This window comes from Bombyx mori, chromosome 23 (assembly GCF_030269925.1).
Source record: "Bombyx mori chromosome 23, ASM3026992v2".
Lineage (NCBI taxonomy): Eukaryota > Metazoa > Arthropoda > Insecta > Lepidoptera > Bombycidae > Bombyx > Bombyx mori.
In genome coordinates, this window is record NC_085129.1 from 5,751,673 (window position 1) to 5,823,761 (window position 72,089).

The window sequence follows — 72,089 nt, forward strand, 5'->3', positions numbered from 1 at the left end:
GGTGTTTTTGTACTTAAGAATACAGTAGCCGCTTCAACCTGCACTTAAAGTGTATTATGACAGAAATAAGCGGTCTTAAAATAAGTTTTTGTAGCTTGCGAATTGAGTTTCTGCTAATAGACTATTATCTCTGCAGTACTTTAACGGTCTGCTAAGTTAATTATTCTTTACATGCATCTTAGATGATGCCTGGTCAATGTCGTCATCGACATCCCTTAGTAAAATATGTCTACTTCTGTACATATGCCTCCACCGATGTTAACCTCAATTGGATTTGCGCTGTCACATCCGGACTTTTGCAAACTTCTATAGGGCATTGGCCCAACTGTGAGAGGCGCATTAACATCTTTTCTAAGAGCCTCTTCAAAGTTTTTAGGCGTAGATCTTACGAATTTCCTGGAGTCACATGACTATTGAAGGCCACGCATTGTTGGTCATACAACAACAATATGGTGTATATTTTGCAACTCATCTTGAGATGGTAAGTTCTTTGAATTGCAATTGCTTTATAATATCAACTGCGGGCAAGTAAAGCGTCCTTTTTTCATGAAGATGAAGTTCTTCTCCCCATCGAGTTTTGATGGACCAATTTCTGTATATAAATGCAGCCTTTGAGATGACACTACTTAAGGATTTACTGCTCTACCTATTCCGTCCACCGGATACATAATTAAGTTGAAGGTACTCCACAGATCCGGCAATTGAAGTGGAGTTTACATTTACCAAGTATGTATATACTTTTAGAGGTCCACATGATCAAACAGAGATCTGAGGAATCACTGCGCAGGATCAACCTCCAGCAATACGTGATTCCATATGTTTTATTTATTTAATGAAACCGTCTAATACAGAAAGTCGATTTTCGGATTGAATGCATAATTAGTTTCTAGTAAGAAATTGAACTAATTCACGGTACCAAAGAAAGACTCGGTCCGAACTTACAACCTTGTGGCGCACTTGTTAATCTAATTTGTAAATGCCATCTGTCGGGCAAGCGCTCGCTTCGAGTACGAATTCAATTACAAAGGTTTTGTACAAAACGTTTTCGGATAATGTTTCTTCGTTACAAACAGCTTGAAGCATGCATAAATAAAATAAAAATTTGATTAAGATGTATCCTCTGCGGGATGGTGTCTTGGACTTCATATTGTACTTAAGATCAAAACGATCGTCACTTTAAGCATTGCGCATTGAAATCTGCTACTAAAATGACAAGGATTTTTTTATTGCCCTTGTAGGCAGACGAGAATACGGTCCATCTGATGGTGAGTGGCTACCGTCGGCCATGAACTTCAGCAATGCCAGGGTCAGAGCCAAGCCGCTGCCTACCGTTAATGTTTTAATAAATGACTTATTATATAAGAAAATAATGAATTTATGTTTATTGTTTGAAACGAACTATTAAATAAATCCATTCATCGGATTTATTTATGATAATTATATTTAATAATACCACGAGTGACTGAAACTCAGGTACAATTACCATGAAACTGCGATTGGAATTTCGTTATTCAGAGACCACCTTAAAACCAACATTGAAAAATCAATTTTTCTCCGTCAAGACACTGTAATTGCGAGAGGCCCATCTCCCCGACACAAATTGCAGCCAATTGCACCTGGCAGCGCGGGCGCATCCCGAGCTATTTACATTGCACGCTATTAAAGAAATAAAAACAAAGCTATCGCCGCACATTGCATTGAGTTATTTGAAATAACCCATTGAGTTATTTGAAATTACATGAGAACTTTAAGTTGTAGGAAAATTGTTGCCGTTTATAGCATGGTACATACATCAACACATATTGTTTCGATTCTATAATTACAGCACTGTTCTATTATAATATTTAATAGATATTGGAAAATGAAATGTATAAATTGGCTTTTTTTTACCTTAAAGCTATCATATGTTTGGTTCACATTATCAGCGGTATGGTAAGCTGTATTCTGATTTTTTTGCTTAAGGGAGATGACAGTATTTATGTTGTCTTTTCCAGAAGTTTCATTATCCTTAATACCGGATTCGCTATGATTAAGGCTACGTTAGAAGTTTTTAATAATCTCTATTTATATCTGAAGCTGCCACTCTGAATTTAATATTAGCGGTGTAGTCAAATCAATCCCTTATTAACGTTAACTGTTTGCATGTCTAAATAAAATAAAAAAGCATTTTTCCTGAATGATGAATTAGAATATGTTTACTTGTCATTCCTCATAATAATATGACAAATACAGGTAAATAATTAGTATGACAACTTTCTAGTTAAACAAATGTATTTATTGGGGTATGGGAATTATGGACGGGTAGCAACACCCTGCCTATTTCTGCCACGAAGCAATCACGCAGTCCGGTTCGGAGTAATGACTTAAAAGAAAGGCACCGTGAATAAAACAAAAACAAAACAATCAAAAGCAAAACCAATCTAAAATTCTTATAAAAGCTGTAAATATAACTACCAGTATCTTTTTTGTAAGCCAAAAAACTATTTTCGAGGGGTTTCTCAGATTTATTTTTAAAATTTAGGGTAAGAAGTACTATGAAAACAATGGATTCTACATTGATTCCTTTCCCCTACAACATTGTTCTCATCAAGTATGTCTGTCCGTTGTGGAATTAATAATTTGACATTATGTTTCACGGTACAAAGGGCTTTATAACTCCAACACAATTATAGTAATCAACGCAATTTTGTTGACGGCCAGTTTGTTTGAATGCCAGCCAGTAATTAACCTCAGATGCGGTTTAATTTAATTACGATTCATGTACACATTTTATCGGTAGCAAGTGAAATAAGAAAAAGTTAATTAATATAATTTGTTTTGCAATCTTCAGTTCATCACATTACTACATATATAAGTGAAGGAGCTTAAGTTGGAAATCGGATCCTGGTACTAGACCAGAAAACCGCTAGGAAGAAGAAGAAGAAGACTATTTACTATATCGTATTTGGTATGGTACAATTTCTATTTTTTGGGAATAGAAATAAACAGGCACTAGCAGATTGGTTACTTAAGAAATTATATTTAAGAGTAATTAGTTTTGGAAAATATATTTCATGAATTTCAATTACGTCTTGCTTGTGATTTTCGTTACACCCGAATCTTACATTATTTTCAAGATCTGGAATCAGAACATGACATAGCTTTTTCAATTTTTTTTATTGCCCTTGTAGGCAGACGAGCATACCCAGGCCCACCTGATGGTGAGTGGTTACCGTCGCCCATGGACTTCAGCAATGCCAGGGGCAGAGCCAAGCCGCTGCCTACCGTTTAATACTCTCCACAAGCCTCGTTTGAAGAAGGACATGTCATAGCGCTCGGGAAACACCGTGGAAGGGGAGCTCATTCCATAGCCGGATGATACGTGGCAAAAAAGACCTCTGGAAACGCACTGTGGATGACCGCAGTGGCTCCAGCTAGTATGGATGAAATCTACTCCGGTGGCGGGCGGTGCGATGGTAAAAATGACTAAAAAACAGCGTCATGGCTTAAATTATTACAATACGCCCATAACAATGACTTAAACGAAATTAAGAATAATACTTATTTAAATTATTCTTAACAATAGCATACGCCTATGTATATGCAAAAAAATATGGAAATTGTAGCTACAAACTAATTGGAAACTTCATAATATCTCGCTATCCTAACTAGCTTTATGGTTTCATAAGGTCGTAGCGCCTCGTTTGGTCCCATCAATTTGCGGTCAGAAAACATTATTTGTTGACCACAAGCCCACAGCTTGTCTTGTTACCGGGGACAATTTGTCCGAGATTGCTTTTAACTCGCCCATTTCGAGGGTTTGTGTCTTTTTTTTGGAACCAGCTACTGTTATTACGTGAAGACCCTGATTGAAACATTGGATTAGCAATTTAAAATTCGTAAAACGTATTAAGACGTTGGTTTATTTTCATTACGGACCACCCGTTTTTAATAGCTTTGCCAGCGAAAAAAAATGTTGTTTCGAAAATGTCTCGAAATCTGGAGACTTCAGATCTCAGAGATAAAGTAGCTTTGATTAAATTGTAGTCCTTTATTATGTGTGTATTTGTATCTCCCCTGAATTTTTTAAAATCGTTATAATATACGATTTATAGCTTAGGATGCATCGACCATTACGAATCTAGAATGCTTAGAATTATTTATAATTTTACAAATATTCTTTTTCTATAAACTACCATAGTTAAATGTACTACCATAGTTGTTAACCAGAGTGTATTAAAAAACCGTTAAACATTTATTTAATGTTGTGATTAAATCTAGATTACAAATGTTTTACCAGCTGGCCATATTTATAGATTTGTAGATATTAGATTTGTAGACGTTTAATAATAAATTTTAACACCAAATTACATTCTAACTGTAATGGAGATTTAAAAATAAAATAACAACTTTACAACTCTTCTCTTCATAAAATACGGCTCTAGCTAAACTTCAAAGAGCCCAATTAATATGAATCAATATAGTACATGTTCGGCACACTGGCTGAACATTCAAAGGATTCATACGATATTACTCGTTCAGCTGGACTCGTTCTCGTCACGCTGTCACTAGAGAAACATGTCGATATTCGTAAACAACATCATCAAAGGAAGAACGCAAAGAATTTGTAACTCGGATTATATTGTGGCTAGATGGAACCTGTGATGTTTTATTATAAAAATAGAATGCATGCGTGAGCTAGCTTGATTTTCGATCACGAGTTACAAATTTTGTGAAGTCGTCTGTCCATAATATCAAGTGACAAATTGTCCGTAGTGAGTGTTATTTAAAAGAAATAATCATATCAGCATAGACTATTTACGTTTACATTTTTTGAGGTGCAATTATTTTTGAAGTCTTCGTATTTGTGTGCATACAATCAATCAAGTGCTCTTGATTGATGCTTTAATGATTAGGCAGTGCATTCAAAAATCAGTTGTCAGGTTCGTCTAGTTAAAAGACTACATAATTCTAATTAAGTGTTAAAATAGACACCACTATTACCTACGATTACTAACCTTCTCCGAATTTTCTCTTTCTCCTTCCTTTTCTCCGAACATTTGTAATTGTAGTCGGGGCGTCAGGAGCTATTGACTATAGATGTTCCTCTATTGACTATATTCTATTAACTATGACTCCGTGATTTTCCTTCTTGCCATGTTGGGTCGGGGCTCAGAATCAGTTTGTGCATAATACTATAGAGCTCTAATTATGGCCTGGCTTAACAGATCTCTACGCAGGCTTTGTGGTTCAAAATACGTAGAAATATGGTTGATCACCTCTTTGAGGCTAAGCCTCTCTTTTGCTCCCGGCTTAACCTATTCTACAAGATGGTGAAACGGGTGTTTGTGAGCAGACTATTTCTTCACTGCACCTTCTGTGCGGTGATCGTCTCGTAAAAGAGGGGCATTACCTTCCAGGACGCTTCACTCCTGACCTTGGTTCGTATGATGGCCGGTAAGAACAGGTCTGGCTGCACCATCGCAACTAGATCACATGTTCGGCCCATGCTACGTATTATTCTAAGATATGCTGCATCTTTATAGCCCATAAAATTTTAGCCTTCCTATTGGATTATCTTTTGATGCGAGCTTGTATCTCGCTTATTATTATTTTTTTTTTTCAAATATGACGTTGTAGCAATTAAACTATGAGAGTTTCGTTTGTTGCAAATAATATAACACTTTTAGCAAAAAGGCGAATTTTTTTTTTTAGAAGACTAAGAACGCCTTACAACTTGTGTTCTATTATTTGATAGAAGTTATCGGTTACACCAGTAGACTCCGTTTGACCATTCCAGTTTTACAAACTCCAAGAACGTTCGAGGAACCGGTGCGTTCTCATCTGAAATATTGCGAGTGGAATCGTTTCGACGTTCACTCAGAGTCTTATTTATAACGTGTGAACGCTTTTGATAGAACGCATTAAAAATAGCTCAGCCTTCCGACCAAGAGGATCACTGACAAATGAACGAATCGATTTATCTGTCACTTGTAATTAATTTTTGGAAACGTTTCTGGGCAACGTATGGCTTTGTAGGAGTGAGACTGCGGCTTAATAAATTAAGGAACTGAAAGGAATTTTATTTTAGTATTTCAAAGAAAACTATGACGGGTCCTTGTCTTTGGTAAATGACTTGGTTCTCAAAGAATGAGAATTATAATTCCTGAAGTCTTGATAATGACCGAATACTGTGAGATGTTAATTTCAAATTTTTTAATTGTTTTTAGCGGGTGCTGCTTGGTGTCGTCACCACCTTGGTTTGGGGATGGCGACGACCTTGCTATAGACGAGCTCACAGCCCACCTGGTGTTAAGTGGTTACTGGAGCCCATAGACATCTATGACGAAAATGCGCCACCCACTTTGAGATATAAGTTCTGAGGTCTCAGTATAGTTATAACGGCTGCCCCACCCTTCAAACCAAAACGTATTACTGCTTCACGGCAGAAATAGACAGGGTGGTGGTACCTACCCGTACTCACAAGAGGTCCTACTAACAGTAATTGTTCGATAGCGGCTTAAAATGATCTGAGCTTTGCTCAGATTATCTTCTCGTTTGCTTCTTTAATAACATAAATAAAAAAATAAAACTTACGAACTAATTTGGACATAGCTGCAAGATTGTGATCAAAATATAAAGCAAACATTGAATTGACAAAATCAATACGCCTTTTTAAATATTCAGTTCGCGTTTGAAGCAGTAATTAATCAATCAATTGGTTAAAAGGCATTGTTCTATCGTTTTTGTTCGACGCACAAAAGGCGTAAAGCTAACATTATTGCTTCAGGAAACTATGATGAACTCTGACCTCGGATCCGTTCCCTTTGTGTGCAGCCACCAACGGAAGAACCACGTAATGTTGATTTGTAAATGTCGTTAGACGTGTTTATGTTTGATTTCTTTTTGAGTGTCCACAAAATATTAGTTCTGACGTGCAAATCCACAATGACTGACATACGCGCTTTTGACGTCACATTCACATATGAGAGATGTTTACGCGCATAGCGGGGGCTCGTACGAGAAATGCGTGAGATTTAATAGAATTCCCAACTACTAATATGATAGATTAAAACAGTTTCCGATCTGTGAACAGTTTTCGTGGTAATAGACTAGTTTGATGACCACGACAATTGTAAAGAAAGTGGACAAGCTTGACCATAGTAAGTTTTTTATTTATTGTTTTATTGCTTAGATGGGAGTAAGAGCTCACGGCCCACCTGGTGTTAAGTGGTTGCCGAAGCCCATAGATTGTAGATGACAATGTAAATACGGCCACGTAACTTGAGATATGATTTCTAAGGTCGCAGCTTTTACAGTACAACGGCTGTCCTGCAAACTGAAAAGCACTACTGCTTCACAGCAGAAATAGGCAGGGTGGTGGTACCTCTTCAAGCGTACTCACGAGATATCGTACCACCAGTAATTATGCAAATTAAAAAGGGGATTGCCCACTCTCCATAGTGTGCTAGGCCCAAGATGGACATCAAATATTACTATAAAAATGTACTGATTCAAATTCTTAAATGTATTGGATATCTAAAAAATATATTGAAATTGACGCCACTATTATAAAAAATATAATAAAAATAAAAACTCGTTTTGAGGTTAATTTTCTATATAAATAAGTGTCGGATTGTGAGATACTTCAAGAACTTTTCTTTTCTTAATGTTTAAGATGTTCCTAATGTATTTTTATCCAATAGGGTATAAAAACACACTTAATTCTTTAAATATCTATATTTTCTTCATCTTCATACACAATTAGTATCATCTAAAAATAGCAAAGGAGAGCATATACACGGTTTTAAATCTCGGTCAGGGTAAAACCACAATTCACACAATGTTTTTTAGTCGTAGTATGAAAGGTTATTGATAAAAGTAAAATAAATCGAAGAAAAATCAAAACACATCCATTTTGTACGCAAGAACAACACCACAAGCAGCAAGCGAAGTGTCAGTCAGTCAGATTAAATTCAGTGTTGTCAGTATAAAGAAAATAATTACATGAAATTCATATATCGATAATTTTTTTAAATAACCGATAATTGATTTATATCTTAATCTTTTTTTTACGAGTACACATTATTTTTGATGTTTTTGTTTTAGTTGTACATATTTAAATAACAATACTAGTAAAGTTTTTTTTATTGCTTAGATGGGTGGGCGAGCTCACAGCCACCCTGGTGTTGCTAAGTGGTTACTCGAGCCCACATACATCTACAACGTAAATGCGCCACCCACCTTGAGATATAAGTTCTAAGGTCTCAAGTATAGTTACAAGTTAAAGTCCAATGGGTATGTCTTCGATGTTATTTTATGTGCATAAAATCCATTCAAACCGTTTGATTAATGATAATACTTAAAATGATTTATTTATATGTTTTATTTATATACTCAAAATATTTACTTCATACGTAAAAGGATTTGAAGCTGGCAATATTTTTCCCGCAAAAATAAAAATCCTTGTTTTTTCAATAGAGTTACTTTTTTTAAACTACTTATTGTAAACTATAGTGGCGCTTATTTGCAAGAAAGTAAATGCATATTTATTTATGACAAAATTAATGCACTAAGTATTTTTTCTATAATCTATTGTCCGCTTTGGGCCTAAAATGGGCCATCCCCTTTACGGATTTGAGTTATTCCATCACCGCGGAAGTCAATCGTGAACGTTTGTTAAGTACGTATTTAATTAGAAAAATTGGTGCCTGACTTCGGGATCCGAACGCCTTTGCATCGCGGGATACTTTTCAAATCTTGGTTTAAAAAGGGCATCTTCAAGTTTATTTTATTTAAGAACATAGTATAAATTATGTCCACTATTAAAACAGAATAGAGTTTCATTTCAAACAGCATGTGAATGAAACCAGCTTCATTACATTTTGTTTTTAAATAATTAAACTTAACCATTCCTTTGGTTTGTTGCTAAATTTTACTTTATTACAACATTTATGCTCATCGTCCGGATTACATGCCTATTAATAACAGCATTCCCTGTTCAACTTTTGAATTGACTCACTCAAGAAAGTTAACCTTTTCTAAATAATCTTATAATACTATTATCGACCAGAAGTGAGGTAGTTAAAAAAAAGAAATAAATAACACAGAACTGGCCTAATTATATTTCACTGAATTAACAAAACTTCTAACAAAATGATTTCAATTTACTATTAACGAAAACTGTTAAAATTACACAAGTCTCAAACATGTTTCAACAAGAACCGCACACACGAACGCCACGCACAAAAAAGAGAGGCAAAGGCGCAGCAAGGGATCGTTTTTATAGTTTTAGCGCTGGCTCTCGGTCGGGGGTTGCCTGGACTCTGTAACAATACCTAATTCGGTCACGCATGATGTCGCTGTTCCAACAAGCACTGTAATTACCTATTCCTAGGATACGTTACCGTAATTACAGTGGTTACACAGTATTAAGCGCTTTTTAAATAACTATATTTCAATGGGTGCGAAGTAGATATGCAAATGGCGACTGGTTACCAACGATCAGTGTAACACATGTTTAACGGTTGTCTTCACGGTGCGTTTGCCACGTTTTATTTTGTATCGTGAATTTTTATTGCCGTAAATAAGCAATTGTGTAATGACAGGTCATTTTTGGTAATACAGACCATGAGAATTTAGATCATCTCGCATGCCAGTCATCGTTGGAGGTGAATTGTTTGGAAAAAAACTTTAATGTTCCGCGAAGCGCTTTAATGAGTTCAATGCTTAAGGCTACTTTGAATATTTCGTGGAATTCTATTCTGATGATGGTGTTGAATTTCGCTAGTATTTTCAAATTCAACTTCTGGGTCATGATGATGACATTCTTTTCACACTTTCACAAGTTCTTCACAAAAAACAGAACACTTATTCGCATGACCAATCCATGGTAAAGTAAATTCTATAGTATTACCGTGAACATATGATGGCTAGGTAAATTAAACATCATATTTACTCTCACTTTAACATAATTTATATTGATTAAGCCCGCTGTCAGAATTGTAATTACTTCAGTTCACTTCACTTCATGATCTCTAATTAGCGACTATTTACGTTAGGCAACATAAATATGTAACAGCACATTTCCAAAGTCACAGAAGATGCCTTTTTGAAAAGAAGATTTAAAAAAGTCCTCGGTAACAAACACTTTGCTGTTCTCTTAGCATTGATTGTCTCTTACGAGTGACGGTTAACATTCTCCGTAAATGCAATTGCCTTATTTGTAAGTTTTTTTATTATTATTTATAGACAAATCTGTGAGGGTTTTTAGTGAATATTCTCAACCTGTGGATGATTGACAGTGTGATTGATCTTTCTCGTCAACTTTACAGACCACAATAAGGTTTTTATAGACTATTCAAATGTCTCCGAGCTTTGTGTCGTATGCATTTTACATTTCAAATTGTGCTTTATATATTCTTTCTTGTGACATTATTACTGATTAGCAGATCAGTTTGAGTAGTAGCACTGTCCTATCTCCTGTTGCAGCGAAGTAATCACGGGCTCCAGGCGAAGACGGAAGAGTTTTTATGTCATTGCTATTGAATCCAAACAATACATATACAACAATACAAATAGCCACTGAACATCACACAAGCCTTGAGATCCACAAACCTCACTTTCAAAAAGTTTGTTTGATACGATTGGCAAGACGCATCTATCACTGATTTGTTGTGAAATCTCAGCGCTGTATTTCACGCGAAATAGCGTCTGACAATTGATAGCTTCGTCCAGTTTGTACGCGAATATTATAACGGCTTTGATAAATCAGAATTATAGTAGACCCGTTTTCCGCTTTCTCTTGCACGACGTCCTGATCGCTTCGGTTTGGCCACAAGTCAAGCGGGTAGTAAATATTTGAATTTGGTAAATTAAAATATTTTTGAATTAATTTTAACGTTCCATATTAAATGAAAGGCTTAATGTTTTCTTCTGTTATAACGGTTGTTGAAAGATACATACGAAGGATTACGCGAGCGTATATGTATAACTAGAACCCGAATCCTAATGACTAATGATTCAGATCAATGATTACAAAACCACTACAAATTAATACAACTTACAAATGTTGATTAAAATATCGTATTGTAGTTTCGTCGAGTCGTAGACGTGATTAAAACGTTTTTTACGGTTTGATCGTTTTTTTTGAGGACGAAAACTTTAGTGTTCGAAATACCAGAAACAATATAATGAAAATAATAAACTCGAAATTATAATATAGAATTAAATTTACTCATACAATAATATTGAAATATAAATAAATATTTGAATTAAATCTTAATAATTTGAATCTTGTAATAATAGTATTAAATATGTTTTTTTATTTATACTTTGTTTCAGTTTCAAGAATTGCTTATAATCTTTTTTAGTAACTTAAAAATCTAACACATAAATTATCAAACATATATTATATATCATTACAATATTTTCCTTCCGAGTGCCTGCTGCAAAAAAATTTATCAGCAGTCCCTCGATCTTGCTCGATAGATTTATAGAAGATCTTATGATTTTGAAGAAAAAATTTAGTATTGTATCGCATGTTTCAGGGCTTTATTCCGAGGTCGTGAGCTGCACTTAATTGGACCCCGGCCGGGTGACACGGTAAAGAGATGCCAAGACGCATCGTCCGGCCGTATGGATTGTATAAAATTTGAACTCAAAACCAGAGGCTGTTCCGCACACCTAGCGTTCTCCGATTTAAAAATCTCCATAAAGTATAAACTTTGACCGTTTGTATTCACTTTAGCATACAATAATTATATTCCTTAACATACCGCTGCTTATACAGTCCATTCACACAGGAAACACATCAGGAACAACAACAAAAATACAATATTCTCATGCAAGGTGTACATATAAGTCAAAAAGTCAAAATAGTCAACAGATAGTACTCGGTGAAAGAAGAAACGTGAGCCGTTGACACATTTGAAGATAATGTGCGCATGCCCCTGTCACGGTGCAGCGCAATTCATAAGAGACCAGCGGGAAAGCGGGAAAATATTTTTTTTTTTCAACTTAATTTTTTTTCATTCTAAAAACGAATTCATAAATGAATTTGTATCAAGCAAGCCGTGGAGTGAAATAAAGTATGTACATATCAAGGGGTGAAAGGTTATTTGGTTCAAGTGACATTTCGTTTTATACGCGACATTTATCTTCGTGATTAAAGGTGCGTTTTATTTGTTACTAGCGACCCGCCCTCGCTTCGCTTCGGAAACATTAAAACACACATGAAACCAAAAATAAAATATAAAAAAAATAAATAAAAAAGTAGCCTATGTTCATCAGGGACAATGTCGGCTTCTAATGGAAGAAGAATTTTTCAAATCGGTCCAGTAGTTTCGGAGCCTATTCGAAACAACCAAACAAACAAATCTTTCCTCTTTATAATATTATATTTGTTATTAGCATCAACAGTTTGATGTTTTTGATTGAACTTCAATTAAGCTTACTCCATTGAAATAGTTGAAGAAGTTTTTAAAAAAAATTGGCTTAAACCAAGCCTTTCTCCCTTCGAATCCAATCCATATGATTCGGTAAAAGTGGTAGAGCACTTTTTAAATTATTTACTTTATAAAAAAAATTATTACGTGACTAAATGTATTGTTAAATATGTTTGATTGATTTTACTGGGTATTAATTATCTGATTTTATGACCTAAAAATAATAATAATAAAAATGAAAACATTTAATAGTTTTTATGGATTTTATAATGGAGTTTTCACGTAATTAAAAAAAATATTCAAACTCTATGAAATCAAAATCGTTATTCAGAGTTACATTAAAATACATGAAAAAATACTGTAGAATGTCATGTGCAAGAATGCTTACGTTATCTAAAAAAAAAAATATGTAAGTAAGTTCATCAATACAAGACTATTTTCATAAGTTTAATAATTTGATAAACTGCTTGCTCAGCACGCGTTTTTATTGAGGAAATATCTATATTTTTATTGAAACTGGTAATACAGCTCAAATAAAAATATTTGTTATCACCTCCTAAGCCACTCCTTTTATGTGTTACAATGTCTAGTCCTCGGCTCTTTTATCTACTTCTTGTTTTTATTCAATCGTCTTTAACAAATGGACGATCCATTACCATTGCCAATTCTATTATTTTCAGTTTACAGCTGGTAGGACCTCATGTGAGTCCGCACGGGTAGGTACCACCACCACCCCGCCTATATCTGCCGTGAAGCAGTAATACTTTTAGTTTGAAGGGTGGGGCAGCCGTTGTAACTATACTGAAACCTTAGAACTTATATCTCAAGGCGGGTGGCGCATTTACGTTGTAGATGTCTATGGGCTCCAGTAATCACTTAACACCAGGTGGGCTGTGAGCTCGTCCACCCATCTAAGAAAAAAAAAGATATGTGGTGTCGTGGGACACCGGATAGGAACGAAGTTCCTTATTATAAAAATTTTAAGTTATATTCGAGGTATAAAGAAAATAATTATTCGGATTATAAATAATATATATGTCGTCGAGGCGCCAGGGATGGCTAAGCGGTAGTTTCCGTCATCACTCGTATTTGCTTATATATTATATATTAGTTTATAAAAAGTCAATAAAACCTTTTGAATAATAATTATTGAAACTCAACACACACAACTTTCACAATGACAGGGTAAACCGACAGTTTCGTTCCACATACCGACAGACCGACTGACTGACTGCCAGAGACTCACTGACTGAGACGGACGGACCGTCTGATTCGGACTGAATGACTGTCTGACACGGAAAGCCACGACTCTGTCCACGTACCGCCATTTTATACTGTGGCGTTACGGAGTCTACCCTTCATTTTGTGATATTTATCAAAACAACATTTCATCATTTAAAATAATAGTCAAAACAACGTCTTAATATTACTAAAAGTCGTTTTTTTTTTTTTTTTTTTTTTTTTTTTCCACCTATGCTGATAGCCTTGAGAGGCTATTTCAGCTTCACCCTAACGTGTGTAGGTGAGCTCACGGGGCTCAAACCGGAGAGTTGCTAACACTGACCCTAGCAAGAGCAGTGCTTCGCAGAATCTACCACCGGATCGGAAACGCGACCCACTGAGAAGATCCGGCGAGAAACTCAGTGGGCTGTGTCTAGGGGTTAATTCGCTCGTCGAGCCCTTCGTCGCAAGCGACGGGTTCGACGAGGACGGTGACCGGTGCTTGTGGTGCCTAAAAGCACCGTTAATGGATCGGGAGGATCCGTAATGACGTGCTTTGGGCGACGTCGACTGTTTACCATTCGGTCTACAGGATCGGGTATGTAGTTTCCAGCCGCCACGACAAGAGGGTTCTCATGTCGTGCCGACTTCTCGAAATGGCGCAATGATGCCGACTGAAGATACTTACTGACAGAGACGAGCTCCAGGTCATCGTGGAGATCCACGTTCCTCAGGAACCATGGTGCTCCGACGGCTATCCTGCAGAATCGGGATTGAATAACCTGAAGGGGCTTCAAGTTAGTGCGGGCTGCGTGAGCGAACACTACGCTTGCATACGTCATGACGGGGCGTATGCAAGTTTTGTAGAGAGTTACCTTATTACGGAGGGACAGTTTGCTTCGCTTGCAAAGCATAGGGTAGAGACGTCCTAATATGAAGGCGGCACGGTCGCGTACCGTTTTAATATGGGGACGGAATGTCATCCCTCTGTCGAGGGTGACGCCTAGGTATTTGACCTGCGAGGCCCACGGTATGGGCTGGCCAAAGAGAGTGACGGGGTAAAAGTCGTTAACCACGACATATACCTAGTCAGGTCATAAATTCTGTCACATGTTTAATGTAAAATAATTGAAACAAGTTTATTCATTATGTAACCATTCATATACCAAAATGAACTTAACAAAACATAGATTCTTATGACACTAAAGTTTATTCAAAATGACCTCCGTGATTTTGAAAACAGGCCTTCAATCTGCGCGGCCAGTCGTCTATCGCAGCACGAACGAGGTCCATGTCAATATCGGCGGCTGCCTTAATCAAGGATGTCTTGAGTGACTCCAAATTGGGATGAGGCTTTGAGCACGCCTTTTCCTCCAAGTGTTGCCATATCTTGTAATCTAACGGATTCAAATCTGGACTGGAGGAGGCCCAGTCTTTGTGCCGGATGAAGTCGATTTCACGCGCCGCCAGCCAGTCTTGTGTGCTCTTCGCTCTATGAGCTGGCGCCGAATCTTGTTGGAATACCCAGTGCCTGTTATTGAACATGGTATGAGAAACAGGTTCCACAAGGTTCGTCAGGACTGTATTTTGATACACAACTGCATTCGTTTTTACATCTTTCTCACAAAAATGTACCTCTGTTAAGCCCCAATAAGAAACTCCCAACCATACCATGAGCGAGGATGGAAAATGACCTCGTTGGACACGCGGAATACGGTTGCTCGCTTCTTCACTACTGTGTGCGTACACCTTATCATTTTGTTTGTTGTAGCTCTCTTCTATGGTAAAAATTTTTTCATCCGAAAAAAGAATTTCCCGATATTTTTTTCCCGCGTACCGCTTCAACAAAGCGCGGCATCTCTTCAGTCTCAATTCCATTAGACGAGCATTCAAACGATGTCCTGTTTTTCTTCGATATGCCCAAAGCCCTAAGTTTTCATTTAACACCCTTTTCACCGTGGTTCTGCTTAACCCCATCTGAAGGGCCAACAGTTTCTGCTTACGTTTGGGATTTCTTTGAATTCGCGCCTTCACAGCTTTTATCACTGCTGGAGTCCTAACAGACCGAGGGCGACCACTTCTTGACCTGTCATCTACATTAGTCTTCATTGTATCGTTTGATGGTACGATGAACGAATCTTTTGGTTATATTCAAATTTTTCAGTATGTTAAAAATTTGAATTGGCGCGTAACCGCAACGATGCAACGCAATAACTGCAACACGGTCTTCTTTAAGCGTCCACTCCATATTTAAAAATGAGTAAAATTCTAAAAGTATACATTTTTATTTTCATGAACAATTCGAAATTCGAATTCAATAAACTTTTTTGGGGCCAGCATTCTAAAAGAAAAGTTTTTACTGTGTGACAATACTTATGACCTGACTAGTTATATACATTTTTTATTATGATTTTTTTATTGATAAAAATAAAAATAAATCTATACAAAGTTATCAACGTTATTTTATTCACAATTATTTAACGGCCGTCTGGTGTAGTGGTAAGTGACATGGTCACTACACAAGGGGGTTGCGGGTTCGAACCCAGCCAAGGGAAGATATTTGTATGATAAATATAAATGTCTTTTCCAGGGTTATGGATGTATATTAAATATATGTATGTGTATAATAAAAATCTTACATTTATTTCCGTTATCTGGTACCTGTAACACAAGTTCTTTACGAACTTATCACGGGACCAGTTAACGTGGCGTGATTGTTAGTAAATATTTATTTATTTATTACTTATTTATTAATGATTTATAAAAAATATATAATAATAACATACAAACAAACAGCTATTCATACGAATAATAACCGTCATTACGTAGATTATACATTAGACACTGTATAGCCATCATACTAAAACTATACATAAATAATAAAAATCTTACGTTACGGACGTTTTTTCCCGGTTACCCCTCCGCATCGTCCCATAAGGAGCTTTGTTCCAAAAATAAATAAATAAAAGTTATTTTTATACCGATTTTCCTAATAGTGTTTTCGTAGTAGTAATAAACATCAGCTTATCACTTGTACTGTAGCCTCATGAATACAGAGCGGGCGGCGAGCGCAACATAACGAGTGCGCATTTACATTTCATCTGCTACAAATGATTCGGTGCATTGCACAGGTTGTATGAGGCACCATTTACACTTGGCCACAGTTTGTAAGGTTTGACGTCTGCTACTGGTCTTTATTGCTACTAAACACTCAGATTTCACTCGTACAATAAGTTTGTGTTGCTATTTGTATGTAAATGTTTTCTTGTGTTAATTTTGTTCTGGTATGAAGTGAAATTTATTGAAGATGAAAATACGTAGTTTTTAAACGTAACGAAAATATAAGTAAGAAAGTCTTTGATCAGATATGTTTAGCTGAATATTTTCTATATGAACATCAAGGTAGGTACGATGGCATTTTGTGTATCTCTTTCAGTTCTCAGAAGATTGAATTTGCTTCGAACTGGAAGAGATTACTGATTGCCAGTTTAAATTAAGTGTTATTATAAATTACGTCATAAGTGATATTAATATGCTGAAACTAAAATGGAAATGGGCAGCATATTAACAGGTATTGGAAGGCTAAATAGGTGGGCCAATAACCCATTGAGTATTTTAATTATACATTTTCGAAATTACTTTTAATTCTGTGATAAAATACTGACTAGACGATGACCGAGCTTTGCTCGGAACTTTTTTCTTTAGATAAGTTTATTTTTTAGAAATTATGTTTAAATACGAATTACATATTGATACAATGATGAAATATTCCAAGATCGTTTAGGCCTTTTTAAGTGAACACGTGAGCTAAAAAGACAAATAATATAAATAAACAGTTCATTTTCTTGGTCTAACCTTAAACCAAAAACTCATTGGCTTCGGATGGCTTAACAACGCCATCTACTGAAATAGCTTTAGTGTTATTGTGTCTTTAAAGCAGTTAGTTGCTCTCAATTATGAAAAATAGTATTATTATTCGCCAATAGATGTCGGGAAGAGTCATAAAGTTGATTATTGAAAACACGAATAAAACAACATTTTCTCAAAATAAATCGTAGCTAGATCGATTTATCGCCTCCGAAATTCCCTGTATACTAAATTTTATAAAAATCGTTGAAACCGTTTCCGAGATTCAGATTAAATATTTATTTACAAGAATTGCTCGTTTAAAGGTATAAGATATAGTAAAAAAGGTAAAATTTTCTTTCTTAATTGTCCCCGGGCTTGAATAAAACGCGAGATATCGGATGAGAATTATTGGTAGTGTTTGTAAAAACAAGCCAGCTTATATTACTCCTGCTTACTTCTACCGCAAAGCTATCACGCAGTGTGTTTAGAAGCTAGAATAACTGTTATTTCAGTTCAATTAAAAATATTACACGCCTTATAACTACAAATCTATAAACACTAGTAACCGTTTAAAATGTCTCAACAAGTACCTACAGCAAAAATCCAGATCAAAATAGTGGTTATTTTAAAAGTCAACTAGTCTTTGAAACTCAGCACTATTCTAGTCCCGCAACATATAGACGAGTGGTAGAATGAATGGGAAAGAATAACAACCCGTATAATATATCGCATAAAGATATCCGTGTCCGTAACAAAGTGAGAGACTGCTCTCTTAAATAAAATAAGGCAGTTATGTAAATGACCGTCGGACCATCCCGCGTCCCCGAGTTGCAGTGGATACAAAAAACGGCTTTGTTCTTCCTTCAGACTTTAGGCTGTGGTTTTAGTGGCGTAGAAAGCGAGGCAACGTTCGTTTACTTTGTAATATAAATTCTGCGAACTTATATCGCTGGAGCGATTCATTTTCATGCAGTAATTAAAAGTTTAGCTACAAAACGAAATGTGAGATGGTTTAAAAGTTTATCCATTCTTCTGACGATCGTTAGTGGTTATTTGAAAATAAATTAATTTACTTATCTTTTAATTGTATAAATCGGCGAACAATTTTGCGTTCCGCCCGATATTAATTGTTTAAAGGAAATCATAAATATCACAACCTGAAAGCCCACCGCGAAATATAGTCTTAATTGAATTGAAAGAAACTTACCTAATCTTACCACAATTTATCCACCATAATCCTAATCTTATCACCTTTAACTTTACAGAAACATCTACACCGCGGCATATGTAAGTCAAGCGTAATACACTTTGGTCCCAATTGTCGCTGAACAATCAGATGGGCCATGCGTTCAACTACGCATTTACATTACAGTATAATTTTTAATCATAGTTTTTCTGTCAAAACATTTGATAATTTTCTTTGAAGCTTAACCTTCTATTTAGTACTTTTTTCTCTATCAATTTGCTGGTAGCCTAAGGGCTATTTCAACTACGCCCGGACGGGTAGGTGAGCTCACGGGCTCAATCTGTGAGAACTGCTAACATTAGCAGCAGCAGAGCAGTGCTTTGCAGAATCTAACACCGGATTGGGATCTTTTTTTTTTCGAACGGGTCTCGGGAAAATCTCTCTGCCCGGGCTTGTATCTCCCTGCCTATCGAGGCAGGGGTGATAGCTGCGGGTTTGTGATGGTAGCAGACTTGGATTGCTGTTGGGTGGGACGCTGAAGATGGAGATGATCTTCGCCTCTTCTTTTCTTATCTTCATCTTAGCTTCTTCTTTTTACTTTCTTCTTCTTTTCTTAAATGGGCGGCTGCTGCTCTCCTCTCCCACCTTTTTTTTTTGTGGATCGGGATCGCGACCCACTGAGAATTTAGTACATTCCGCTTTTTTAACGCCACTAAGTGCAAACCACTATCCTAGTGTAGAGTTGTACAGAGCGGGGTGCAGTGTCCGCGAACCTGATTACAATTCCGCTTCGCCCCCTATGACAGGCTAATCACGACACGACGTGTCAAGGGCCTGCTTTCTGGCTATGTGGTTAGCGTTTACGTCAGGCTACCTTATTTAAATTACTTAATTAGGTACTGCAGTATACATTGATTGGCAATGTAAACAAAATTACTGAAAAATTACTGAAAAACAATAAAACAAGCAATCTACTCGTAAATAAAATAAGTATCTTTAATCACAGTGCATTTAGTCTATCTATATATATAAAAAATGAATTGCTGTTCGTTAGTCTCGCTACAACTCGAGAACGGCTGGACCGATTTGGCTAATTTTGGTCTTGAATTATTTGTGGAAGTCCGGGGAAGGTTTAAAAGGTAGATAAATATGAAATTGCTCGGAATTAAATAAAAATAACAATTTTGTTTTTCCTTCTTTTTTTTTAAAGTTTATTTTAGAAAAAATTTTAGGTCTTTTATTTATCGATTGAGGCACTACGAAGTCTGCCGGGTCAGCTAGTTATGAATAAATGTAATGTTTCTGATATAATATCAGGTAAATATAAAAAAAACATCTTCGGTTTTTAAGAGTCGTAGATGATTTTTATTGCGTTTTTTATTGCCATTATATTATTTTCGACCTTTCGAATATTTTACAGTTTTGCGGTACGATTAAGGTGTTATTCGTTAACTTCCGTTTAATTTTTAATAAAAACATTTCTTAATTATTACGTTTATTTTCATAAAATAAAGTTTTTATTTTTTTTAATTATAAAACAAAATATAACCATCAAACGTTTCAGATCTGAAAGACAAAAACATATTGGTCTATTGTTATAAATCTAAACTCACATCTGTAAATAATAGCCGAATAACATGGTAATTTGCAAGTCCGATGGCGAATACACGCTGGAGAACAATACACATGTAGGTACGTATATGGTATTACATACGTCGAGACGGCTCTGAACACAACAAGCTCATTTCACAGTACCGGCAGATAGAGAGCTAATCCCGGTTAATTAGAGGCTATAGGTAGTTCCAGACATTGGACCTTGTTACTGGCTTGTAACAGAATATTGGAGTAGTACAGATTACTCTGAACAAGCTTTGTTCTTGGAGGGTATTTGGTAATAGCCTCAGGTCAGATTCACCTTCAAATCAATTCGTTTCGGTAATAATAACAAATGATAAACTTAAATTCTGTTAAGTCTCTTAAGTTGCTGAACCTTTAAAAAGATGTGTGGTGTCGTGGGACACCGGATAGGAACGAAGTTCCTTATTATGAAAATATTCATTTTAAATTCTGTTCGAGGTGTAAAGAAAATAAAACTGCGGTTTCGCACGGTCATTCGGTAACGTGCGAACTTATTGTGGTACACTTCATTCACGATTGTTTGCATAAGAGTTAGTGTATTGCGCAAACGAACGCTCTGAGATCGTGGTCAATTAATGATAAAAAAATATGGTATTTTTTGTACGTTATTACAAAGTTAAGTCGTACACTGTGTGCATTACTAATAAAAATCTTACGTAACGGACGTTTTTTCTTGGTTATGGTACCCCTCCGCATCGTCCCATAGAGAACTTCGTTCCAATAAACATAAAAAAAATTGCCTACCTCCAAAACACAGCAACGTAAACAATTTATTACAGTTCTAATTTTAATCACATAGTACCTAATCAATTCGTCTTGCTACATTATCTTTGCGTAATAATATCCCTGTATTTTAATGTAGTTAGATAAATCGCAGTTCATCAAACAAAATGCGTTTAGAACATAAAAATTCGCATGCAAATAATAATTTCTTGCTCTGCAAACCCTTGTGGGGTAAAAAAACAAACGAAACTCTATATTAGCAATTAACAGAGACTTATCCGTGTAGCTTGTAATCTGGATTTGCCGCTGGCTCTTTGTCAGACGAGTCCGAATTAACTGGCACAGATTTCTGACTGAAATACTGCCTATTAGTGCTACGAGGCGTTCCGTAATACTCTTTAGACGTAATTGTGTTGGGTGGTTTATTTTTATTGGCCATTATTTGAGATAAGCATATCACTTGGTCCTAAGTGGTGTTAAATACTCGTACACGGCATTAAAGTTGGTCTTGATTAGGTGTATGTATATAAATAGGCAAAGACAAAACAGTTCTGTACTTTTTTCTGGTGTTTCATCAATCTGATTATTTTTACAAGCCTAGTGACTTATTGACGTTTTAGTGATTTTAGTATATTTTCTTGGATTTTTGATTTACTAATGTGTAATAGGTAAACAGAATGAATTTAAGCACTAAGACGTTAGTAAATAGCATAGAATTTCTTAAATTGGGCGAAAACTGGTATTTATAAATTTTACAATTGACCTATCGTAATTTTACAAATGTGCAATGTGTAATTTTTTTTTAATACTACTATTTTTAGACACAGACTTTACCGTTGATCTGAGATTAAGTGATTCCTAAAGCTACTTTTTTTAGGCACAGACTCTACGGTTCATCCGAGATTAAGTGATTACTGGATCCTATAGACAGTACCTACAGTGTGAATGCCTTCAACTACTTGGAGAAATCAGAGTACATGTTCAATTATTATTAAATTGTAAATTAAATGGACTTCAGTCAACTAGAAGTTGACTGCTTCGCCAAAATAGGCCGGATGATGGTACATAACTATGTATGTATGTCATCTGACCTGTAAGTATATGATATAGTCATAAAATAGATATAGACCTAAAACAGTCCTAATTAATTTGGTTCGCCGCTAACTTACGAGTTTCCTTGTACCTTGTTCCTTCTAACTAAATAAATTTACAATATTACATTTGTTGTGATGCTTTAATCAAATTAGAATTTTTAAATTATTCTAATAGCATCTAATAGGAAAGAAAGAATCAAGTTAAGTATCAAATTTTTGTTTATAATGTTCTATTGTGATAAGACGCAAATAAAACTGAGGAATATGCAATCAGTACCATAGAATCAAATTTGTATTTCTTAAAATAAAATTTAACATAATGGAACGAAAGAATTCTCAGTTTGATGAACCGACATACAGCACCATCTGTTGACGCGACAACAAAAAGTGAAACTTACTTAGTTGTCCAAGAGATGGCGAACGCTATAATAAAAAAATTTTTTTTTGACAATTCCTTGCTTCGATCAACAATAGTAACTAGATAAAGGGACACGTACAAAATTAAAGCAAAAGCTGTCCGCGTGAATATACACATTCGTTTACTAACAAACGGAGAAAAAAGTTTTGAAACACTTTTACGTTCAAACTAATTACAACTATGGCACCTAGAAATAAAGTCACAAATCTCCAAAACATTATCTAATACTTACGATCATTCGTCACATAAAATTAACAAAGCAATAAATTACTCCTGTCATTTACCAATAAAAAGATATATGTTAAAGAACGTATAATGTTAAATCAATCTTAATCTGCAAGAAATAAAGTAACTTTTCCCTTAATTGCTCTGAGAACTAACAACGTTTTTATTTATTTATTTTTGCTTCTTGAAATGCCGATTTCTGTTTACTACAGGAGGTAAGGGAGTCGCGTTGAACACTAAAATAATTTATTAATGAATTAAAGTAAAAGTTTAGTTGTTTAATTTTTATGTTTTGGAAATGTATGTTTGTTAGTATCTATACATTACTTCTTATTTTATTAGCGTTACGTTTTTGTGTAATATATATTTTTATAGGATGTTTTTAAGTTTTCGCGACCAGTGCACATAATAATACAACGTTTAAACGGTTTCAAGGGCGGTATTTTTATTACAATGTTTCGGCCACGTTTCAGTAGCCGTGAGCACGGAAGGCAAAGATGTCCAGTGTCAAAGCGGAGATCTTAGCTGGCTTATAAAAGTCATCTCTTGTTTCTCTGGCGACAATCGAGATCCATTCTGCACACGTGATTGCTAGGAAAGCTAAAATAAAAAATGGAAAGCTAAGTATCTAATGAGAGTCCAACAAACAGACACAAAAGCAGCATTAACCAATTTTAACCAACTAATTTCGAAGTACTGCTAACAAATTTTAAAAAATTATTACAACACAAATCAACTCCATGCATTTACTGTTCTGTTAAGCAAAAGTTTGTCCATGTGTTGGCCGAGCCTTGGCCAACATTTGTAGCGGTGGTTAAAAATCGGTAATTTTGTTCAAAATTTAATATTATTTATAAGTTTAAAGCTTAAAATATAGTTTATACTTCATGTACTTACCGAAAGTAAGATACTCCGGCCGTTAAATTGCTTTTTCGGGCATTATTTTTGCAACTTTTGAATACACATTGCGGTATTGTGAGACGGGTTGACATTGGCTGTGTTTGAAGTGAACTAAACAAAATAACAGCTCACATTTCAAGTGAGCTGTTATTTGACGAGACGGATTTTCTGCACCGACCCGAAATCTAGTTACTATTGTTGATCGAAGATTCCTTGACAATAAATTATTTTAAAATGCTATAGCTTTTTATTACCCAAAATAAAGTTGGAATTGTGAGGTAGTAGCCGAGGCTATTGTGAGGCTTCTATATTAAGGCACAATTTATTATACGACAATGCTTTTCTTTTAATTTATTCATTAAAAGGGTCCTTGGTCATTGGAACATTATGACGTTGTGTTATGTAATATAGTTCAGCTAGTATTCAAAATGTTTCTGAGAATGTTCCTTAACTCCTTTTCTTTTTATTTTTTTATGGCCTTGTAGGCAGATGTAGCATACGGCCTACCTGATGGTATGTGGTTACCGTCGCCCATGGACATCAGCAATGCCAGGGTCAGAGCCAAGCCGCTGCCTACAAATTTCTTTTTAATATTGTTAAGCAGAGAGATACTTAAACAAGCCGCAAATAGACTTTGAACCGATAGCAAACGATTTTGCTAGATCGTGAGAGTATCAATAAAATAAACGGGCAAAATTTTAACGAATTGCTTTCTACGGGTAGACTTAAATTTATAATAATAGAATTACTCAAGCTAAAATTATCTATAGAGCATCGCTAAAAAGTCGTAAATCTTAATTCAAACGTGAAATTTACCAAGCACTAACAATAGAACTATCCACGCTTAGATTTTATTACCTTTTGTTTTGCATTATGCACTGTCGCAGTATAAGATATCATTAGTTTCTAAGTTTGCTAGAGAGTTTTTAAATTTTGCATTCATGTTTGGTCCAGTAGTAGCTTCATTCGCGAAGCTGCCCGAGGGCTTGTCAGTAGGGCGGGTATGAATATTCAAGACGTACATGACGTAATTCAAATTTACTTTTTTTGTAAGACAATTTAAACACGAATGATAATTTAAACATTCTTATAGTATACGAGTAGTATAGTGATTTATTAAAATATCTACATTGAACTGACTTCACTATTATTTTTTGTATTATTCTTACTCGCTCTGAATATCTCTGAAGGTAAGCAAAATAGTAAATACACGGCTAGAGCTTTTTAAGATAGACAAAGCCTTTGTTTTTTATATTTTATCGCTTTTACTATGACACAGCCGTTCGAATACTATGAAATTCGCGAGTACTTGTCAAATTGTTTAAATGGATTATTAATATTTTATTAAGTATGTCTTCATTATACCATATTGTTTGTACAACGTTTTTCATTATTCACGGGTAATTGGAAACAAGGCGATGTGTGAAACTACGAAAGAGATTTACCATCTGCTTGATTGTTTTGAAAATTAATAAAATTAAACATTAACTCTTTTATATTCTTGTTCAAAATGACGGACGAATTAGGATGAACGAATTAAATGGAAAATATTTTTTGATAAAATGATATATTTTTCAAACTAATTTTAAAATAACTAGCTCTAATAAGTAGTAATATATTTTTAAATTGCACAGCTCACATCTAATAACATTTATAGATAAAAAAGGTTTTATTTTAATTTTAAAACCTCAAAAAATATCCTTCCTTAATAAATTATGAATCTGATCAACGAGCTATTATAATATTACGTTACAAAATAAATTATTTCTCGAGTGGGTAGGCATAAAATAATGCGATTCCTTCACACTCACAGATCCCAGCCAAGATATTATTGATAATAATAATATGTTTACTGTCGTCAAAAGAAGATGAGCTAAGTAATGAAAATCAGCCAATGCCAGAGACAAAGCTAGTCTACTGCATACTGCCGAAAGCCCATTTAAAAAAACTAAAACATAAAAAATAAAACTACCGTAATATAGTCTTAAATGCGTATTAAAATACGAAATCTAAAAACCATCTTATATCTCATTACCAGCCCTTAAAGCACATGATAAAACACAACACTTAGTCAAGGATAATTAATTCAAACGACATAGCCGGTGCTTTTAGAGCGATCCTTCGCCACTTTCAACTTTTTTAAAGTCCAATTTAGAAGCTAAGGAAACGGGATATAAGTTCACGTTAGAGTTCTTTAAGTAAAGTTAATTACCCGATTTATAATAGGTCGTTACATTAAAACCGTCCACTATTTGACAAATATCTTTAATGTCCTCGTTTGAATGACTTTTAAAGTTTCGTCTGGTTATGTGATCGACAAGGAAGTGAATTTTGTTTGTTGAACATCAGTATGAATTTTTGTAGGAATTATTTATGCTACTAAAATTCAATTTCGATTAATAGCAATATTTATAGTATTATGATCTAATTGCTTATTATTTACTATTTATAGTATTATAATCTAATTACTTAATTTAAGAAAAAAATACTGATCACTAGTATCTACTGTACTTACTAGCAGACATTTGATGCTCAGAATGAGCTTTAAGGGAGCATCGGAGAGAGCTTATTTTCTTTTTGATCCCCACCAAAAACTTTCAACTCAGATATTAATTTGTTAGGTAAATTCCAAAGAATATAACATCAGTAAACTCACGAAATACCCTAGGGTCTTGATCATTTTTATTATTAATAACTATGATCATTTTTACCATAATATTTATTAAAAATGCGTATACAGTATTACTTTCAAGAAATCAAACGAAATTCACAAATATAGGCGTGGTGATAAAATCATGCGGGTAGATAGCATTTTAATGTCACTCACAATAATTAAAATCATAGCGAGTTCATCACCGTGGAATCGCAGAAGACATAATCATAATCTATTTGGTATATTATGACGAAACAAAAGTCGAGGATAATAAAACAATTTAACGACGTTCGTTTTTCACGGTCGAGCATAAATTTAGTCCTTGGTTATTCGTCACTTCTAAATAAAGTTTCCAATTATTACTGTCCCCTCGTTTATGACGGCTCATGTTACAGTTACGTTTACGATATACATGTAGTTTGAAGATGTATTTTTGGAACGAAGTTCTTTATGGAACGATGCGGAGGGGTACCCTAACCGGGAAAAAACGTCCGTAACGTAAGATTTTTATTAGTAATGCACACAGTGTACGACTTAGCTTTGTGATAACGTACAAATTAGTAATGCACACAGTGTACGACTTAATTTTGTAATGTTGTAATAACATTTTTTTTATCATTCATTGACCACGATCTCAGAGCGTTTGTTTGCGCAATACACTAATTCTTATGTAAACAACCGTGAATGAAGTGTACCACAATAAGTTCGCACGTTACCGAATGACCGTAGGTTGTTGCGAAATCTCCAGTTTTATTTTCTTTATACCTCGAATAGAACTTAAAATTAATATTTTTATAATAAGGAACTTGGTTTTTATCCGGTGTCCCACGACACCACACATCTTTTATTTCTATAGCAATCTTACCTTACCATACCAATCTTATCTTAGTTTTTGTTGCTGATAATTCAGACGAGCTCAGCTCTTTAATGAGGAGGTTCTGACCCATTCTGAAACGAAGAAAGAAGAAGGCGTAGCTGAGGGAGGCTGCCACTGAATGTTGGAACATCGATTCAAGAAATATTATTATCTTTGTATAAGTTACCGCGTCGTTATATGCAGAGAGCATACATACCAGCAACTAATCACTCCTACCCCATATAGGTGGGCAGTATCTACCCGGGCCATAGAATTTAACATGAGACCCTCGTTCTGTGCACATTTAAAGCATACGACCCATGCAATACGACCCATTCTTTTTCTTCTTTAGTGGTAACTGGAGACCTTAGTCAACACAACACGAATACCCACACCTTGATTCGCAAGTAAAGAGACTAGTACCACCACCACAAGTCAGCCTATATCCGGCTCAAAGCGATATGTTGAAATTTGAATTGTGAGATAGTCTTTATAAATTACAATTAAGGCTTCGATCATATGAAGGTAGATAGCGGCATCCACATTGTGATATCTATGTGGGCTTCGGTAACCACTTTGTACCAGATAGGTCATACGCTCATTCAACAATCAAGAAAAAAAATTCCTTTATTGGCACTAAAGCTTATAATGCAATTTGTAGCAAACGTCTGTGGCGTATCGTAACTTGAACTTAAAATCCGTTGTCTAACGTAAAGTCTCTTATTAATATGGGTCATGTAGGATCAAGTGCCAAGTTGGACGTGCTCCAAGGGGGCTCCATTGTATTTGGCAAGATCTGCGATAGGAACAGATGTCAAAAGCAGGCGCATAAGTATCTTGATACCTGGAAAATTCATAGGCCAGTGCCTCTCAAAGTTGCCATGTTTAAATGTATGCATATATGTACATATTAATAACTTTTTTGGGATAATTAACAGAGAACTATTTCAGATGTAGGTTCAAACGAGAGTTCCCTTGGTGATTTTACTGTTACTTTTCTTAATTATTTCCGAACTAAATCTGAAAATATTATTACGAGAATCGAATTGCAGACAATTAATTTGTTAATATAAATAACTCAAATCTCATCTTACGTTCAGTTTTTGATTGTTTAAAGAAAATAGAAAAAAAAAATGTATTATTATTTTAGTGTAAAAAGCTTTCAAGGATTCGATACGAGCTTATCGTCTGACAAGTTACAGTTTCAAGGCTTCTTCTCCTTCGAGTTTTTCTGAAAAATATTTTTTATACCTTTTTAGATGAATAATCTCAAGGTTTCTTGCTGTCAACTGAATCTCGGAGTCTATAGATATTGCAATGTGAGGGCGAAAACTGAAATGTCTTCAACTTGGAATGATTGATTGCTTCGCTGTAAAAATACATATTATGACGGTGATATCCGTGCACACTATTAAAAATGTTGCAATACATTATACTAGTGAATTAGCAACGAGGTAATGTAAATTATTATTAACCATATATAACATTTTTCTCTACCATCCATTAACATAAAATCACCTTTCATAAGTTCTAAAGGTTTAATAAATATTCATTTACGTAAGAAGTAACCAGAACCCTTTTACTTCCACAAAGATTTTTTTCTAAAAACACATACATACATAAATATTTACTCCCTAAGTAAAGTTCGCCATCTCATGTCGTAAAGAACATTATATAATTTGCATAAGAAGTTTGAATGGGCAAGGATGAAAGGCCTCGGCCGCGTCTGGCATGTGAATTACTTTTTATAATGTTAATATTGACTCTTTTACTTACGGCGCCGCCGGGAAGGCTTGTAGAGTCATCTTACAGGCGTTGTTTAAGCTATAAAATTAGATTTTTAAAATGTATTTCTTAAGCTTGTAAATGAAGAGCTGGCTTTTTTTTTTAATTTTATTTGGACAATATTAAATTAAGTAATGTTATATATCGCCATTGATCTATACTAATATTATAAAGAGGAAAGATTTGTTTGTTTGTTTGTTTCGAATAGGCTCCGAAACTACTGGACCGATTTGAAAAATTATTTTTCCATTAGAAGCCGACATTGTCCCTGATGAACATAGGCTACTTTTTTATTTTATTTTTATTTTTTTTTGTTTCATGTGTGTTTTAATGTTTCCGAAGCGAAGCGAGGGCGGGTCGCTAGTTAGTTAATAAAATAAAAAGTCAGACAATCTACCACGTGTTCTATTGTAAAAATTCAGTTATTAAATTAACATTCCACATAATTTACCACGAAATTAATGCAAAAACAAATCAAGAGTAAAAAGAAAAAAAAAACAATTAACTTTAACCTCCTTATAAAACCACATCCCGACTCCCTCCATCTGTCAAACTCAGCAATTTTAATAATAGAGCGTGGAAACTGAATTACAGAAATCGAAATTTCATAATAGAATAATAGATTCGCAGTCACTCAGATTAGATTTAAGATAAGAATTCAATTTATATTTCCGGTTTCGATCCCTTCTGTTTAAAATCAACCGCTCCCCAAGCGATGTTATGAAATACCGCGACTTTGTCTATGAGAAAAGATACGATTATACATTATTCTGAATTTTAAAAAAAATACTGTATTGTACTTGAATAATTGTTTACATTAATTCTATTTATTCATTAAATATTTTACTTCGAAATGCGATGTGTAACGTGTTTTAAATTAAGCCTTCACATTGATGTCATAACTTTTTTTTACTGTGGTATTTCATAGTTTTCTTCGATTTTTGCTGTAATTTAATTACAAAAAAAAACTGTTTAATCTCGTTTGTATTATTTATTTAAAATGTTTTTAAATATTTTACGATTGGTTACATAAGACTAGACCCTGATTCGTTGATGTTTTAAAATTGTGCTAAGATATTTTTTTTCTCTAATATACTTTATTGACATTTATATTTATTTGTAGACAAAGAATTAACGGTATCTTGAAGTATGACAGTTTATTTGACTTGGATTTTCGTATTCACGATAAGATGCTCTCAGGTGTTAGATAAACGCCAACTATCTTCTGTGCTGCAATTAAGGAGTTTTTTAATTAAGTTGTCTCCAATGCCGCGTTTGGAATCAATTAATTTTCTTTAGGAATATTTTGGATTTTCTTGATCATATTAAATAACACTATCCAATTTGTTCAGTTACAAACTTCCGATTCACATTTTTGGAATCACTCATTGAAATCACATTAACGTATACCCCGTATAGATATTGTGTTCATATTATTTGTAAGAGATCAAAATCAAAACACAATATTTCCCTTTCTCGAGTATGGGAAACTAATCTCACATAATGATTTATTTGAAAAGGGGTTGTTGTGTATTATATCGGGGGCATAAAGTTGACTAATAAATAACGTTTGTTTGTTGGTAGATAGCTCATATTAATTAAGTATCTTTACTTATCGCAATTATTAGAATAAAATTATTAAATTTGTCGTAGACTTGATTAATAAACATGATTCAGTTTTGTGTTTATTTTATTAACTTTTCGATCCACTCTGAGCAATAAATATTCTTTTATAGGTTTTAGACAGTAAGCATACGTTCCAACTCTCTACAAATTTGAGTTAACTTTCACGCTATCGAAAAAGTTTAAAAACTCGCACTAAACATTAGGTACATTACCAAGCTAATAAAAGTGTGTCCAAAATTTTATTTATTTCAAGAGCTAACGATTTATTCTCGACTCGCTCTATAAATGTGGAGACCGTATGTCTTCTACAGTAAATATTCAATCCATCGGACTGCATTCATTTTCGTTCATTCAAATCTGCATATAATAAGCAGTAAAGCGTAGTTGAAATTAAATGTGTGGTAGGGATCTTGTTGCTGTCAACGCCTCATCTTTGATTGCTTTATTGATCACTGAATTATGAATGAGAGTTTTATTCATGAATACAAGTGTCGTATATCGTTTTGTGTTAGACGAATGTTTTTCTTGGGCGGATGGAAATTGGGTTCATTATGGTTTAACTCGAAAGATAATGATTCTCAACTTTGAAATTTAAAAAATAAATGAAACCGTCCACTTTTTACGAAGCACAATATCGATAAAAGTCGTTTTTGAGTTTCTTGCTACTGCTATTGATAATAATAAAATTAAAAGTATATCCCGTTGCTTGTTAACTTATGCACGTTTGTTGATACCGTACACAGCTCATTTCCTTTCCGCGAACCGTTGTAAACGTGATGCAAAACGTATTCGAACTCAGTACCGTATTTGGATATTTACAGAATTCGATACCATATCGATTTGATTCATTCTTCCTATTCGTACACTCTTGACAGAGTGGTCGTGGTCATGCATCAGTCGGATCCTGCGATACCGATGCTGTCGCGATGCGACGCCATGTGGCACGGTGTTTCGCAGAGTGAGAGCAATCATCTATGTTGCAGCGAGTTCCCGATCCTGCGGAAAGAATGGAAAGCAGTCGACGTCGCCCTAAACACGTCATTTCGGATCCTCCCGATCCACTAACGGTGCTTTTAGGTACCTCAAGCACCGGTCATCGTTCTCGACGAACCCGTCGCTTGCGACGAAGGGCTCGACGAGTAAATTAACCCTCAGACACAGCCCACTGAGTTTCTCGCCGGATCTTCTCAGTGAGTCGCGTTTCCGATCTGGTGGTAGATTCTGCGAAGCACGGCTCTTGCTAAGGTTCGTTTTAGCAGCGTCATCAGATTTGAGCCCCGTGAGCTCACCTACTAGTTACTACTAGTTACTACTTAGTTCGTTTCCAAATGATTCTTGTCCACCTGATGGTTGTCTGGAAGAGATCGCTCTTAGCGATAAGACCGCCAATTGTACTTTTTGGTTTTTAATGTATCGCACTGTTTATTTGTTTTTTGGTGTACAATAAAGAATACTCTCTCTCTCTCTCTCTCTCTCTATACTAGTTAAGGCGACGCTGATATAGCCTGTCAAGGCTATCACCAGCTTAGGTAAGAAAAAAAAATGCAGCGAGTCACAGATTTTATGAGGTCGGTCCATCGTGTTGGAGATCGTCCACGACATCTTTTGCCCTCAATTTGATACGTATAGTATATGTGGTGGTGTCAGTCTCGAATATTATCACTTCATGTCTTCCCGTGGATGTAAAAGCCAATAAGGATTCATTGAAGAATGCGCTGAAACATTGTCTGAGTTTTGTACCAGCATACTGCACTCGCCAACTGGATTTATTGGTGTTATGGCAGTTTGTAAGCACAGGTACCATCATATTGCCTTGCTTCTGCCGCGAAACATGCTTTCTAGTTTGAAAGATGAGACAGCCGTCATAAAACATAACGAAGACTTTAACCTCTTCTCAAGGTGGCATTCACGTTGTGGTGTCTATAAGCTCCTTTTTTCCCCCCTACCTATTTTGATAACCTTGAGAGGCTATATCAGCGTTACCCTAGCGTGTAGGTGAGCTCTCGGGGCTCAAACCGGAGTTGTTGCTAACACGGGCCCTAGCAAGAGCAGTGCTTCGCAGAATCTACCACCGGATCGGAAACGCGACTCACTGAGAAAATTCGACAAGAAACTCAGTGGGCTGTGTCTGTGGATTAATTTACTCGCCGAGCCCTTGGTTGCCAACGATGGATTCAACGAGGATGGTGACCGGTGCTTGTGGTACCTAAAAGCACTGTTAACGGATCGGGAGGATCCGTTATGACGTGTTTAGGGTGATGTCGACAGTTTACTATTCGGTCCACAGGATCGGGTATGTAATTTCCGGTAGCCACGACGAGAGGGTTTTCGTGTCGTGCCGCCTTCTCAAAATGGCGCAATGATACCGACTGTACTTATTTACTGATTGAGTCAGGCTCCAGGTCATCATGGAGATCTACATTCCTTAAGAACCACGGTTGCCCGACGGCTATGCTGCAAAAACGGGATTGAATGACTTGAAGGCGTTTTAAATTAGTATTTATGCTCTTAATTGCTGATATTCACTTAATAATACCAAGTGGACCGAGAGCATGTTCAAACAACAAAACCCACCTACATGTTTTATGTGTTATGTTATGATCTTGAAGTATATGTTTTAGTATTTAAGCAACAGTATTTTAGAAGCATTAGTATTTAATACGTTTTATGTATTAGGTGTTCAGAATTTTCAACTGGTTTGTTTATTGTGTTTAGTGTTCTATGTCACTTTTGCTCTCATTATTTTTTTTACTAATAAACAAACTATTACCACGCTTACTGTTACTATAATAGAAGATAAAAAGTCATAAAAAAAATATTGACAAGTTTAAAACGTGCGATTGCTCTAAATACAGCCCTGTGTGGTGCCAGTCTATTTTCGTCTTTGCTTTTGCTGGTATGGAAATAATAGGAACAAAAAGTTTTGTTGTTTTATTTTCGCTAACGTAAATTGTACTGCAGTCTTCCAGATTTCTTTCGTTAATATACAAATATATATAACATAGTACGTGGAAAGAAAATACACGTAAATTGATAATTTTTTTTCGGTATTAGCAAGTTGTCGACGTAGTAAACCTTAATTACGGTTTAATCTCACTTTTTTATTGTCATTATATTCCTTTTGACGTTTGCACTTTGCACTGTCCGTGGTCACACGGACGACTATAAAGTTTTAATTAGACGTAAGTTGTATGCAATAATAGCAAGGGTATGCATCATTATGAAGGTCGCGAATGAAATTCACCCTTTTGTCCGAAATTGATAACGATAGGTTTAAAGATTTCTTTAGATAGATATTCTAGATACATGCAAGCTAAGCAGCAAATCATGTTTACGTCTGATGACTAAGCAATAATTTTTATGTTTTTGCCTGTATCATATGGAATGTGTTTTGAAGTTTTTAAATTATAATTAACATTGCATAAAAAATAATATTAAATAACACAAAATATTTTTTTATTAATGAGTAAAGTTGTTTGTTGTAGTTTTGCAATGGATTTTAGTCAGATACCAAATTAACAGAAAAATATTATAGAAATCAAATTTACTGATTCAATTCCTAAATTACAGTGATCTAAAGCGATTTGTACGGGTCGAGTGCGTGCATCTTATTTACCTATTGCTTATAATTGTTAAAAACAATTTCCAATAACAACTTTTTCTTTAACTGTGCCTGTTAGCCCCACCAGTGTACATGATGAGCAGATACAGATGAGCTCTTAAGTACTATCAGAGCCTATAGAAAAGATAACATGAATATCAGCCGCGTTTTGAGATATTTGGTTTCAATTGTATACTAAAACCGAGATTTATAAATAACTAGCTGGCCCGGAAGACTTCGTAGTGCCTCAATCGATAAATAAAAGACCTAAACTTTTGTATAAAATAAACTTAAAACAAACAAAAGGAATCCGTCCGACAGGGGAGACATCAAAGGAAAAACAAATTTGTTATTTTTATTTAATTCCGAGCATTTTCATATTTATCTACCTTTTAAACCTTCTCTGGACTTCCACAAATAATTCAAGACCAAAATTAGCCAAATCAGTCCAGCCATTCTCGAGTTTTAGCGAGACTAACGAACAGCAATTCATTTTTATATATTATATAGATAGATTCCCGTCAGAATTTTGTGGGTTGATCTGCCCATGCGTGGTCACAATACGCGCGACCGCTAACATAAAACAAAACAGTGCTATAGTCTACAAGCCTTTTGTATAACAGTTTCAACGAAATGCACGTGGCGCTACATAGTAATCCATTGGCCAGACAAGCCTTTTGATCCCAACATAGGCTTCAAAGACACGAATGCACTGTTTAGTTGGGGATTTCAAATGCTCAGTACAGTACCGCGGTTAAGCCCGGATTAACTCTGTGTCATGTAGACGTTACACTGTTAACTAATTGGGGTGGTTGGACAACAAGTACACGATTATCAAATTATACGGCTCAGATTAATGTGCAATGATCAAGAATATATTTCGCTTGTTGAATTACAAACGGCCATATTGAAAATCGAATGAAAATCTATTACCGATTCTAAGGAAGACAGAGCAAGGCTTACATCAATAACAAATGCAAAATATTAAATATAAATGCACAATGGGCGGTCTTATCGCTATAAGCGATTACTTCCAGACAACGAGTGGACAAAAATCGTTTTATGAGAGAAACTAACCTTTAAATGTACTTTTCGAAAAGTATTATTGATTTATATATAATTCACTGATTAGATAATTGAAATAGTAGAAATAATATAAAAAGGCCAGTAGTGACCTAAAAGCCGTTTTTTGACCCAAAATAAATTTTAATATGCAGATTTTGACAAGAAAGAAACTTGAACTACGATTCCTGTCGAATGGGATTTAGGTTGATGAAGTCCGCATTTGGAAAATTTCTGAAATCTATCTTGGTCTATTCGTCACCTATAACATCGGTACCCAACTAACTGACCAGCACAATTCGTCGGGCCAGATCGTTTGTCGCCCGTCGTCCGGTCACATAACTAATTGCGGCTGTAAATCGTCCCACACGCGACGCGATCGCGTCGTAGCTGTCAGTCTAGCTATAGACGAAATAAAGAATGAAGACATAACGATGGTTACATGAACGATTAATAGGTATTATTACAATTTAATCCAATCACCCGCACCGTATTGAATTCCAATATATTTTGAATTTTCAAACGAAAAATATAATATCTATATTTGTGTGATTCAAGATTAATTTTAAACCTAGAATCCATGACAACTATTCATAGATTTTCTATAGAATCTATAGTATCAGTTAAAAATAGTAAAAGTTTTAGTAGCAAGTTAGTAACATCAAACGATTAAGCAATTGCTTTCGTCTCGTGTGGTAAATTTGAAAGAAATGATTCACCACTTGTAACAAGAAGAAGTATTGAAATTAAGGCACACGACAAAATTGGTCATTACTTACATTTATTTACTTAAATTCACTATTAATATGGACGGTAGGCATACATATTATTATATTTCCGTAAGCTTTTTCCTAAACATTCAAAATGTCAGTCAATACGCAGAATGGAATAACCATTCTGAAGATGAGCTTGCACAAATGCAGAGAAAAACAAACTAAGAGTGTGCTTATGATTGTAACGATTTAATCATATTAAATATTGTAGACTCTAGCTGATTCAGAATTTCAACAAAAGCTAACTATATTGAGACCTTAGAACTTATATCTCGAGGTGGGTGGCCCATTTACGTTGTAGAGGTCTATTGGCTCCAGTAACCACTTAATACCAGGTGGGCTGTGAGCTCGTCCATCCATTTAAGCAATAAAAAAAATAAAAAAAATCTTTGTTATAAAAGAGTAACATTTGGGAGTATTCTTCTTCTTAACATTGATGAAACTTGTTTTATTATCTGCGAAACGTATCAGAGCTCGTTTCATTTGTCCCTTTATGATAACATGAAAGACTCAATTCTGAAAACGAGATAATAATGTATATCGGTGCGTGCTTTCCGCTTAATGTAACCATTTTGCGCTTTGAATATTTTTCATTAACATTTTAGTCTAGATTTTAGATGCCGGCGCTCATGTGTGTGTTGTCATGAAAATAATCAAAATTAATCCATATTTTATTAGCGAGGAATTTCAAAAGTAAGAAGGTAATTATACAAACATAATAATTTAATTACAACTATGTCTAGTTATTAAGGATATAACTATGGATGAAATTGTTACTGGAACATTTCACGTTTTTTCTTGCTTCCATGAGTTCCATAGCTAAAACTATCTCAGCTAAGCTGTTTAAGCTATGCTTTATTTTTTAGCTTGATGTGCCGTTAAAATGTTTTAAATTTTGATATCGGATTTTTTCGAAACTAACATAAACTGTTTTTTTTTTTAGTCTACAGCAAAAGAAAGTTTGATAAGATTATTGGAGAATTCTTTTTTCTAACTTCTAAGAAGCGATACTTTTTCAATTCATTTCATTCTATGAATAAATCCAAAATTTAACGTACTATTTTGTATTTAATAACTAAACCGGTCCATTGTTCCGACTGGGCCGAGAAATGCCCTAAGGTTTCATAAGCATATGCGGTTCCGGATCATCGACTCAAATGATTGCATTATATGCGCATACAAAATATGCGTCCAAACGCAGCAAGCGAATAAAATCGATGCATGAGATTTTATTTATGACAAAACGCAGCGACGCTGACCGGTGGTTAATTCAAGCGTTTATTTGGTTGCTGCGAAATTAAAGAAAGGGTTTCTAGTGACAAATCTACATGATGTAGTCAAATAGAATCTAAAAGAAAATAATGAAAGTAATCGTCAAATTTATGAATGAAATTCAGAGTTTGTTGAGAGAAAAAGAGCACTATTAACGATATACATTAGATTTCAACATACAGCATTCTTCAAAAAAATCCATATATTTTTTGCTTAATATCGACAGAGCACGAGTTCATTTCTAAATGCCAAAGGCGTTTAAAAGCCCGTTAAGGTTCCCTGTTTACTTGCATACCCAACCTCGACGACCTTTGAGTCTTGGATTAAAATGCAAAATTCCTAATGGCCAAGAAGAAGGCTGGACATTAGAGAATGTTGATTGCACTGCACAAACCACGGTCGGTTTACACTTATTTCTTCAAACGTGCGAATCTCCGATATGATATTTCTTTGATGCATTCAAATTTGAGCTTTGGGTCAGTTTTCTTAAGGCTTAGTGAAGTCGTATAATATAATTGTATGCGACAGTTAATTAAGCGATATTTCATCTGAAGACGCCCGGCGCCTTTCACTAAACGCCTTGACGACATAATTCAACAAAAATAATGCTCCTTTGATAGTTATTTTTGCACTTTTAGGTACGATTGCTGGCACTGCTAGTGTCAATCTTAATTGGTTTATAGAGGACACATTCTGATTAAAATTATGTTCTACATTTTACTTTACATCTTTTACCTTTTTTGTTACTATATATTTATAAATTTTAATTTCTTTACTTGGAGTCAGGGATACCATATTATAATTTAAATAGTCTTTATGCATATTAACCGATGCGCAGGCTATATGACCTAAGCGACCTCGAGTTAGAAGTAACTCTGTATTGTAGGCGTATTGTGATTTGAAAATAAAAATTTCAATACGGCTTTGCCAATTTTTCTCGCGGGAAAGATGAAGGATAGATAAATAATAGTTCAATTACTTTTTTTAACAGTCAAGAGATATTTTTTTAAGAGATTTTATGACCTGGTAACCGAGACCTTTAGGTCAAGTCTTATTTTAATTTATATTCTTATTTTTATGGTAAATGATAATATAAAGTGAAATTAAATGAAATGAAATGAGATGTGATGATATGGGATGAAATAATTATAATCTCAGTAAAATGGTGGTTATTTATTAAGACTTTTTCAGTGGGCTATTTGGAGGATCTCGAGAAGCTACACGTCCAGCGGCTTTGTTTCATTTTCCCACATTCTGCACTTTCACAGATATTAAGCAGTTAATAAACCACCGTTATTACACATATACAATAGACAAAATAAAACAAATCACACAACGCGAGGAGTGCGTTCCCGCCAAAAAGTTAGTCAACAGATTTATGAAATAACTTCAAAGAAAAATTGAGCAATAATAACATACGTATCATAAATAAGTTGCAGTGATGAGAACATTGCATTTAGATTTGGAACCAAAAGCATCGAATTACGAAAATTAGTTTGGTTCAGATAATTAAAATTTTGATCCACTATACGAAACACTGATATCAAAAGCTCATTCCGAAATTCATTTCAAATCTAAACACAAACTCGTGGCATTGGATTTCGATTCGATTTCTGGTTAATTTCAAATTACCGCGGTAAATTGCTTAATATTTAAAGGTTCATTTTCAGTTATAATCGTATTTGTATCGATCATAGGTTTCATTGTTCCAACTTCATCAAACCTCAGCCACCCGCCGGCGCACTCTCGAGGCCCTGGTGCTCGTGCTGGAGACATGGTCAGATCGGCGACACGGCGTGCTCTCCTTCCGCCTTACGCAGGTCCTCTCGGGGCATGGCTGCTTCGGGAGGTACCTGTGGAGGGTTTGCAGGAGAGAGCCAAATCCGGGTTGTCACCAGTGCGGGCATCCGGATGATGACGCTCAGCACGCACTCGAAGCGTGCCCGCGTTGGGAGCACCCGCGGCGAGATCTCATCGCGGTGCTGGGGAGGGACCTCTCCTTGCGGGCTGTCATTGCCCGCATGCTAGAGGATGAGAGTTCGTGGGAGGCCATGGCCAGATTTTGCGACCTGGTCATGGCGTTCCGCGAGGCTGAGGAGCGCGAAAGGGAGTGGAATCCCTCTTCGGCTCCTCAGCGAAGAAGGCGGGGTGGGCGACGCGGGCACGATGCTCCCGTTAATCTCCCGTAGGGACTGTTGGGTACTGGGTGCGGGGGTGCCCGGTGCTCTGCTGTCGGTTCCGTGGTGAGGCGGCGCAAGGTGGCTCCTATGCGCCACTCACGGTGTCTACCGAGACGACGTCCTGCGGGATCTTCCCTGGGATTGGATCCCGTCCTATTGTCAGGACGGGTACCGGCGACGGCGAGCCTGCGGCGCGCATTGTGCGGTACCGTAGGTTTCGTGGAGTCGGAGTGGTGGAGCTCGATGGGGTTTAGTCGGTAGTCGGTTTTGCGGGGCGGGTCCTGCGTGGTAGACGCCACGCAGCGCCTCGCGCGCCTTTCTCAAGGCGTAGTCTCCCGGTAGGAATTGGGAAACTCCCTCTTCTTCTCTGGAGGCGCCAGAGTCCGACATAAACCGGTCTATTACCCCTCTCGACCGGGTATCCGTAAATGGATTCCCCAGCGTTAAAAAAAAAAAAAAAAAGGTTTCATTATTCCATTAAAGCAAGCAGAAATCCCTACTCTATGCTTAACTATAATAACCAGTTTCACCAAATAAAATAAAAAAAAACGCGTTGATCTGAAATAATTACATTATGAAGTTTAGATTAACAAACTTTAGACTACTATAAAATACCTTAAGATAGATTGCTTTAAAGTAGGAATATTAATATTATAAAATTTTCGATATTTATATATTTATAATATATTTTTTCAATGGATGAGTAGCTTCGCGGTTAATTTATTTCCTGAAATAATTCTTGTCTACTTGATGGTTGTCTGGAAGAGATCAATCATAGCGATAAGATCGCCCATGGTATTTTTGCATTTTTGTTTATTTTGATATACAGTTAAACTTACTTTATTCTAATCTAGATGGTATTTTCAAAGCGCTATGACGTATTTTTCTTTAAAGGAGGTTTGCGGAGAGTGCTTGGTGATAGGCAGCGGCTTATGGGCTATGGCCCCAGCATTGCTGACGTTCTTGAAGGACGCTAACCTCTCACCAACTCCTCACCATCTAATACCTCACCATCTTTAACGTCCGTCTGGTGTAGCGGTAAGTGACATGGTCACTACACTAGAGGGTCGCGGGTTCGAATCCCGCCAAGGGAAGATATTTGTATGATAAATATAAATGTCTTTTCCAGGGTTATGGATGTATATTAAATATATGTATGTGTATAATAAAAATCTTACATTTATTTCCGTTATCTGGTACCTGTAACACAAGTTCTTTACGAACTTATCACGGGACCAGTTAACGTGGCGTTAGTAAAATATTTATATTTATTTATCTAATAAATGGGTTGGGTGTATGCTCATCTCTCTATGGTGGCATAAAAAATGTAGGTAATTAAATACCTTAAAATTACTGCATCCTAAATAAAAATCAATGTGTTTTATCAAACAGAAAGGCTCAATCACAATGTGATTTTATTTATCATGACCGTTGTCCATGAAAATATAAATACAATACGAGTCTTGTAGTGAAGACGTCTTGCCTTGTAAGAATCTGTGTGGGTGATCGAAATTTATAGTGGACTTGTTCCTATGGAGACGGAACATGAAGGGTGAAGTTTATTTCTTAAATTTAAATTTGATGGCGCTTCACCTTTTTTTATGAAATTTTATAAAGTAATAAGGCGTGTTGGGTGTTTTTCTTGTAAAAGTAAATTCAGACCTTATTCGAATAACATTTGATGTCAATTACATTTAAGGTTACAATATTTTTTAATGATGACGTCATTTAAGGATTAACAAACATCAAATCTATTCGATTAAAAATATTGGTAGTTAAATATTATTTACAATTAAAAATCAAAATGTTTTTTGGAAACAAAGAAATTTAAATAAATGGTCCGTCAATGTTCATTGAATCTTCGAACTTATATCTCAAAATGGGTTAATCGTATTCACCTTTTATTATCCATGAGTTTTAACAACTGCTGCATCTGTTACATCGTGAGTCACCAATTTATGGTAAAAAAGTAGTAATAGTTTAGTCTCTAGTAGAAATTTGTAACTGTGTGTTTTGAAATGTAGTTCATACAGCTGAGGTATGGGCACATTATATTTTAACACTAGGAGTAGGGACCCCGGTAACCGTACTCGTCGAACTCGGCAAAGAGTTCGACGTGCAAACCTAACCTAAGCATCAGCCCGCTGACTTTCTCGCCGGATCTTCTCAGCGGGTTGCGATTCCGATCCGGCAGTACCTATATTCATTCGCGAAGCAGCTACTCTTGAGTTGTTAGGTCTCCTTTGGAGGCGCTCAGGTAGCTGTTAGCAAATCTCACCCCTCCTCGCTGAGCCCTGGCTCGCCCACCTGCCCTCGTAAAACTGGAAAGGCTTCCGGGCCACCAGTAATCTCATAAACATAAAAAAACATAATTTTTCTTATTAACAATCAGGTGATCAAGTAACGATTTTTTTAGTTCTATTGTAATTTATTTCAGCTGAATTTTGAATTTAAATTTAATTTGAATAAATATAATACCAAACATTCTTAATTAGCAAATCAATGCTACTTTTTATTTCCTAAAGGGACGGTGCAACTTCAACTAAAATAAATTACTTTCTATTTAACAAAAGAATCGAAGTTGTTGATCAAAGGAAATCTCGTTGGAGCTAAGTTAGCTGTTGTTACAAACAAATACTCTGTAATGGAGACTCGAGACAAAGTAACGTTAACGTCGTAGGCTTTAGGATGTCTCTAAGTGGACTAGACGCTACCACTGGCTTGACAAATAATTGAAGGGATTTATGAGACTTGACCGTACTTTGTTAAACATAAATTTGATCCTAGGATTGATTATTTTTTTATATGCCTTCAAATGCAGATGTACCTTTTATATAAACTATATTTATGTGCCTAGATCACCAACGGCAATATCAGCTATCGGCAATATCGGCTGTTGTCTACCTCTAAGGTAGATTTTCTCTTCTTCTAAGTTAGTTCTCCTAAGTTAATTTTGTTAAATTTCAGTTTAATAACGTGTATTCATTCAAAAGTATGGCGTTACGTAAATTCTTGTCTAGCCTCCGCTAGTCCGGCGTGAGGCAAACTCGTTTTTCGTTTATCAGCGCATATAAAGTAAATAAATATAAAACCTGATAGGTCATTAAACCTGAAAATTAAACAATATATATATTCGAATACAAAATTTATTTGTAATACGAATGAAGCAGTATTTCTCACATTTGCATATAACGATAAACACCATAGGCGACTTTTGACTTCTGTTCATATTTTATGTTTGACACCTCTTTACATTCGATTGCATTCAAGATTTTCTGCATTCAGTCTACTAGGTAATTTTATATTTACGACTATTATTCACGATAGTAAATAGCCTGTAACACGTAGTAAAGGCTATGAAAAGAGCAACTTAAGGCTTTAGACGACAAACTGCACTTGGGGCTACAATCGATAGACAATGGATTGTTTGGCTTTTGTTCACAAATCGTAAAGCACACGGGACTATCTTTCGAGTTCTTTGAAGAGATTTCGTTTGGACGTATTGAGGAGTTTTGTTCTATGTCTTCATGTTGAGATACTCAAAAGTAATTTTCTTTTTAGTCACGCTCAGGGAAACGTTAGTGGATAAGGGATCCTTTGCGAAATATGTAGCTTTAAAAAATTCTCCAGTAAAAAGTATTTCGAGTTCATACTACAGATGAAACTATCAATGAAGATGCTTTATTAACTTTGTAATATTTATGGGTCAGTCAGATATTGAATATAAAAATCTTGAGTGACGATGCTCATAAATGTCGGTTATATCCAACCAGAATTTGAAAACACAACTGGTGTATAGAGTATGTAAACTGTCCAGTGAGTAAAATTTGGCATACCCTCCTCAATTAACAATGAGGCATATCCCCTGAGTAATGAAATGGGCTCATTTGCGACACCGCACCGATGCAATCCGTTTAATTCGTTACGCGGCAACTCCCCAATGATAAGATCGAATCGTTTGGGATTAAAAGAAAATTAAACGTTCGGGGACCGATCTCAAGACCCATAGAACACAACCATAGGGTAAGACGTCAAAGTCCTTACAGCGCTGGACATAAGGCTCAAATTGAATTCATCGATTTGACATAGCAACGCGATTTGATATCACCATATAGTGTGGAACTGATTCGAGCCCCTTCAAGAATTTATTCCACGTTTGGGGCGTTCCTTTGGAAACGGCTGCTGATTGTGAGGCTTAATTAAACTGCATTATACCGGATCTGTGCAATTTCATCGAGATCTAAAGACAAATGCGTCCCCCATTTTGATGCGTCACTTATTTTAAGCACAAATCTTCTGTGTGTGGTATTCGAAGAATGTACTGCAACTGCTGTATTTTACCATTTTTTCATTCCTATCCACTATTTTTCGATAGATTTGTTGTGGGTGTTAAAAATTAAATGCGCTAAAAATCATTCATTCAAAAGTTCAATAAGTTCATAACAAAATTATTTAAGGATTTATTCAGAGTCGGTAATTTGTATTCAACAACTTTGAACCTCAATTGTTATGAACGTATTTGACGACGCCAAGTTACCAAATAAAGCTATTGAACGAACGCAGCACAAAAGTAATTCGTGAAAAGAAACTGCGTTTAGTGGCGTAATTTTCTTTTTACGGGCTTAATTGTGTCTTGCACACAAGAAACTATAATTAACTTAAACCAATTTCTTTTAACCTTATTTTAAAGATTGAATAGTTAAGGCGTCTTTCGGTGGTGTTGGCTTTTGGTTTTGAGGTACCTTTAGAACTTGTGCATCTGTCGTGTCAGTAGGTTTGAACATGATCACTTTAATTGTTTTGCACCATATTGCTATCGCCTCCTCTTTTCATGTCAGATATGTATTTTTTAGTGGTGGGTAAGTACCACCACCCTACCTATTTCTGGCGTGAAGCAGTAATGCGTTTCGGTTTGAAGGGCGGGGCAGCCGTTGTAACTATACTTGAGAACTTAGAACTCATATCTCAAGGTGGGTGGCGGCATTTACGTTGTAGATGTCTATGGGCTCCGGTAACCATTTAACACCAGGTGAGCTGTGAGCTCGTCCACAGATCTATGCAATAAATAAAAAAATATATATCTTAAGTTTGCAATACAAACAAGCTTACAGCCTGTCCTTAATGTTATTTAATCATATTATGCTAATACACTAAAAAAATCCATCGATGTTTTTATTATTTGTAGTTTTCTCAAGTGCCAGGGATTAAAAAAATATCGAAAATTAAATTTTTTGTTCGTTTGGTTCTTTATACTCGTAACTCATTAAAAGCACGATAACAATTCGGTGTACAGTTTCAGTTATTAGTCAAATTACTTAAAATTCATAGACAGTTTATTCGTTCTATAATTCACAATAGTCTAATTTCAACCGAAAAATTAAATTGAAGCAATTCAGAACGTAATCAACAAAACTTGCGTAGATAAGAGAATCTCGTACCGACTCAAAACGTTATGACACTTTCGGAACTTTGCGCAAACGTTTCACGCGAACGACTCGTAAAAACAAATATTCGTAAAAAGTACTAATGAAAATTTTAACTTCGGTGAAGTAATTTGAAAGTCAAATAAGTGTGGATCACGGCACGCGACTGACAGTCGAGTTTTATTGTAAATATAAGCAATTGCTTTATCAATATTTGCTTAACGCATGGAACTGTACGGTAACTTTGGTTAGAACTCCAGTAAAACGTAATTTTTGAGACTTTGAGAGAATCACGTAACGTATCATCGACGTGAATTTTCTTTGAAATAATATTTCAAAAGTACGTTAAGTGAAACGTTTCAAAATAAATTAGGTATTGTATTTTGAATTCGTTTTCAATTTAGCAGAAGCTCTTAGAAAATTAATTACTTTCGAGATATCAATATTTTCTAATGCACGATTTAAATCGCTCAACTAATCTTTTGAAGATATTCTTAATTAGCTCAAAAACGAATTTGATCTACTTTGGCACTCTTTGCTCAATCACCATGGGAGATAAGTGAAGAGTAGAAGAGTGAAATGACAAAACGTAATTTAATGAATGGCTATAGGATGTACCACGTCTTAGTTCGACGTGGCCTACAGGATAAGACGTCCGGTGCATTCGTATCTAGCGATGCACCAGTTCTCAAATTCTGCTGGCAAGTATCAATTTTTCTAATGAAATACGTACTTGACAAATGTTCACGATTGGCTTCCACGGTGAAGGAATAGCATCGTGTAATAAAAATCAAACCTGCAAAATTATAATTTGCGTAATTACTGGTGGTAGGACCTCTTATGAGTCCACACGGGTAGAGGTACCACCACCCTGCCTACCTTGGAACTCTCTCATAGGTATCTCAAGGTGGGTGGCGGCATTTACGTTGTAGATGTCTATGAGCTCCGGTGACCACTTATCAACCTAAGCAATAAAAATAATAAAAAATTCTGCTGCAGCATTGTCGACATTGAATGCATAGTGTCGCTAATCACAGCTATGTAAGGATGGTTCATACAGCATAATTATCTAAAATTAAAACAACTTTTTTCCAGAAAACTTAAAGTGTTTCCCCAAATCAATTCCAATCAATCATCCAAAACCCACGTTAAAGACATATACCTCTTCAGAGCATTAACCACAAACTATTATACAAAATTCGCATAATAGGCTCCATGATGGTGCATATTCGTGATATTGATATAGCCTTTACTAAACCATGATTGATAGTTCGAGACTGAATGGCTTACGGCCCGTCTGAGTAGGCTTCAACCGATTTGTTGACGATATTACAAAATTTCGGTCAAAAGCCTCAAGCCTTGTTCGCTATTGAATATTTGAAATGAGTCTTCCAAAATTACTTTATTGCATTAGTTTACGTGGTAAAGTCTTCGTTTTTGAATTTCGAGGTGTTGAGTAATATTTGTTATGTTTTTAGATGAGTACTTGAGCAGATAAGTGCAGAGCGTTCACGGTTTGTGGTCTGTTATAAATGTAAATTAAACTGCTTTAAAATCAGTGTATATTATGTGTTAGGAAGGGGTTTGGCTGCTCACCTGGTATAGCTGACGCCTATGAGCGAGTGTAACCACTCAGCATCAGGTGGGTCATATGCTGATCTTTCTAAATTGGTAAAAAAAATTAAGCTAATAAAAGTTATTAAAACGCAACACTAGAAAATGTCCTAATTATAATGTTACGAGAAGTACAAAATCAGGGTACTCAAGAGCTATAGAAGTAGCCACTAAAGTCAACTCAGATCATTATGAGTCCGTCTTCAACGCGATTGCAAATATTGAGCGTGCACTTGGAATGAACGGAGAGCCAAACACTCCACTCTGAAACATGTTTGATGTGAAATATTGTGATTCTGTGTTCGAAATAGGGTTGTGAAAAAATTTACGTACATAATAGATAATTTCCCATAACTTTTAATGGAGCTCTTTGGAAGCAGTTACTGGTATATACATAATTAACTACGTGAATACTGCCCCCCGCCCTGAGGTATCTAGTCTCAAGATCCAAGTCAAGAACAACATATTATATCTTCATAATATATATACGGGGTGATGACAACTTGTACTGAAATCATCTATACTACTATAATATTAATTAATCATAATAATATTTAAAAGAGACAGTTTGTAGTAGTAGAAGAAATTTCACACAAATATAATTTTCAATCTGAATTCAGTATGCTAAATGACCTGACTAAGCTAACAGATAATACATATATATTTGCTGCAATAAATGCAACGGGTTGTTTGTTGGTTGAAAATGGATCCAAAATCTCGTTTATGAACTAGAGAGTCACAAAAACATCCCATTACTCCGTGAAATGGAACATGTTTTAGTCTTTCTGAACATAAAACTTAACGGAAATGAAGCCGCAGTGCACGTCTAGTATATAACATAGGAATCCCGTTCGGGTATAGCCCCCATCCGGGCGTAAGTGGAATAGCCTCTTAGGCTATCACAGAACAGAAAAAAAAAACAGGAATAATGTATACGTTACGAGATTTTGTTTGAGCTTTAACCATAAAATTTTTGCCAACGATTTTTGCATCGCATTCAATTTCTTCTTCTTCTTCGTCGCTTTCTTCATTGCTGAAGGTCGTGTCCCTGAAACTTGACCGTGGCCTGTTTCGTGGGCTGTTCCCGTCTCGTCCGGTCCTCAGGTCCGATGTTCATTTTCTTAAGTAAACATAATTATTATTAAATTATGAACAGAAAATCTTTCAAAAAACAGAAATTTTAATAACCTACGGACCATTAAGTCGGAACCTTAAATATCTTAAAACAACAGAGATAAAGTACACAATCGAGATAGAAAAACTACTTAAAATTCATAAAGCACTACCGAATGTGGGCCGAAACGTTTTATTCACGCTTTTATCTTTCAGATACGTTCTCCCCGGACCAGGTTGGTAAATATTGCCGTCCAACACAAACGGTTGAACGATAAGGCATATCTTAATTACGTCGTAATATGCCTAACAAACTTATGGTAGATTTTAATAACATCTTTATCAGCAACAAAACACTCCCTTTTTTACTGTTCTGTAGCAGACTTGACGTTTTATGGCCTTGTCGGCGGGATAATTTGTTTTATCACAACGATCTGAAAAAATCTGGTTTGTGTCAGCATTGTTTAATGGAATTTGTTTCCCTGTACGAGTTTGGAGAGAAAAGTTTCGTGACGTCACCGAGAAAAGCTCGCACGAGTTCCGTTGTGATTTTTAAATCGCATATGCGGTAACAGCGGGAATACAATCAGACATAGCCCACTGAGTTTCACGCCGGATCTTCTCAATGGGTCGAGATCCCGATCCGGTAGCAGATTCTGCGAAGCACTGCTCTTGCTAGAGCCAGTGTTAGCAAATTCGCCGGGCTAAGCCCTGTCATTACCTCTCGAGGTTACCAGCATAATAATATATAAACAAAAAATCTTACGCTACGCAGGTTTTTTCCCGGTTAAGGTACCCACCCCTCCGCATCGTCCCATAAGGAACTTCGTTCCAAAAAAAAGCGACAATACGTATCCTGAGATAATATTTTAAACTGAATGTAAAATTGGTTCATAAATAAATTGCAAACTGACGTCACTAAACTTAATCTACACAACCAATGTATTTTCCACGAAACATCTTGAAGTTAATCTTTAAATTTAGAGTCTATAAAATGAAACTATTAAGTTTGCCACAAAAATCTGATATCGGTCGTCACCGACGTGTGGGTTTCAATGTAGACAAAATAAATTTATCACAACAGACCGACAAAATAGTGTTAATGCTAATAAACATGCTGTCACTGACATAACCGCAACTGTCGTAAAACCTAATGTGTTTACGTATGGCATTTCCGAAAGAAGATTCCGTTACTGTGGTTTACCGAATAAACTAATCTTGTTCGAAAAAAATAATAATGATGGTAGCTACCCATACGAGGTTATTCCTTCACCGAGAGATTCGTTCGTGAAGACTTGTTCGATGCGTATTTATGCTACCAATAAATTTATACTAAAACTAGCTGACCCGGCAAACGTTGTCTTGCCATATATAAGATTTCTAGAGAATTCCTAGTGTAGAAAAAAAATTACTAACTTATTGGAAGTGTATACGGATGTGGAATATGAGTGAAAAAGGCCTGGAGTGCTGTGAACGATGAGGGAATGTTGTTTAAAAATAACAAAACATCAAACATTAAAAGAAAATATATATCAAAAAAATAAAATAAATTTTTTTGCTGTGAACACCCCTTATCACTTAAAGGTTAGAAAAATAGATAGTAGCCGATTCTCAGGCTTACTGAATATGCATAAAAACATTCATGAGAATCGGTCAAGCGGTTTCGGAGGAGTATGGGTACGAACATTGTGACACGAGAATTTTATATATTAGATATGAAATTTATTTTACTGGTAATATGGCGTCTTGTGAGCACGCATTGAGTGACTTAGAACTCATGTTTCAAAGTGGGTGGCAGCATTTACGTCGTTGAAGCTGCTCTCAGACTACGCCACACTATGGTGCCATATAGTATAATAGCCTATACTTGGCCGATAATATATAGTACAGTACAGCGTGTACGTGTCCATAACATGCTCATACACAACAATATCGCACAATACAATAATATAGTAGCATATACAACATGCTACTATATGATAGCGTAGCGGCTTGATGTCTATGGGCTCCGTTAACCACATGGCGATAAAAATTGAGCCATCGCGTGATAGCTGGCAGATGTGAAACATTGATATTATTTTGTACAGGTATAGATGCATAAAATGATATTAGTATTAAGAAACAGCCGCTTGCGCATGGCGATCGGTTTTATGTGCGACTATAGATGTTTCACACAATTCATAAAACTGTGTGCTTAGTGCGAGTTTTTCAACGCTCTTGATAGCGTAAAAGCTATCGCAAAGCTAGCGTAAAAGCTAAAACAGCGCCCCTAGCGGCAAACGTAGGCAAATGTTCCAACTCTATACAAATTTGAGTTAACTTTTACGCTATCGAGAACGTTAAAAAACTCGCACTAAGCACACTGATTATGATAGTTCCGTAAATGATTAATTCTTGCTCGAAAAAAATCTGAATTGTTGATAAAAAAGTTTATGTTATTAATTTACTGAGAATACTATAAGTAATCAAATTCTTAAAGACTTTGTGAAATGGATGTTGAGTTTTTTTCCCGACAAATAAACCAAGATATCCTTAAAGGTGTGACTACAATCTCAACGATTATCAATCACTTCGCTATCTGCGACTCGTAACCGCAAGAACGCGTATGTTACAGAACATTAGTCACGGTTTGAAGTGATTTAATAAATTTGGACCCCGGTCGTCGGTTTGTCGGCGGCATTGTGTTTGACCAAGCCTTTTTTGTTGTTACTCTGTTAATATATTAGTTCTGTGGAAGAGTACGCGGAACGCATTTTTTTCGCATTACCTATATCCGGTTGGTGTTTACAAAAGATAACTATTAGTTGTTTTAGATATTTTCGAAAAGGAAATATTTGCTATGAATGACATCAGCATGCAAAATATTCATCACCAGCGTTAAATGAATGATTGGTAGGACGTCTTGTGAGACCGCACGGGTAGGTAACCAGTGCGGTCTCACCATTCCGCCTATTTCTGCCCTGAAGCAGTAATGCGTTTCGGTTTGCACGGTGGGGCAACCGTTGTACTTTAAACGGAGACTTAGAACTTATGTCTTAAGTTGGGTAGCGAAATTTACGTGGTGTCTATGCGTTCCTGTAACCACTTAACACCAGGTGGGCCGTGAGCTTATCCATCTAAATAATAAATAATTTTAACATTTTTAGCATTTGTAACCGTTGCGAGCACACCGTCCGTTCGATACTAAACACATACGAGTATGTGGAAATCGAATTCCAAACTAACTGGTTTTGATCAACCGATGATTATACCTTCACCACACTATTTATTATCTCGACGGAACTAAGCTTGAAACTAAACGGGTTCGGAAACACGAAAAAAACAAAACGTTACAAGTCAGTTATTAAGGCTTCAAACTTGGATTTATTGCATTTGTTTTGTAATAAATATGGGGCCTTGTTAACATGACCGGTGTGAGGGGCGCTTATAAAAATAATTATGTAAGCTAAAAATTTTCGCCCGAGGAGACAGACCACCCGTTGTTGTGTGTTTAGCTTTAATAAAATCCTTTTGTTTGTATTATTTAAAATTATTAATTGTGACAGGTTGTATGATCAATTAAAATTTTATTATATTTTTCTTAATTTTTTTTTTCATTGCTTATACGGGTGGAGGAACTCACAGCCCACCTGGTGTTAAGTGGTTACTGGAGCCCATAGACATTTACAACGTAAATGCGCCACCCACCTTGAGATACAAGCTCTAAGGTCTCAAGTATTGTTACAATGGCTGCCCCACCCTTCAAACCGAAACGCATTACTACTTCACGGCAGAAATAGGCAGGGTGATGGTACCCACCCGCACGGACTCACAAGAGGTCCTACCCCCAGTTCATTTTCCAGCGTATAGCGCATACAACATTGAATCGCAATATTTGTTTCACAAGCCGCATACTTTTACTTATTTTCGAATTTGAAATATACGCAGCAACTTGCAAGGGCTTTAATAGTATTATTAAAATAATTGTATATATTTGTTTGCGTTATAGTGCTTTGTTATCTTCACAACGTCTTGACCAAATTGAACGTTCACTCAGTCTTGACCGAACACTATAATTCGCTTATTTGTTCCAACTAAGCGGTAAGGTTCGAGATCCTACGACTCTAAAGAAAGAGGAAACGTTTATTTTGGTTGTAGTCCCCTTGTACAACTTATTTCTTACCTTATCTTAACTTATTTCAACTAACAGTTATCAGATTGAAATCGGAGACGATAAAAATTTTTTTGCAGTAACAGTGCTTACTACTACTTATTTCCTTAAGCGGCGGTCAGTGCTTATCAAAAAATGGGTAGTTTTTAAGAGAAGAAAATTAAATATAGCCCATGCTAGAAACAGAATGATAGAAGGCGCGAGTGATTCTCTAGGATTACTAAACATTGTGCAGATTGTATTGTTCAAATGTGGATTAAGGACCATTTCTAGACATAAGAGATAGAGCGAAAGACGACTGTAGCCATAAGTGTGTAAGTACACACTGTTGTGGTCACATTCATGAGGAACTAGTAACGCCATCTATGCATTATGTTTTGTACTATGTAGTCCGTAACAACTCAGAAGTTTTCCATCACTTATTGGAATATATTAAGTAATATGCTTCAATACTATTAACTACTTCTATGTATGTACTTTTTATTATTTAAATTTTTTTTTCATTACTGTATGTAAAATGTATAGTTTGCATTGCGTTCTGAAGTTTAGAAAAATTGGGACATTTCTTGAACATGTACTTATATGTTCAAAAACAAGTACTTAGGTACTATATTCTTGTTTTCATTAATATATCAACTTGTCTTGAAATTTGTTGCAACTTGGCCTGGCGGTTTCCCTGGCATTGCTAACTCATTATCCGGTGGGCTCTGCGCGTGCCCGTAACGACAATATTATTATAAATATTTGCTTTCGGTACCTACGAAACGAACGAAAATCTTAGTTGGAGTCAGAGCTAGAGACCGTTGGACGATTGGTAAATATCTTTATAATGTTAAAGTCACTAACTAAATTACTACTTTGAACTCTCGCCCGAACAACCGTGTCCCGTCCAAGACAGAATCCAGAAGAAATAGCAGGAATCAACTCTGCTAAAATTGCAACCAGACTCACGGTCATAGAAGCTTATAAATCTCCGATAAGTATGACTAGCATTTAAAGCGCTTATAAAGCTATAATAACTCATTATATTAAAGAAAAAAACCTTACACTTTTCATATACCTATGGTTGAGCTGCACATATTATGTATAATATGCTATTCCACTAACATAACGTATAGTCCGTTAGTGTATTATTTATTTCTTTAATATTTAAAACTCTGGTAAATTGTTTTATTATTGCACATTAAAATTATCAAAGGAGCTGCAAGTACGTGAGAAGCGAGCGAAGTTAGGATTAAATTAACTTAAATGGGACCGAAGTGACCCGAAGAATAATTTAGCGGGGGTGAGCTTCTAATGAAGAATAGTGCCCTCAAGACGGCTGTTTGCTATGAACTTAAACCATTAAGATATTACAAGGTTTGCTTCTTCTCGTATAATGCTCTGAATGCGAAGATAAAAGTGAGTAAAAATATTTTTAATGAAAGTCGTTGGCTCGAACTATATTTGCTAATGGGTACAGTCCGTTTTCTAAATATAGGTCAAGTTAAGGAATACGATTTACCATAATTTTTAGTTTTGACTTTTTCTAGATTTTTACATCAACACGAGTTAGTTGGGTCGATGCCCGTCCGATGTTCGATAAGTGTATTCGAATTTGAAAAAGTAGTGGTCGAGCAAAAAGATATTAATAATTAGATTTAAGAATTAATCATTTCACAAAAAACCCTGAATGATGATAGTAAAGTTGTAGCATTGAAAGGGACTTTCTTATTAATTTATTAAGCCGTTTCGTAAGAAATAAAATAAAATGTCAAAGATTTAAAAAAAATATACCTATATATTGTATTTTACAGTGAAATTACATTAAATCAAATCGATTAAATTCCTTAAAATTCCATGTTGACAAACACGATACTAATTAAGTTAGAGTTGGAATGTCACTTAGTAGAAAATTTTCGAAGCGGTAGATTCACATATTAATGGGTATCGAAACTAGCCGTTGTAGTACAAATAAATAAGTACTAAAATGATCACGAAATGTGACCAAATCCATTAGAAATTCAAATGAATTTCCCGATAAATCATCAACGCTAACCAAAAGCAATGAATCATTAGAACAATGAATTTTACTATTGTAAGCTCGATTAAAACGTCGAAATAAACAATTATAAACAGTTTATCATTACAAACATCGTAAATTTAATGTTTTATCTTAACGTTTCAGAAGCGAGACCGCTTAACAAATAAATCAATGGTATCTGTATAGATAGAAAATAATTAGATGTTGTTAAATTATTCTGGTTTCGCTTTCATAATGTTTCTTCATGATAAAAAAATCATTAAATATACTTGATAATGTAATTAAATGGAGATAAGTCAATAAGGGTTTAATGTACCGAAAGAATGTGTTGAGAAAACTGTGTGAATGAATTTTATCAAAGGGTTATTAAAAACGACAAAACAAAAAAAAGCATAACTATGTGATTGTGTGGTTTAGTGCAATAGGGATATAATAACCAGATGAGTTATTGAATATCGGTATTATTTTATTTAAGCTAAGCTTAGCTAAGTCAAGCTTTTCAACCGCAGTAGCACCTGCCACATTATGTTATATCGCGTGGGCAGAAACCGCACTTCAAAGTGGTACGGAAGGAAGCCTAAATTATTTTCCAGGTTTCAACCCATAAAAAACATCAGATTTCGTGATAATCGCCTCATTCTTCACGTCTTAAGAGATATGACCCCGTTTCAAGACGTCGACTTAATTTGGCACAGACTATTCCTTTGAGCAACTTCACAGACACCGTAAGGGTCGGAACAATTTTGTGTTCTGTTTATCCTTCATGTAACAGGAGGCTTATGGCTCTAATTTGGACCACCATTGAGTTCGCACAGTCCCTAACGGCCTCTTGATCATCCTCATATACAGCGTCCTGTTTCAAAGGTTCATTGAAACGGTCATTTGATAAGTTTCGGCTTTTCGGATAACGGGAGATTTGGTGTGTTATTAGAGACTGAAACTCAGTTACAGTAAACCGTAGCGATTGGTTTAGTTGCAGCCAATTCATTTGGCCTAATCTCGATATGTCCTCACAGACTGGTTTGTCGTGAAAAAAGATAGATAGATAAATTTACGATAATATTAGATCCAAACACTTGAAATTAATCTGATTATAAAATAACACATGATTTTTTATGAAATTAAACTATTTGTAGCTTTCATAAAATATTCCAGTGTAAAATGTAATAGCTATGTGCTTGAAAATAAGTTAAAAAAAAATAGGAATAATAATAGTAATAATAAATTATTGTATGTATTATCAGAATTATTAATTATGGGTTGCAAGAAATAAAATGGTTTTTAATTTAATATGTAAAAGCGTGTACAGTTTTTTGCCTTTCTAATAAATACTATATGTACAAGATTTCAAACGAATGGTTTGAAATGGATTGCGATCAAAAGCCAACTGACCCGAGTGTTTACTTCTATTCAAAAATATCAGTAAAGCCATATCAACTAAGAAATTGTTTACCTCTAATAATGTTTGAAGAAAGACGTATTAAATCATTGCGTTAAGAAAATACAGAATGGTAGATAACAAAAATATCTCTGGAAGAACATAGAAATTGTACGAACCGGTTCTATAAAGTGATTGACAAATTCGATTTGTGATTGAAAATGAAAATTAATTTTTCACGCAAAAGCTACTGGATGGATTTTATACAAATGTTACATCAGAATCAGAATCATCAGATACATAAGATACCTAGTACATCAGAATAAGTTATTATATTGTAAGATCAAAATGTATTAAGGTGCACGTATTAAAGGCACGTGAGTGATTTCAAGAAATTGATTATATTCATGTACCTAGCGAACGTCACAATTATGCATTAACAGATTTCACTACTACTTGATAAACAATGAAACTAGCCAGTGAATTCACTTAAAGCTACTGATTCACTATGTACTTTTAATTACAAAGGCAAATGTCCAGTGACCAGGTCGGCCCGACAAACCGCCCTGCCATTAGCCCCCAATCACGGCGGGGTAATCGCGTTAATTAATGCTACCCGTCATTTTGAGTCACGCTTTCCTATAGATACGGATGACGTGCTGTCGTACTAAATCTTATCGTATACATCAATTTACGTTGTCGTAAATATAATTATGGTTCGAATTCGCGTCAAGAGTGTTTATCGAGTTTGTGAATTAATATCGAAATCGTTTAAATGTTTTTATTTATTGCACAGATGGGTGGACGAGCTCACAGCCCACCTGGTGTTAAGTGGCTACCGGAGCCCATAGACATTTAAAACGTAAATGCTGCCAACCATCTTGAAATATTAGTTCTAAGGTCTCAGTACAGTACAATGGCTGCCCCGCCCTTCAAACCGAAACGCATTACTGCTTCACGGCAGAAATAGGCAAGGTGGTGGTACCTACCCGTGCGAACTCACAATAGATCCTACCACCAGTAAGAGTGTCGATAAATTAAACAAAAGTGCTTCACTAGCAGCATTATAAGAGTGATTTGGATATTTTTTGGTAATTTTCCAGTACAGTTTTGTTATATTTAAATGTGAAACATGTCATATTGCTCTTTCGCTCAAGCATTAAAGCTACCTATGAAGTTACCGTGGCATGTGACTGGCTAATCTATAAAACTTAAGTTTTAAAAAACCCGAAGAAAATCATTTTCATAGTAATTTTAAAGGTCTATTTTTTAGAAAAAACTTGACTAAAAAATCCCGCCTTCAAAAAGTACTCTTAAGTCCCGCAGATATTTATCAATTTTACTATTGAAATATGTACTTAACTCATGTTCACAAATGACTTTTACTGAGTGTACAACGTCGGCCAATTAAAATAACACCCACAAAAATTTTAATTGGAGTAATTATTTGAACTGATACATAGATCTCAAGGGTCAAAGGTGAATGGCGACATCAATATCGTGATTTCTATGGGCTCCAGTAATCATTAACACCGTGGACCACTGCTGCTGCCGAGCTGGCGCCATGACCCCGAAGTGGGTCTTGGACTCCGACAATAAACTTTGCCATTTATCCCGGCGCTGCGCAACACCTTGCCAGTCCGACACTTGGAGCTCCCGTAAATTTCCTTCCACAGCGTCAGACCAGCGGTACTTGGGCCTCCCTACGGGGCGGCGTCCCTCCGGTACACCCGCGTACACCCGTTTCACAGCCTGATCCTGCTCCATACGTACTGCATGCCTGAGCCATCCGAGCCTCCGTGCCTTCATCTCCCCCGGAATATTTGGCTCACCAAAAAAAATTTTTGAACCAAGAATTCGTTGTGCCGTGGCGGTGGGCCAAAAATTCGTTTACCCATTTAAGAAAAAAGTCTAAAATACATACTGTAAATTTAAGCGTAATATTATATTTATTAAAACTACACATTTCATACCAAAAATATTTATTGAACCATTAACGTAGATTACGAGAAATGGGAAAAAAAAAGTATACACAACAATATATATTCCCAAGCCGGTTGTTAATTAAGAAAATTTTCTTTTAACTTTTTATCACCAACATAACGTAAACTCAGTCTCAACATTGTTTCTTTAACTATGTGCTAATGTTAGCGCTTTTTATAAAAAACAAAAAGAAATAGTTATAACAATAACCCTTTACGACTTTAGCTCAAGTTACAAATTCAATTTCTTTCTGCATTCAGTCGACACGGTCTGCGGAACATTGTGTATGCTTAAGCAGAGTTTTTAAAATAAACAACCAACTTTCATGTTTATATAAACATTTATTGGAAAGAGAAATTGTTTTAGTAAAGAATTTCATTTCGAAAACGAAAAGATCACTTACTTAGTTATATCTAATTCAGTTTATTATTTATTAGATCTAAAGTATATACAACACCATATAGTAAAATATCAATTAAATGCTCAACATTGAAAGTTGAAGGAAGGAAAGGAAAGGAAAGCGTTAGAAATTTTTACTCGTGCAAATGGTGCTTATTATGACATATCCAAACATACTCATAATAATATATAGTAAACAGTAAGTTTATCAAAATCCAGTGTTTTACATTTGGAAATATTTTTATTCTTAGTACCATCTAATGCGTTAAGGTGCATGGAAAAAATCCTCGGACGTTGGTCCGACCAGATCCGCACTGCTCTTGTTTCCACACTTCACAACGCCTTCCAGAGACAGGCATAAAATATGGAGAAAGATCGTGCGTGCGAAGGTGATACAAAAGGGTGGTCATGACCCTCAATAGTAAGAAATACGCAAAGAGAAAGACAATCTAATCAAATATCTTACGCGAACCGATCCAACTTTGCAATTTTAAAAATTTATATTGAAAACCGCAACTATTCACAAAATCGACACCTTGATCCAATTTCGGAGTGGCATTCACGATGTGATTGTTATGAACCCGTGTAATCACTGAATACCAGGTGGATATGAATTCAGTTTTCTCAACTAATGCAAAAAAAAATATATGAAAATTCTTCGTAAATATTTCTTTAAATGATTAAAAAAGTAATTCAATCATAAATCTCTAGTTGGTTTGTTCTTGTTCATTGCTACTGTGGTATCCTTCGTATAAATTACACACAAGACACTGATTTTAAAATAGCCGTCGCCATCTGTTTTCCTGAGTCATGTTAAAATTAATGTTACTAATTAATATGCACTTGCACAGAATGTCCCTTAAGGAGACTATCAAATCCATGAAAATGGTGCAGAAACGGCAAATGAATTCTGAGATTTCGTTGAGCACACACGTTCGTTCCTCATTTACTGGGCAACTTATCTTGGTCTAAATAAACACAGTTAACGAAGTGATGAGGATGAGTTAAAAGCGTCTGCTAAAAATCGATGCTCATAACTATGGTATCTTTTGCATTCATGAAATAATTTGTTGATGAAGGGATTTTGATAATATCCTGAAAAGCCCCCCACGCTTTTTTACAATAAAATCATTTTTTCTTACACTATTTTTAGTTCAAATTTATTAAAATTTATTTTCTATTTTTTAGTTGGATTTTCTATAAAAGCGTATTTTGTTAGTTTTTTTAAACTATTATTTATTTTTCGTTTTTTAGTTGAATTGAAATTTTTTCAATATTTTTTTCAATTTCCCTTTTTTAATATTGATTTCTCATCGATCCTTATTAAATATACCAAATTTCGAGTTAATGCGACGTTTTGAAGAGGGTCAAAATCATGTTCAAAGATTCCGTTACATACATACGTCTGAAGCTAATAAAAGCGTATTAAAATCGTCTGTCTTCTTCTATTAGAGTGATCATTTTTGTATTATCTCCCTATAATTTTTGTGAATTGATGCCCAAAAGATTGTGTCTGATTAGGGGTAGATGTTTACTATCGGAAGATTATGACAATGCCAATACCAGAATAAAAAGTGCTGCCTATCACTTTACACTTTAATTAATGAAGGATATTGTCTGATATTGCTGGTTATAGCACAATTTTACATACATTATTTATCATTACTTGAGGACCTTGCTTGGTGATATTCTTTCCGGCTTATTAATGATACAGTTTAACGACTCCGGTCTTCTCGAGGTCTCGCGGCATTGCTTCTGCCTCATACGCTTTCTATATTCTATTTTGATTATTAATAGTATGGTTTTCTTAAGCTCACTTTGGCAGCTTGGTCTATTGTCCCTTTAAGAAACAGTTATGTTTTGTCATTCGGAGGGTAGATGTGTATAATAGATAAGTTGGATATTTTCCCCAACTCGAGATCCGAAACTCTGTTTTGCTTTTGAGTAGTAAGATTTTGGAAGCGCTAAACCCAGACTTTTAAGATTCTTCTGGTACCTACCACCTCAGAGTGTAACTTCAGTAATCCAATTCAGCAGTGGCTTCATTCGCTATGAAGAAGTACCTCTAAAGAAAACTGCTAGTAATACTTGTTCTAAAGTGAAAATGTGTCTCTAAGATGGCCCATAATCAGTAATTATATTTCATGCAATATTCGGAGTTTATGTTAGAAATAATCTCGAGGCTAATCGCAATCTTATGTTTAGCAAACGAGACTGCTATTTTAATACAATTGAGACCTTCAATTTATTTTTCGAAGTGCCTGATCAGATATCTATGCGACATACAGGAATGTCGACGGTCGGTTAATAACCCTTTGGTTTTGGTCGAGAATTAATGATTTGTTGAAATTGATCTAAATTTAATTAAAAATCAAATTAATCGAAGTGAATTGTGATCCATATTTATTTAATTTAATGTTAAATTTTCACATAAATAGGAGTTTGATCGCCCCAACCTATGTTATTAATATATAAACAAGCTTGTAAATGTAATCCTTAGTAGGAACTTTGAATTTATCAATGTTAACGAGCCTCTTGCCACTCCATTAAATCATATCTGACTGGTTGACTCAAAATGGTTTTTGTAACGACGATAGCTATTTTTGGAATCATTTGACTCCGTTTTGCGATTCAGTCTAAAATAACGGTTGAACTTGAATCATTCCGGAGACTTCGATCCAGTATCTCATAATTTAAAACTGCCAAATTTCGGGTTACTTTAGTGTTACTGATTTGAGACCTCATATTTCAAGGTACACACACCTAAGCAATCAAAAAAAAAGTCTATGGAATGCACTTCACATACAAGACCGTACATGTAGGTTTTTTTAATTGCCTTTGTAGGCAGACGAGCATACAACCCACCTGATGGTGAGTGGTTAACGTCGCCCATGGACTTCAGCAATGTATTCATCATCATCAGCTTCATAAAATAGCAATGCGGTATCTTTTGAAGCAAGGACCGTTGTCCAAATACTTGTGACATCAACCTCGTATCTATTGGTTAACAGCGAAATTCATACTGTGATGTCTATGGGATCTACATAATATGCTAAAGAACTCCAAACTAATACCAATGGTAGGCAGGAGGTTTAATAAAGAGGAGATGTTTAATAAACTGCTCATATCTCATGCTTATAAAATCAGTTCTCATTGTGTCATTTTATTCAATTCGTTAAACACATTGATGCTATGATGTAAGCACGTTTAATTTCATATGGCTTGAATTTCATTTTTAACAAGACTAATATGGCCAACAAGAATTGACTTCGCACGCTGATTGTAGTTAGGAATCTTAAGGTTAACCGATTTGACTCATTCGCCTTCTCTTTCTTTCTTATTGGTTAACTATATTTCTCTTCCTTTCGGATATCAGTTTCAATAAACATGAGATTGCAACAATTGGGAATGCTGTCATTGATATATTCTAGGGCTTTCATTAATTAGAATCCTCGAGACTTCTACATATAAAAGCTATCAGCTTGATTTGTTTGTAGCCTTATAAGTCCGAAATCAATTCTGCAATCGTTGATTTATTTGACGTGAACACAGTGAATCCAGTAGCTTGTTATAAAAGTAACTGCTCTTGTACTAACTTATTTTGTTATAACGCGTTATTGTTGACGTATTTGTCATTTGTGTTTGTGGTGCTGTGTTTTTTTTTATTGCCTAGATGTGTGGAAGAGCTCACAGCCCACCTGGTGTTAAGTGGTTACTGGAACCCATAGACATCTACAACGTAAATGCGCCACACACCTTGAGATAGAAGTTCTAAGGTCTCAGTATAGTTACAACGGCTGCCCCATCCTTCAAACCGAAACGCATTACTGCTTCACGGCAGAAATAGTTGTATTTTGTATAAAATAAAACTTACCCTAAACGTTTTTTTCTGACAAAATTGTTTTGTGCTATCTAAATTGACACTATCTTATTTCGTGGGTGTCATAATGATCACTAAGGATTCATCATCGTTGCACCAGCACTCTGGATTCGCCAATCGTCAATCTGTTACTAATGTTTATTATTGACACTAATAATTAAATATATTTTTTTTTACAAGAAATAATCATATCAGTCTGTTTTTGAATCCAAACACTATCTATGGTTTTCAAGCACTAAAAATAATAAAAGATTTATAACAATAAAGTCATGGCAGAAAGCGTTTGGTCATGAATACGAATACATCTGTTAATTTGTCATGTTCTTCTAAAAATTCTGTTGATAGATAGATTGAATCAAAACCATCTTCACATTGCCGTACCAAGAATAAACTTAGACCACCCTTGGGCACACTCCAGTCTTATCACAACACAGTGTATTTCACATTATACAATTCGGTCGTTTGATATTGATATACAGCGATCGTCTTCAATAAACATTTCCAACTCTTGATACTTCAAATTTGCTATTATTGCATTCGTTAGTGTATCAATTGAATATCACGATTTAGTCGTTGATGGGCTGTTGAGCTTCAATTTCAAAATCAGTGACTATGTTACGACCGCGCTCATATATACTACCGAAATTTATTTTGAATAAGAAAACCTTGACACACTTCGAAATGGTCCTCTTCAAATCGATTAAAAACCATATTTAGCAATACATGAAATGAAATTCAAGGTCAGTCACACTTACAACTAAAACGTATTTGTCTGGAATTTCAAAGGGATTATTATAATACATCTTTCCATTAAATAAAAAATAATGTTAAATTAAAAATAGTTGAGTACCTAAAGTAGTTATGGTTTTTTTTTTATTGCTTAGATGAGTGGACGAGCTCACAGCTCACCTGGTGTTAAGTGGTTACTGGAGCCCATAGACATCTACAACATAAATGCGCCACACACCTTGAGATATAAGTTCTAAGGTCTCAGTTTAGTTACATATTACATATGCTATCTTGCTGTAGAGACTCGTCCAAGATATAGGGTGGGTGGCGCATTTACGTTGTAGTGTCCATGGGCTCCAGTAAGCACTTAACATCAGGTGGGCCCTGAGCTCGTCCACCGACCTAAGCAATAAAAAATAAAAGTCCTCAAAACATTCGTTTTATCGATTTATGACTGATATTAGATTTAATATCAGCTTTGTGGTCTCATAGTTTTGAGCTTAATTAACATTTATGGTGACATAAAAATGCGGCGATTTGAGAAAATCTGACCAGATTATAGCAAATATGTCATTTTATTACATAAACTAAATCTCAGAGTCGCAGGAACTATAAATTTAATAGGCTCGTTTATGTGTAATAAAAGCAACTATAAAATTTCAATGCAACGTCTCACGCACGTCTTCGACTCAATGAGTTCTGAATCGGTTACAATTGAGTCCATTGCTTTCGTGGACCCGTGTCCAATCGGTCACACTGATCATACAAAAGGTATACGCAACCGAACTATTCTCAATGCGTTCCCTCGTAGTGTTATGTAAACAGCGCCACAGAATCTAAGTTCATCATAATCTGAAGATTTGTTGGTAACAAGGATTTTTCAAAATTGTTACATTTCTTTTGTTATTTTTGTAGGATTGTTACAAAATTCTTACGTGAAGAATTGAAAAATAATAATCAAATCTTTCATTTTTATAAGAATGATCTATTCAAGGTAGATCCATCTTGTTTATACCTTGCTCTGTCTTGCCAGTACCATAAGTTACGACATATTACTTATTTCAAATATGTACTGCATCTATAAATCTGAATACTTACTTCCATATACTAGATCATCTCCTTGTTTCGTATATGTAAAAATAGGCAGGTTCGTCGTACAACCTTTTATAACAAGTAAGTAATTGAAATTGTCCCAATTCGCCCATGGACATCGCCAATGCCGGGTCGAGCCCGTGCAACTATCCACTCTTGAACTATTGTACTTTTATTGCTATGTGTCCAAAGAAAACGATATTAATTTAAATTATTACTGTTGCATATTAAAAGCCCATGTGGCTACTAAACTATCATAATTTTTAACGCCTAATTTTCAAAGGGTAGTACATAATATAATTGAGACTTCGGGTTAAAGATATTCTTTATTCTCAAAAGAATTACATAGATTCACTTAAATGAGAACATTAAAATAGTTACAATTACTTCAGATCGTGCAGTACATGACAATAATTTACAGTACCAACATGCGACGCTATGCTATAAACAATTCATTTAACAAAAACTATAAAGATTATTATTTTCTTAAAATGTATAAACAGGGTAGATTACCACAGCAGATCGCCTCGACCAGCCGGCCGGCCGCTCGGTGGCGGGTAGATATTGGCGCCACAAGGAGCTAGTTCGCATGGATGTGGCATTGGTTAAATGTTTGCAGGTTGTTAGTTTCGTTGTTTTTTCATTTCATTGTTTATTATATTTCTTTCCTGTTTATATTTAGGTATAAATATGAAGTTATTGTTAAATAAATGAAATTAAATTAATGGAATTGGGTAATTACTTTAAATTGAATTTAGTATTTTTAGTTATTAACGTAGGATTAAGTAACAATACTATCATTTCCATGGATGTAACTGTCTGAAATAAATGGATATTATTATTATTAACAAATTTATCTTAGAAACTATATTATGGGAACATTTTTTCTTATATAATCATTACATTTATTTTTAAATACATTCAATGACTTGATATTTTTTAAATCTAAAGGCAGCATATTATACAGTTTGACACCCTCAGATGATATATTTCGTTGTCCATAGTTAGTTCTAGATCTGGTAGTGATTAAGTTTTCGGCATTTCGATTACGATAGTTTTGAAGTTCCTTTTTTTTAGTAAACGTCAATTTAGAATGTATCTCCTTGTGTAATATTTTTCTTATTAGTAAACAAGTGCTATAGGTATACAGTTGTTTTACAGACATAAGTTTGGTTTCACTATAGACTTTTGTGGTGGGTGTCAGGTAATCGTAGTGGAATAATAATTTGATTATTTTATTTTGTGTTCGCTGCAATTCCTTTAAGTTCGTGTCAGCAGTGCTACCCCATACCTCAATCAGATATTGAAGATGAGGTTTAACCAACGAATTGTAGATCATGAGAGAGACTCGACGAGGAAAACACTGGGCGGTCCCGCGCAAAGATCCTGTTAAACACGACAATTTATTTTGGATATGTTGAATGTGTGCTTTCCACGTCAAGCCGCTGTCTATAGTTAATCCTAAGTATTTTTCTTCGTTACTATTTCGTAATTTTTCGCCATTTATAGTAAGCGGTGCAAAATCCTGAATAATTTTATTTTTAGGTTTAAAGATTACGTAAGAAGTCTTAGCTGCATTTATAGTCAGCAAATTGTACTGAAACCAATTGTATAATAAATCTAGGTCCTGCTGGGCTTTGGATAATACATCGTGAATGGAGTGTCCGTAGTAAAATAAGCACGTGTCATCAGCATACAGTGTTAGATCACCATGTAGTGCGACTGTCTGTATATTATTAATATAAATTAGGAATAAAAGTGGCCCCAATATGGATCCTTGGGGAACTCCGCAGTTAATAGGGTGATAATTACTTTGATGATCATCAATTTTCACTATCTGGAGCCTGTTTTCCAAGTAAGACTTAAATATTTCGTAAGCTGAATTGGTCACACCAATGCTCTCTAGTTTTTTCAACAGTAATGGGTGACTGACTGTGTCAAAAGCCTTTTTTAGGTCTATAAACACTCCTAAGACCATGTTTTTCTTATCAATGTTTGTTTTGATAGTAGTAACTAGATCTATCGTTGCTGAAAGTGTATTTGATTTTGGCCTAAACCCGTATTGGCGATCAGAAAGAAAACTGAGTGATGTTAAGTGTTCATTGAGACGATTATAAAGAACTTTTTCGAAAATTTTAGACGGTATGGGTAGAACTGATATGGGACGATAATTGTTAACATCAGACTTCGACCTCATGTCTCAAGCTGGGTGATGGCATTCAAGATATCTATCAGGTCCGGCCATTTCACGCCCGATGGGCTGTGAGCTGATTCACCTATTGTATAGAACAATTATACAATGCAATAAAAGAAAATCCAAAAAAGTTGCCGAGGACACATATCAGCATTTAGCAGCGGCTATTGTAACCCAACACAGATAAATACATATTACCATCCTACCTATACCTATATATTATATCTCCTAGGAATAATCGTGTCATATTAATTCTTTCGCACGCGTAACTTAGTCTACACTATTGCAGCAGGCAATTAGGTACCCTTGTAACCGTACTCGTAGAACTTGACAAAGAGTTCGATGTGCAACCTAACCCATGCATCAGCCTGCTGAATTTCTCGCCGAATCTTCTCAGCGGGTCACGAGTCCGATCCGGTATTCGATTCATTCGCGAAGCAGTTGCTCTTGAGTTGTTAGGTCTCCTTCGGAGGCGCTCCGGCAGCTGTTAGCAAATCCCATCCCTCCTGGCTGAGCCTTTGCTCGTCCACCTGTCCTGGTGAAACTGGAAAGGCCTTGGGGCCACCAGTAAGCCTCCAATCATAAAGAAAAACTACACTATTGCAACGTTATTTAATATTGAACCTTATCTTTCAAGATCACCATTCGCATTGTGATGATTGTATCATTTTCTAAATGCTTAAATTTCAGTGGACCGTTGTCTTTCTATTTATTATCTTTGCAAAAGAAAACAATATTCTCTATTATCACCAAAATCCCCTGATTTTTGTACGGGCACTGCTACTAAAATGTTTATTTACTTAATTTTTACAAAATAAAGTCTCATTAAGTATATTTTTAATGCGTTCTGTTGGAGCGTCAAAGGCACGAGCCTGAAGCCTGAGCAGACCGCGGCCCGCGACCTCCTCTCGTTTGGTGGTAACCGCAAAATTATGCGCTTGAGCGCCTTGTAATGAGATCTAGGGTAGCCATAGATTGAACGTTCTTAATTTTCAGATTTATAATATTATTTTGCTATCGCTCCTATTAGCTAAATTTCTTTACTTTTTTTATTAAATCAAGTTTTACAAGATTTTATGCCAAAATAATTTTGTGTAAAAGCCAATTTAGGTACATGTGTAAAAATACATAGAAATTTCTAATAACTTATTAGATAGACAGACAGAAAGACTATTCTTTATGATTACCTTTAAAAGAGTCATTGTGTAGGTTCGGGTAAAATTCCATACATTTCACAAATAACAGCAATAGTTCTACATTTTCTAATAAGCTATTAAAAATTTCTGTGTATTTTTTAACTTGTGCTTAAATTGGCTTTTATACAAAATTATTTTGGTATAAAATCTCCTAAAACTTGATTTAAAAGAGAGGTAAAGAAATTTATTAGTCAAGATTAAAAGATCTTTATTTTCTTAAAACATGGTGATCCTACAAAATGTACTGTAGGAAACGGATGGAGATCAAAAACGTAGACCGCAAATGAGTTTCTGAATCAACTGTAAATGGTAAGTCTTTCTTTATACAATGATTATAACAAATTGCTACTAACGGATGTCCGTAGACCGGTTTTTGTGATAACATTGTAGTTGTTAGCATTACATTGTCTGTTCATATTTTATGTACGCCGCATGTAAAAATATAAAACTATACTATAAATCAAAAAATAAATACCTGTATGAAAGATAATAGAATCTTTTTTTTATCAAATATAAAATAAGTGTTTGAAAAAAGAAGGAATATCGTGTGTTTTATGACGACGGAAGATAACGAAATTTTCGCAACTTGAAAAACCCAACTGGTGTAAACCAGAGCCATAAAACTATTTCATCATCATCATCATCATCATCATCATCATCATCAACAGCCCACAGTCGTCCACTGTTGGACATAGGTCTCTCTCAATCCACACCACTGAGCCCGGTCTGCGGCTCTCCTCATCCACTTCTTGCCGGCCACCGTGCGGAGGTCATCGCACCATCTAGCCAGGGGGCGTCCCACGTTACGTCTTCCGCTGCGCTAAAACTATTTAAAAAATTCATAACTCATATTATATCTATACAGATAGACAACTGAAAATTGGTATGTATTTATAATATAAGTTATATAGTCTATACATATATTAATTCGTGAAGCAAAAACTTTATACCCCTTTTTACGGACGGAGGAGTGTGAAATTTCTCACACTTTTAAAGAGAGAGTGCAGAATGTTAGTTTTTTTAAATTAAGCATAAAAATACCTTAAATCAATAAAAAAACATTACACACATTACCATGTATTTGACAGAACAATTTTTGTTATTGTTTATAGTCTGTAATCAAATTAAGAATAGATATTTTTTGTCTTTAACATTATTTATTTGTCTATAGCGTAGTCTTGGGGAAATCTGTGATTAAAGAAGTATAATAGTATTTAACAATAGGACCATAATAATGTTCAAACTTAAATACGTACCAAATTTCATCTTCCGTCGATATAACAAAGAATAAGTTTTAATATTTTATATACTGGTTAATTTTCAATATTAAGCAAAGTGAGAAGGAATAATTATAATATACACAATAAAATATTTTTTTTAAAGACTCGAACCGCTTAACATTGTTAGCCGTTATCCGAGCACATACTCAAAGTCATGTTAAATCTATCGAGTATGAAACCCTATACGGCAAGTCGCGTGAACGGCTTATGGGAGCTGACGGCGTAAACGGTAGCCGTGAGGATCGGGTGACAAACGCCCCCCATCGAGATTTTGTTTTCTGTTCAACAACTAATAAGTTTCACTGTCTTCGACAATGTATCACGCGAACGTACAGAAAAAAAATGTGTGGTGTCGTGGGACACAGAATAGAAACGAAGTTCCCAATTATAAAAATATTAATTTAAAGTTCTATTCGAGGTACGAAAAAAGAGAGAGAGAGACAGAGAGAGAGACAGACAGACAGACAGAGAAACATGCGACGCCGCACAGCTTACAATAGCCTACTATAGCAAAAAGTGTCGTGACAACTTTTCGTAAGAATTTATAGCAAAAGTGTCGTGACAACTTTTCGTAAGAATTTTTTCCGTCTAGCCCCCTTTCACAACGCGCGATAAGGAACTTCGTTCCAACACATTGCACAAATACACAAATTGATAGTGATTTGTCTGTTAGTTTTAAGTAACTTTATAATACGCTTTTATTAGCTTCAGACGTATTGTATGTTAGTATGTGACGAAATCTTTGAACAGATTTAGACCCCCTTCAAAACGTCAGATTAACTCGAAATTTGGCATACTTATTAAGGGACGATGACAAAACAATACTAAAAAAAATTTAAAAAAAAAATTAAATTTAACTAAAAAATGAAAAATAAATGATAGTTTAAAAAAAGTAACAAAGTACGCTTTTATAGAAAATCCAACTAAAAAATAGAAAATAAATTTGAATTAAAAATAGTATAAGGAAAAATGATTTTATTGTAAAAAAAAGCGTGGCGTGTATTTTTTTATTTTTTATTTGCTTAGATGGGTGGACGAGTTCAAGCCCACCTGGTGTTAAGTGGTTACTGGAGCCCATAGACTTCTACAACGTAAATGCGCCACCCACCTTGAGAGATAAGTTCTAAGGTCTCAGTATAGTTACAACGGCTGTCCCACCCTTCAAACCGAAACGCATTAATGCTTCACGATAGAAATAGGCCGGGTGGTGGTACCTACCCGCGCGGACTCACAAAAGGTCCTACCACCAGTAAAAAAGGTATAGTAAGGTAAAGGTAAGGCAGTGCATAGTATCAGTAGTTATAAATATTTTATGAACAGATATGAGTAGAAGGGTTATTTTGATAATATCCTGAAAAGCACCCCACGCTTTTTTACAATAAAATCATTTATCCTTACACTATTTTTAATTTAAATTTATTTTTTATTTTTAGTTGGATTTATATAAAAGCGTATTTTGTTAGTTTTTTTAAAATATTATTTTTTTCTTTTTATTTAATTCTTCTTGAATTATTTGACTCCTCAATTCTTATGCTTCGTATTTAGTTTTCGTATAGTTTTACAATTATTGGACTTACTTTTCCTTGATCGACTTCAATAATTTTCAGTATAATATTAATGTACAGTGAATAAACATTGCGTTTAGTCAACAATATTTATATTCAGTTATAAAAACTAAATTTCGCGCATACAACGCTTCTTATTTCGGACACTGTTTTGACAGGAGGGTCGATATCGACCTTCCGAGTAACTTGGACGCGTCAAATGCGAAATTTAAGCCGTCGCACCTTCATGTCACAATGCAACACGGATTTTTGTGTGAAATTGATTGGAAGCGACCACTTTAGGTTGCGGTTTTTGTTTAGAAATCATGTAGGTATATCGAATTTCGCAAAACGGATACCTATTGGTGTAGTTAATGCATTTTTTTTCATATAAAAAATACATAGTAATAATAGAATTGTGGTCGCAAATATCGACATTAGAGTTATCACAGCTCACTGTTAAGGAATATAAATTGTGAGTCCGCATTAAATGTACTTTCCTATTTTTGTCACGAAGCAGTCAAATTTAGTTTGAAGGATGAATATATAAGGAAGGACGGTAGGTTTATGATGACTATGACTTCCAGTAATCAGGCGACCGTGAACTTGTCTACCCGTATAGCACAATAAAAAAATCCTTTCGCCACTTCTTTTAATAAAGTCATAACTTACGTGAGTGTGGTGTTCGCTCATGCGGACCGCACAATATAGACAACCTCCAATTCCGCTTTTGCAGATTAGTCGTCGGAGCTCCGTGGTTCGTGGGGAACGTTGACCTAAATGACGACTTGGGCCTGGAATCAATTCAGAAACAGATGAAGTCAGCGTCGGAACGGTACTTCGATAACACTATGCGTCGTGATAATCGCCTTATAGTTGCCGCCGCTCCCCGACTCCTGCCTACGCAGGAGCCAGTCACCGTCGACGCCCTAGACACGTCCTTACGAATGCAGCAATAACCCTTGCATTAGAAACCTTCAGTTAAGAGCAGGCTCATAGACTCCGATAACCGCATTCGTCGAACTCCGCAAAGGGTTCGACGTGCAATCTAACTTAAACATCAGCCCGCTGAGTATTTCGCCGGACCTTCCCAGCGGGTCGCAATTCCGATCCGGTAGTAGATGCATTCGCGAAACAGCAGCTCTTGAGTTGTTAGTTCTCCTTCGGCGCTCGGGTAGCTGTTAGCAAATCCCACTCCTACTGACTAAGTCCTTGCTCGCCGGTGTCCTGGTGAAACTGGAAAGGCCTCCGGGCCACTCCCTCCCTCCGGGCTAATCCCTCAATCATAAAAAAGTGAGCAGTTTCCGTAGTCACAATCTAGCAAATGCCACTCTAGCCTATGATCAATTTGTAGAAAAAAACCTGAAAAAGAGAATCTACCTGGGAATATGTCATGATGTCTCAAAGACAAACTTGAAATAATAGAAGAAATTCTAGTGTTCTTCTCTATGCTGTATTCTGTACGCTGTGTAAAGACAGAACTCGTCTATTTGATTTATGTAATATGTATATTGGAATAAATAGACTGACAAAAACCTTGTTGTGTTTCTTTTTGTTTTTAAAAGTAAAGTTAAAAGTTGGTTATTTCAGATCTGTTTACAACATGAACTGTTTAAATAAGGATGCCAGACCGCGAACCTCAGACTTCCTCAACTTAATGACGTCATAAAAACCGATGGACTCCTCAGATTGTACTCCTTTTTTCTTTAAGTTTTTCAACTGAGACATTGTGATTATTCCTGTCATTTCTCTAAATTATCGGCACGTTGATTTCAACTGTATTAAATAATGCTCTAGGTTGTTGTTTTGTAAGTGAACATTTATTTGAAAAGTATGTCAACTTATAAGGATTGACGCAAAGCCTGGGATGTCTGATTAAGCATTCATAGAGTTCAAAAAAGGGATTCATATAAAATGTGCTGCACAATTTAGACTATTTTGTTGGAAATACGTACATTTTACATGAAAATGCAGATGAAATACATACTTACTTATATATATTGATATGTGATTCGGTAGGCAGCGGCTTGGCTCTGCCCCTGGCATTGCTGAAGTCCATGGGCGACGGTAACCACTCACCATCAGGTGGGCCGTATGCTCGTCTGCCTACAAGGGCAATAAAAAAAAACCTGATACAAAAACTTTGTACCCCTTCTTAGGAAAATTGTGCAGACGGAGGAGTATGAAATTTCCCACACTTATAGAGAATGTAGAGAAGGAATGCAAAATGTTATTTTTTTTTAAGTTATGCATAAAAAATACATAACATCAATAAAAAATACATTACACATACTACCATGTATTTGACCCACAACGCATCCATACTATTTGTTTATTGTCAAACGTTTCTTATTGCTTATAGTCTGTAGTCAAATTGAAAATAGTTTGAATATTGTTTGTCTTTATTAACATTTACCAGTCTTGGCAAAATCTGTGATTATAGAAATATAAATAGTCTTTGACAATAGAACCATAATAATGTACAAACTAATAATTCCAATTAATCGAATTTGGAGGACCACTAGTTATTATAAATACTATGGTTGATGTATACTGACTCTACTTTGACTTTAACGTTTCGTAAAAATCCAAATTTCATAATTG

The 72,089-nt window shown here is 35.4% G+C and overlaps 1 long non-coding RNA gene across 1 annotated transcript; it reads right to left on the reverse strand.

Moving 5' to 3' along the window:
* Positions 1 to 23,198: 23,198 nt before the first annotated feature.
* Positions 23,199 to 23,895, reverse strand: LOC134201172 (uncharacterized). The gene is made up of 2 exons (XR_009976381.1): positions 23,677 to 23,895; positions 23,199 to 23,379 (listed from the first exon to the last, which is right to left on the reverse strand). It is a non-coding gene; the product is annotated as an uncharacterized LOC134201172 (long non-coding RNA).
* Between the last annotated feature and the right edge of the window lie 48,194 nt (positions 23,896 to 72,089).